We start from the raw sequence: 62537 nt of genomic DNA, 5'->3' as shown, positions 1-62537 counted from the left end.
CTAAGCAGTTACTCAAGAAGAGCGATGCTTGCTCGAGTAACTGCCGTACTGAGTAGGCTCGCTCATCTCGAATTATAATCATTGGTAGTTGTTCAAAACCCCATGCTCCTGCAGAGTTTTGAACAATAGTTGGCCCGCGTAAACGCATGCAAAGACTGAAGTCCAGTCGTTCAGTTTTAGCATGCTTGACAACCGAACGACAAGCTGTTCAGTGTGAACAGCAGCCGTTCAGTACTGAACGACCGCTGCTTACAGTGAATGAAGGTGGGCGGGGAGGGGGGAGAACGCTCCCCGTCCGCCTCGCCTCCCTGCAGGCCGCACCGTGAGTGATCCAGCGACACTCGCTCCCGTGTAACAGTGCAGGAGCGAGTATACACAGGTAAATGGGCCTTAATTGTGTGGGGTTTTTCTTATCGCCTTCTCCCCACTAAACTGTGTAATTCAGGTACTTGCAGCAGGCTTGCTGTAAGACATTTGCATGAAAAGGCTGTACAATGAGAAAGTCATAAATTAAACTTCAATACGTAATTTATTTTTCTCTGACTACTAAGTTGGCAAAGTATACACGCATGTCAACACTGACCCCTCGACAGAAATGGGCATGCATCAGTGATTTTATTTGTGGATGCTACTGATTTAATTTGATTCTATCCAGAATAGAATGACAGCGGTTACTGCCTAAAGCTTCAAACAGGTTGGATTTTCATGTTGAAAATCAAGTCCAGTCTGCAGGAGGAGCTCAGATTGATATATTCAATCATGACTCACAAAAATATATAACTAGTTGTTTATTATTAATTTAAACATCTCATTCTGGGCTTAAAAGTCCATTGGGCAGTTCTACTTAGTGATTACCAGATATCTCTGTAATAAATTACAAGGTATACAGAATTATTTCCCACAAATCTATATATATAAAATTGAATGTATGTCTGTCTGTCTGTTTGTCCTTTATGCGCTACTACACCATTCATCCGATCGCCATGAAACTTTGGGAAGTTGTTGAGTACACTCCTGGGAAGATTATAGGCATAGTACATTTATGCTACGATAAATGGCGCGCGTGCGAGCGTCGTCGACAGTTACGCCCCCCCCCACGTAGATCGTTCGATTTCCATCATTGCCACTAATTCTCTCACTTCCCGATATTGTAGAAACATGAAATTTGGCACAAGCATTGATTATGTCATAAATAGGAAAAATTAATGGGTCCCGACTCGATTATTCAATTTTAAGCGCCAAAGAATTAGCGTCCAAATTTTACGTACGGAATCTAATTTTCTCGCTTCCCAATGTCATAGAAACTTGAAATTTGGCACGAGCATTGAATATGTCATAAATAGGAAAATTTAATGGGTCCCAGCTCGATTATTCAATTCTAAGCACCAAAGAATTAGCGTCCAAATTTTACGTACAGAATCTAATTTTCTCACCTCCCAATGTCATAGAAACTTGAAATTTGGCACAAGCATTGATTATGTCATAAATAGGAAAAGTTAATGGGTCCCAACTCGATTATTCAATTCTAAGTGCCAAAGAATTAGCGTCCAAATTTTACGTACGGAATCTAATTCTCTCACTTCCCAATGTAATAGAAACTTGAAATTTGGCACGAGCATTGATTATATTATAAATAGGAAAAGTTAATAGGTCCCAATTCGATTATTCAATTCTAGTTTCAAAATATGTTTATTGAGATTTTACAATGAGAAAACCAGTAAAGTGACATTCAAATTAACAAGCCTCAAAGTCTAATTAACGTGTTCGTTTGGAAAAGTAGTGGTAGCATTTACGATGGTCACTTCAGTGACCCAACAGGAGAACCGTGTGTGTGGGCAGCTGTATATGAGACAACCGTGTCTCCTCAAGTTCTGCCGCTTGGTTAAATGTCGCTAGGCTTCAGAGTTTAAAGTTGATAGCCAAGTAACGTCGATACACTTAACTTGGGTTTATTAAACTATGTGCGTCACTTGTTGGATGTTGACGCCTTAAGGAATACGTAGGTGCCGGAGCAGCTCAAGGTGGGCCTCGGCTCCTAGGTAATGTAGTGTAAAGGAAAAGAGCACTGTGGGGTAAGGGAGGACGGGGAGCAGGAAAGAGCGACCAAGGTTACGTTTAGAAGGGGGGTGGGTTAGGGTGGGGGGGAGTGGAAGTGAGTGGAGAGCAAAAGGGAGAGAAAAGATAGGGTAAGAGAAAGGTAGCGTCTCGGAGGTATGCCCTTATCGGGGTTTGTGTGTTTGTTTTAAATGGGCAGGGCCCCATGCTCAAGCCATTGTTTGAACCTGGGGGAACCACGGAACGTCATCCATACCTCCCATAGGGCGTAGTATTTGGACCATTTGTCATTGTCTTTGGCTCTCAGCTCCTCCATGTATCGAATATCCTCTAGGGCTGTTGACCAGTTCAGGCGTGTCGGCGACGTCTGAGATTCCCAGAGTCGAGGAATCACTGTTCTCATGGCTAAAAGAAAGAATCTCAAGATGTCTTTTTTACTAGCCGCGATGGAACTCGGCATGACTGAGAGAAGAGCAGTTTTTGGGGTGAGGTCTAGTGAGCTTTTTTTAAGGGTGTTGTATAGGGCCTGAATCTCTGACCACAGAACTCTGATCCCTGGGCACGACCACCATATATGTGTGAGTGATCCTGTCTCCCCCTTGCATCTCCAGCACGTTGCTGAGGCGTCAGGGTATATTCTTGCTAGTGATGCTGGGGTGCGGTACCACCTCGTGAAGAGCTTATAATTTAGCTCGTGGTGCCTGCCCGAGACCGACATTCTGTGGGTCATATTGGTGCCCTTAGCCCACTCCTCGTCAGAGAGGGTCTGTCCCAACTCCTTCTCCCATGCCCTACGGCAGCCCTCTCTCAAGTCCCGGGTCCCCCCGGCCAGCAACATACCATAGACCACGGAGATTTCGCCTCTCGACTCCCGGGGTTTTACACACATCTCTTCGAACGGGGTGGGAGGGACAATCAGCTCCGATGCTCCGGTGCTCTAATGAAGTGGCAGAGCTGCAGGTATTGGAACCACGCACCCGTCACGGCCCCCCCATCTCCCACTAGCGAGTTCAGGGGTCTGATTCCCTCCTCCCACAGTAGATCTTTAATTCTCGGGAGATGGACTCCCAGGTTTTCTAGGAGTGGCAGGCCTCCCATTCCCAGGGGGAAGTCTGGGTTTCCTACCAGGGGGGTCCAGGGGCCCGGGACAGTGACCAGCCCTCCCTTGTTTGCGAAATTGTCCCATATGCGTAGGAGCGAGCACATGAACGATTATTCAATTCTAAGCGCAAAATAATTAGCGTCCAAATTTTACGTACGGAATCTAATTCTCTCACTTCCTGATGTCATCTATTTATATAAAAAGGAATGTATGTCTGTCTGTCCTTTTTGCGCTACTACACCATTCATCTAATCGCCATGAAACTTTGGGAAGTTGTTGAGTACACTCCTGGTAAGATTACTGGCATAGTACACCTATCCTGCGAGCATCGTCGACAGTTATGCCCCCCCAGACAAAGATCGTTTGATTTCCATCTCAAGCACAAAAGCAAAAGGCATTACGAGCAACAGGATAAGTGTTCAACTACAAAATGATGCATCCGCTGAACGTTTCGCAAGACAATTGCTGGTTATTGAGAATGCTGAGGTAAAATGAAAGCTGTGCTGTGATTGGTTGCAATTTCTTATACTGCTGAGGTAAAATGAAAGCTGTGCTGTGATTGGTTGCTATATATTATACCACTGAGGTAACATGAAAGCTGTGCTGTGTTTGGTTGCTATATATTATACTGCTGAGGTAACATGAAAGCTGCTGTGCTGTGATTGGTTGTTATATATTATACCGCTGAGGTAACTTGAAAGCTGCTATCTAGATATATAAAAACAAATGTATGTATGTCTGTCTGTCTTCGCAGCAACGTGCGACGGGTACGCTAGTATAATATATAACTCGCCCAATTCTTCCCTGAAACTTGCTGCCTGTAGAGTGGATTGCATTTTCAACATGACAGGTTCTTTTTAAGCTGCTGTTTTCTTCTCTACATGCCTGCTACTGCCTCCCCGCCCAAATATTAATATTTTTTAGCTAGAAATGCCTCACTCTCTCTATTTTAGGTCATACTGAAGCCATATTACTACCACATTGTACCTCCCAAAGTTCAACTAAACCAAACTTGGATTACTATAGACCACAGATGCTAAAACGCAGCTGCATTATGGCCGTCTAAAAGCAGTCCGATAGTCATACAACTCAAAGAAGCTAAAAAGGAGTTGTTGGGTACTTCCACCACTCTGTATGTGGTTTACAGGATCCGGAACTATGAAGCCAGCCTTATACATAAAATAACTCGGCTGAACACTTGTTCAGCTCCCTACAAGTTCACCGGAATCAACCATCAACATCCACCTTCTACTTTTCGGCACTGACTTAAGGTCCATCTACACAGGACGACTGTCGGGCAAGCGATGCCCGACACTTGTCCCTGTGTGTCCGCGCTCTTGTGCTGTCACAAGGGAGCTAGCAGAGCTGGCTGGTTCATGGAGTGGCCAGCAGGGGGAATAAGGAAAAAAAATTACAGACTAAAATAAAAATCTGTACATAAAAAAGAAAATGACCTGAAACTATACATAATCTATATCAAAACGTCCAAAACAAAATGAGGAACCCATTCCCATACTTTATTTTAGCGTAAATATACTGATTTAAAAACAAAAGTCCTTTTTTTTTTTTTTAGCTTTTTACACCCAAAAAACTTGCAAAAAAATTCAGTGAAAAAGATATTTTAAAAAATAGCCCTATATGTCACAGAAAACAAAACTCAGCAAAAATAATTGTGGTAGCTAAAGGAAAATAGGGCAGTAAAACCACCATCTGGGTAAAAAACATAATAAGTGTCTAGTCATTAGGGTTCAAAACAGCCTGGTCCTTAAGAGGTTAATACTTGCTGGCTTTCCAGTGTCAGCCATGTCTGCTGGTGAAGACCACGTGTGGTCTGAATATGTAATTCTTCTTACTGTGCTCTGAAAGAATCAGATTCTTAGACCGCACATGGACTTCACTAGCGGGAACTGTGTCTGTGCCTGTGCCTGTGCCTGTGTCTGTACCTGTGCCTGTGCCTCTTGGAAGCATCGAGAAGTAACACATGTGGCTGCAGGATGTCCTGAACACATCGCTGACCTCTCATTGTCCCTCGTACTACTAGGTGACAGACTGTCGTATGCGATGGCCTCCAAAACCATCACACCAGAAGTAGGGGCAGTGTGCCGCTCCATAACAAAGGCTGGATTAAGGCGTTCTTCCCTAGGTCTCCAGACACAAAAACAGCTATTGTCAGTGTCCAAACTAAACCTGGATTCATTGCTGAAGACAACTCTGTTCCAGAGTTCCAGTTCCAGTTTTGCGGCTCAACACCACTGCAAACTGAAGCAATGGTGGCTGAGACACTGAATATCCTTCACCTGTCTGCATAGCGGACAAAGAAACAGAGCAGCTCATCCGAGTACTTGACGATCCTCTCTACATCTTAAGCCTCTTTCCCAGTCTGGCCAATATAGCGCCGGTCGTTTTTACGTTGGGCCCAAAAGATAGTCCTGGAACTATCTTTTGGGCTGGAATACATCGGCCGCTGCATGGGCTCCTATGGGAGCCAATGACAGCGGCTGAAGGTGGGAGGGAGTTTAGCAGCGTGGCTGGTAAACTCCCTCCCTCTGCTCTCCTTCCCGCTCGCTCTTTGCAATGGGAGGGGACAGCGGTGGAGCTAGGCTCTGCCCCATTCCATCCCCTGTCCATAGCCAGCAATGGGAGGAGGCGGGACGGGGCTTCGCTTAGCCCCGTCCCGGTCCCCTCCCATTGCAAAGAACAAGCGGCAGGAGAGCAGAGGTGAGCCTGCGAGGGGGAGGGAGGGGAAAGGGGTGACGGAATGGTAGCCTCGCCGTATATGCCCTGGGGCCTATGCCGTCTGAACGGGCGCACAAACGTTTGATTTGTGTGCCCATTCACCAGTTTTATCTCTCCCATCGTAGCGTGTATCGGCCGGCCGTGAAAAAGGTTGCCAATATACACTTGTGGGAAAGAAGCCTTAGGTTGCATCCGCACGGGCTACAAAACCTCGCTACAAAACATCACTAATATGAAAGAACCCATTGGAAATCATGGGCTTCACTTTGTAGTGAGATTTTGTAGCCCATGCAGATGCAGCCTTAGAGACGTCTAGTGGTCAACAAGCCCTATACAAGTGGAAGAAGAGGTCACTACACATAAGGACCCTCCGAGAGCCTTTTAGGTTAAGGTAGAACCACTTTTAGGGTCTCAGATGACAAGACCGTTCATCTAATCACATCACAACTCTACATCTGCCTGAGATGTAACTGCATGTTGGGTTTTGCAGCAAAATGACAACTTATTCTAGGGGCTGGATTTTTGTATAGAGTGTATATATCTATATGTATTCCTCCAGGGAAATGTCTTAAACAATGTAACGTGGGTGATGGAAGCTGGACTTATGAGCAATGTGCAGCACTTACTGCAACTTTTACTATATATTGCTCTCTATCCTATGTTCCCCTAAGGGCAGCATAGTCAACCTGGCAGGTTTTCTTTAACCCCTTTGTGACAAAGCTTTTGCTCCTCCCCCCTTTTGAAAAATCGTGACTCCTTTATTTATCCATCAACATAGCTGTATGAGGGCTTGTTTTTTGAGGGGCCGAGTTGTATTTTTCAATGGTCTGATTTAGTGTATCGTATAATGTACTGAAAAATGTAAAAAAATTTTAAGTGGAGAGAAATGGAAAAAAAATGAAATTCCACCATCATTTGGTGCATCTTGTTTTTACGGCGTATATACACTGCAACAAAAATTACATGATAACTTTATCTATGGGTCAGTACGATTACTACGATACCAAGCTTGTATTTTTTTTTTTTTTTTTTGCTGTACTACTTGTATTTTTTTTCAAAGATATTGTATTTTTAAAAATTATTTTCTGCCGCCATCTTCTGCGTTCAATAGCTTTTTTATTTTTCCGTCGAGGGCTCATTTTTAGCAGGACATCCTGTAGTTTGTGTTGGTACCATTTTGGAATACATACAACTATTTGATTGCTTTTTATTGCATTTTTTCTTAGAGGCAAGATGACCAAAAAAAAGCACATTTCTGGCGTTCTTTTTTTTTTTTTTCTGACTACGTTCATCATGCGGGGTAAATAATGCGTTATTTCGATAGATTGGACGTTTACGGTTGCAGCAATACAAAATATGCAGTTTTATTATTTAGATTCTTTTATTATAAATATGAAAAGTTTTTTTTTTTTTTTACTTTTATTATTATTATTATTTTAACTTTTCTTTTTAGTACCCAGAGGGGACAACAACTTGCAGTGCTTTGATAGTTCCTGTACTATGATGTAATGCCACAATATTTCATCATACTGCTATCAGGTAGGCAGTCTATCAAGCCACCCCCACGGGGATGGCTTGTTAGACATTCTACCAAGACTGCCACGGCTGCCATGATACTCACACGACTCCCTGCGATCTCATCATGAGGGGCCGTACGGGACTCTGAATATCGTTCGGGGGATTTAAATGCTGCTGTCAGAATTGACAGTGGCATTTAGAGGATTAACAGGTCCAATGAGCCACGTGTCTCATCAGAGCTGTCACCGGCGGGTGTCAGCTGTAAGAAACGCCTGTTGCCCACGATGTATAGAGGGAGATCACCGTGCAATCTCCCTCTATACACGTCCTGCAGCTGCAGGAAATAAAAGCACTATAGGCCAGTCACTAAGGGGTTAAAGCATACCTGTAATTTGAGATGACTTTTCAAAATATGTTGTGTGTACATAAAGAATAACATTTCTGACCACTATGTACCTTGTATCCTGCATTTTTTACCAGCTTTCCCCTCTGTAGGCTCTATATCTGTTTCTCAGTTTTCCCTGAGCTAATGGTTGGTGGCTGCTGCTGTGATGTCTCCCATACACTGCACATATAGAAGAAGAGGTCTGGCTCCCTTTCACTATCTCTCATAGGCCTCCTGCACACTGACAAAAGCGATATTGGGCCGTGATTCACGGCCCGATAATGCTCCTGCAATCCATGGGAAACCCCTAGATGCGAGGCGTTTTCATGTGAAAACAGCCTCGGATCCCTACTGGTGGCTACAGCACCATATGTGTGTCTCACACTCAGCTCCTTCTCTCTTTAGCCTCCTCATAGACTTCTATGTGCATCATTTAATCCGATCTGCCGGTCTATTGTATCTCTCAAAACTGATGTTAACAGTCAGTGATCAATTTGGGGGTGAAAGGAGGCTGAAAGTGTAGAAAGAAGCATTTTTCTTAAATATATATTGCAAGGTTTCTTATATCCATCTGTACAATTGATTTATGCAAAGTTTGCTGGAATTTCAAATAAAATGTAAACCTTTTTGTGTGAACTGGGATGACCACTGCTTTATCACTTATTATAATCCCCAGTAACAGGATGATGCACTAAAGGGACATCAGAGATTGTCATTCAACTACCATCAATAACCTTTACAGGTCTAAAAGAGGTAATACATCCCATTGCCTGTTAATCAGGGAACTTTATTGTCGTTGAAGATGAACGAGGTCGTTAGAAAGCGGCACTAATGTTCTCCGAGTTCTAGCAAGAGAATAATGCCAAAACTCCATTGGAAAAGGCTCCTTACTTTGTCTTTATTAAATGGAAATTGGCTGCTTCCAACATCTTATATTTTTGACCAATCTATATTTGGATTGAATCCATGTGTGTCCAGTGCTGATCTGTGTTGTTTGCACTCCTAAATTGGATGTTCAGTTGTGGGATTAAAAATAATACATATCTTCTATTTATTCCCACCAGTGCTGACTGCTTTTTAGCTTCACTTCATTTAACGGGTAATGGAGTGGCAGTGCCATGCACATATACAACAAAAGCCCAATTCATTTTGGGACCTACAAATCAGAGAATTATTCCATATTCTGTGGATAGAGGGTAGCATAATTTTGGGAGATAACCCCTTTAAGGTAGATCCATATGTATGTATTTGGGAGTATATGGGAAATTTGGAGTGGAAATTATAAATTTTCAACTCTTGTTTTCTGATACGGTAAAACATTCTGGATGCCTGTCCCCCCACTAGATGAAGCTCACTGAATATGGATACAACTTCTGTTGAATTCATTGGTACAGATTTATTTCATGTGCGCATCTTAAAGATGAAAATACGATGGATGACTAGTCCTTAGGATAAGGACTTATTTACACAAGCGTATATTTGTTGGGTTTTCATCCCCTGCCAATATACACTCCCATCTAAGCAGACCTTAGTTCCTTCTCTGCCTCTCTCCTCCAGTCTGGCATTTGCCATGAGAGTGGGTGGGATGGGGCAGAGCTAAGGTCTGCTTTGTCCCGCCCACTCCCATTGCTGGCTATAGACCAGGGGAGGGGATGGGAGCTTAGCTGCACCCCCGTCCTGCCCACTCCCATTGCAAACCGCTCGGAGGGGAGGAGAGGGGGGAACTGCTTAGATGGGAGCGTATATCAACCGGGCGTGAAAACCTGACCGATATACACTCGTGTAAATACGTCCTAAATCATCAATAGTTGATCAGCTGGGGTCCGTTGTCTTGCTCTTAGCTGCTGCTCCAACCCGTTTACTGGCCGGTATATTCAAATCAATGGGAGCTGCACCTGCAGTAACTAGCCAGGTGGACAATCCGTTTATCACCAAGGATGCTAAGAGGTGCAGCCCTGGCAATTAAATATGACCTGTCCTTAGGATAAGTGATCAATAGTTTTTATTTTAAAAACTCCTCTAAATCTGTCACAATCTGCATGTAAATTTAAAAAAGCATGGTGAGAATCCATGAGCAAAAATCTGCCGCAAATCAATTATGTGGGATGTAAATATGGACATATGGATTTCATGGTTGTGGATTATTTGGTAAATAAGCTGCTAATTCAAAACCCTTAGGGCTCCTTCACACGGGCGAGTGCGATATCACCATGAGAAAATCGCAGCAATATCACATTTTTGTTCATGCGATGTTTGAGTGTCAGCAAAGCTTTTTCCTGGAAAAACATATCGCATTTCTCGTGCGATAGATAACAGCAGCTGCCAAAGTTAAAAACGCATTGCGCGAACATCGCAAGTTCGTGCGATGCGATAAATCGGAGGCTCCATTGGATAATATGGGCGAGAAAAAAATAGCAAAATGCAGAAAGATAATGCATGCAGCGATTTTTGAATCTCGCAACATCACGTGATAGAAAACATCGCGGATGGGAATGAAGTTATTCAAAAGCATGAGTTTCAAAATTCTGCGTTTTCTCGCACTGTCGTATCGCTCAGAAATTACACACAAATAATTGGGACACACAAATATGAACACTCTTGTTTTGAATGGGTTCATACACATTAGTGTTTGTGTTTTCTTTCCTGCATTGCTGTCAGCTAAACAAATCGCTGCATGTGCTGTTTTTTCGCGTCCCTTGGAATGCATCGCCCATTGTTTTACATGGGACAGTCAAACATATCACATGACATGTGATGTACACGCCACTGCGTTGTGAAGTTTCCCATTAAAATCAATGGAAAACACTTGCCGATCCTCCGACGCGAGTGAAAGAAATGCCGAAAGATCGCAATTTCAGAGGAGCTCGACCCTGACAAGCTCGCTCCTGTGAATGTAGTCTCGAGTTATCTCCACATGGGGCAGATTTGTCACAGATTTTCCGCATTGAGAATCTGTAGCATTTACAACAGCAGCAAGGTGAATCACAATGAAGAGAAAATCTGTGCAGAAATTCACGTGCGGTGAGGAATTTAAATCCGCAACATGTCATTTACATGCAGCACATTTTGTTGATACCACTTCTTCAAACAAGGCCACTTTCACACGGCCAAGGAAATCGCTGCAAGAAAATTGTCACACGACACAAAAATTTGAACCCCATTCTTTTGAGTAGGGACATACAGCCCATCGTGTTGAGGGGAAAAAATTATGGTATGTCCTATCTTTGGGTGTTCCCTTGGAATGCATTGCCAATTGTTTTCAACGCAACGGAAAGCTTTGCACCGTGCGCGATATGCACACAAGTGCGATGCAAGGTTTCCTATTAAAAGCAATGGGAAACGCTGATCCGCCAGCATGGTTGTCAGCCGTTCCCGGAGGATCGCCACTGTACTGAAGTGATGCAAGGCGTTAGTGACACAAAAATGCATCACATTAGAATTGCACATTGGTGCAATATTGGGCCGAGATATCGCCCTCGTCCATGTGAAATTAGCCCAAGGGGGTGATTTTGACGTGGATTTTACACATTGGATCTGCTGTGGAATGCCCACTGTTGACACTGCAGCAAATCTGTCCTGAGCAAACATACCCTAAGGCTTCCTACACACGGGCAAGTGCAATATAAGCCGTGAAACTCGGGCCGATATCACGCTCGCCATTGTTCGATTTTCAAGCTGATGCAGGGCGTTTTTCTTTAAAAATGCCTCCCATCACTTCAAGTAATGTAGCCCCTGTGGAATATTCTGTAACCGCGTTGTGCAATATACCCGCCTGCGGAATATTCTGTAACCGCGTTGTGTAATATACTCGTCAGCGAGATATTCTGTAACCACATTGTGTAATATACCTGCCTGCGGGATATTCTGTAACCGCGTTGTGTAAAATACCCGTCTGCGGGATATTCTGTAACCGCCTTGTGTAATATACCCATCTGCAGAATATTCTGTAACCGCGTTGTGTAATATACCCACCTGGGGAATATTCTGTAACCGCATTGTGTAATATACCCACCTGGGGAATATTCTGTAACCGCGTTGTGTAATATACCCGCCTGCGGAATATTCTGTAACCGCCTTGTGTAATATAGCCATCTGCGGAATATTCTGTAACCGCGTTGTGTAATATACCTGCCTGCGGAATATTCTGTAACCGCGTTGTGTAATATACCCATCCGCTGAATATTCTGTAACCACGTTGTGTAATATACCTGTCAGCGAGATATTCTGTAACCGCGTTGTGCAATATACACATCTGCGGAATATTCTGTAACCGCGTTGTGTAATATATCCGCCTGCGGAATATTCTGTAACCGTGTTGTGTAATATATCCGTCAGCGAGATATTCTGTAACCGCGTCGTGTAATATATCCGTCAGCGAGATATTCTGTAACCGCGTCGTGTAATATATCCGTCAGCGAGATATTCTGTAACTGCGTTGTGTAATATACCTGCCTGCGGAATATTCTGTAACCGCGTTGTGTAATATACCCATCCGCTGAATATTCTGTAACCGCGTTGTGTAATATACCTGTCAGCGAGATATTCTGTAACCGCGTTGTGCAATATACCCATCTGCGGAATATTCTGTAACCGCGTTGTGTAATATACCCGCCTGCGGAATATTCTGTAAGCGCGTTGTGTAATATACCCATCCGCGGAATATTCTGTAACCGCGTTGTATAATATATCCGTCAGCGAGATATTCTGTAACCGCGTCGTGTAATATATCCGTCAGCGAGATATTCTGTAACCGCATCGTGTAATATACCCATCTGCAGAATATTCTGTAACTGCGTTGTGTAATATACCTGTCTGCGGAATATTCTGTAACCGCGTTGTGTAATATACCCATCCGCTGAATATTCTGTAACCGCGTTGTGTAATATACCTGTCAGCGAGATATTCTGTAACCGCGTTGTGCAATATACCCATCTGCGGAATATTCTGTAACCGCGTTGTGTAATATACTCGCCTGCGGAATATTCTGTAAGCGTGTTGTGTAATATACCCATCCGCGGAATATTCTGTAACCACGTTGTGTAATATATCCGTCAGCGTGATATTCTGTAACCACGTTGTGTAATATATCCGTCAGCGAGATATTCTGTAACCGCGTCGTGTAATATACCCATCTGCAGAATATTCTATAACCGCGTCGTGTAATATACCTGCCAGCGGAATATTCTGTAATCGCGTTGTGTAATATACCCATCAGCAAGATTTTCTGTAACCGCGTTGTGTAATATACCCGCCTGCGGAATATTCTGTAATCGTGTTGTGTAATATACCGATCCGCGGAATATTCTGTAACGGCATTGTGTAATATACCCGTCAGCAAGATATTCTGTAACCGCGTCGTGTAATATACCCGCCTGCGAAATATTCTGTAACCGCGTCGTGTAATATACCCGCCTGCAAAATATTCTGTAACTGCGTTGTGTAATATACCTGCCTGCGGAATATTCTGTAACCGCGTTGTGTAATGTACCGATCCGCAGAATATTCTGTAACGGCATTGTGTAATATACCCGTCAGCAAGATATTCTGTAACCGCATCGTGTAATATACCTGCCTGCAAAATATTCTGTAACTGCGTTGTGTAATATACCTGCCTGCGGAATATTCTGTAACCGCGTTGTGTAATGTACCGATCCGCAGAATATTCTGTAACCGCGTTGTGTAATATACCCGTCAGGAAGATATTCTGTAACCGCGTCTTGTAATATACTCGCCTGCGGAATATTCTGTTCTATTGAACCTAATAGCTCAGTGCTCACGGTGTGGAATTCCACCGTGAATTCACCTGTGGCATGCTCTATTTGCCGCGGGTGTACGCGCGGACGGCTCCCATTGCAGTCAATGGAAGCCGTCCGTTCACGCTATCTTCCGCTGTAGCACAGCGGAAGATAGCGTGAAAACGCTTCCCTGCCCACCGCCGGCGCGTCATATGACGTGGCGGAGATGGGCTGGGAAGCGTCATGCGGGAGCGAGGACGCCGGATCCGCAGATAAGTATGGGGCCTCCTGGGGGGCGCCGTGACGGGCTCCGCCACGGAATTTTGCGGCGGAGCCCGTCACGGCCGTGTGCAGCCGGCCTAAGAGACCTTTCCCATGGGACGGAATATTCCGTAACAGTGTTGTGAAATAGGCCGCCCCTAAATTCCCCACCAAAATCCGCACTTAATTTTGATGCCAAATTGCCAGCAGGATAGCGCTATTTTCAATTCGCCGCACGCCTTTTTTTGCGGATATGCTCCGCACGCTGCTGAGGACTATGCCTGTGTGGAAGCTATAGAGCATCCAGTGTCAAATTGCGCGGCAAACATCTGCTGCGTGCACAGCCCCTCATCCACTCAGCGACTCTATCGGCAGCGCAGGCGCAGTAGAGGCAGCAGGCGCTCGCTCTGTCGGGTGTTGGTGCTGCGCAGGCGCACTGGTGACGCAGCTGGCTGGAGACTGGAGGAGCTCCGTGACGAGACCTCGTAGACAGGTGAGAGACTGCTGAGCTCCTCCATGGGATGTGTGAGGGGCGGCGGGGAGCCTGCAGGAGGACGACAGGTGCAGGCATGGCAGTCATGTGTGCGGGATGTAACTGGCAGTGAGTGCTGTGTGGAGGGAGACATGACAGCTGACGAGAGTGCCGCTGTGTAGGGGACTACAGGGACGGTTGGGTGTGATGATTGCTGCAGCTTCCCCCTGGCACCACAGTGGGCACTGTCAGCTGGTGGCAGCGGTGTGCCTGTCACTAGCAGCGGAGGGGTTAACGTGGCCCCCGTGTGCTGACGGAGGAGCCGGTGACTCACGGCTTAATCACAGTGTCTGCTGTCACAGCGCACGGTGGGCTGAGCGGCCATCTGCTGATTCCCATTGGCGTCATCAGGGATGTAATAGAAGGTATGTCGTCGCCGTGCGTCCCGGAGAGACGGAGATTACTGATGGCAGCGGCAGAAGTCAGAGGGAAAGCACAAACGCAGGGCTCGTGCGTATCGCCGCAGCGTAGTAGGCGCACAAAGATTGCAGGCGTAATCGGCGGCGAATAGGATCATCGCGTGAAAAATACGTGACGCGACCCATCGGGTGCACCGCAGGCGCTCAGTGATATTGGTGAGCTTGTGTAAATGCGTATGACATACGTAGGAAGCCTGCGTGTTCACGGGATGTATGCGCACAGTAAAGGTGACGCTATGGTTACACTGCGGGACGCACAAATATGAACTCTGTTCTTTTGAAGTAGCCCACGGCCGTCCTATCTTTGGCGTGATCTTGCATCGCACTACCCGTTGCTCCCAGTGGCACCGGCGGCAGCACCGCACCTCATGCTAGGTGGTGCAAGTGGAGGCCTGCCCATTGAAAACAATGTGAGACACTCCGTGGTCCGCCGCTGACCGGCTGTGAGGACCGCTACTTCCCCCAAGTGATGTGAGGCGGTTTTGATATAAAAGCGCTTCACATCCACCGGGATATCGCATGTGGGGAGCGCGATATCAGGCTATGATTCATGGCCCTATACCGCACTTGCCCCTGTGAAGTTGGCCTCGGGGGAGGGGGGTGGGGTGGGGGTGTCACACTTACATTTCGGAGGTTCCGCCGCAGGTCCGGCTCAAAATACCGGAAGAAAAAATAATGCATGTTGCACTTTTTTCCCGTCTAAAAGCCGGGCAGCTGAGCGGATCCCATTCTATCAGTCGGGTCCGTTCAACGCTCTTTGGTTCCGTCCTGAGCCGTTCGGAGCTGAAAGTGGAACCCTGCAGTAGATGTGATGCCACCCTTACCAGGTGCGCCGTGGCCGATAATGTTGGAAGTGGCGCATTTATGTGTCAGCAGGTCTTCGCTGTCAGAGCGTCCGGTGAACATCAGCGCTTTGGCGTCGGGTAACGGATGACCTGGAGCCATCGCTGAGGTGACGGTTGTCAGGGTGCGGACGCTGCCACCATCAGAGGCGTAGCTTCAATCCCATAGGTCTCAATGTAAAATCTGTAACGGGGCCCCAACTGTAGGGCCGCCTTCACACGGACCATAAACGTGCGGACATTCCTCAGCATTTACAGTACGAGCCGTGCAGAGGGGACCCCAGAAATCTCACATGGTGCAACAACTTTACGCAACGAACCTGCAGTCTTTTTGAAAGATACTCCGGAGTCGGAGCCCACAACGTGCCCATGTATCCTGCAGAATTCAACCTTTGAAATACAAGGCATAAATCCCGCAGCAGATCTGCGCCATTTATGCGCGGACTTGGCCACTGCGGGTTTATGGCGTAATGCTGCGGGTTCCCACTGCTGTATGTGAGAAGGCGACCTTCTATACTGATCTATGGCGCAGAGAGTTCTTGTCCGCTGCCTAGGGTCACTCTTACACAACCTTATATAAAAACGCTTTGTCTTTTACGCAGCGGCTTACTGCTTGTACAGACCAGCATTTTTGTGCACGTTTGCTTCTGTTTTTACTCCGTATCTTTGCTGATGATGTCACTACGTTTTCCCCTCCTCCTGGTAGCATAGAAACCTGCATTAAAAAAATGCGACATTACACGTGCAACTGCATATTTGCTGCGTTTTTTTTAATGCACAACATTCATTCCAATGAGCAATTTATTTGTGAAATGCGCGCTAAAACGGGACATACGTGTGATTCTGACATGTAAAAATACTAGTGTGAGAAGTCGAATTGAAATACATGGAGGTTTAGTCCTGCGTATTCCGTGCATGACAGGTGAGAGGGGCTTATGGCTCCATGGCCTCGGACGATGACATCCTCTGCGCCCGCTAGTCACGCCCCCTAGCTGCTGCTAAGTCCGCAGGCTGTGGGGCGCTGGTAGATCTGCCCGGCACTGTACCCGTGTCCGGTGTGTCTGACGCTCTGGGCAGATGTCTGCTCCTGTCTGCTGTCGTACAAGCAGCTCACAATGGTACTTTCTCTTCGTGTTTACATTTGAGATTATGAAAAATCCCAAAGTTTTTTCCAACTCCTGTGGACTTCACCCTTTGTTGGCGACGTGTCACCCTATGCGGGCGCTCGCTCCAACTGGAAATGATAAAAAATGAACTCTCCAGAGATGACGAGGTTCTTCACCACAACCTATGAATCTGTGGAATATCATCTTGTACTCGACGATCTCCGACAGTTCCACTGAAATGAGTGGGACGTTCATGCACACGCATGGCCACTGCGCCGTTCTTGCAGGGACATTTAGAACCCCCATTTTTATGATTGGTGGGGATTCTGGTGGTTAGATCTCTAATAATGGGATGCCTATCCTGGGGACGAAGCCCTTTAAATGCTGCCAACCCTGTTCATTTAGCTGTCATAGAGGGGGCACGTTCAGTAGTGGCTGCCAGATTAAGGCCTTATTCGCACAGACGAGTGTAATTTCAGTCAGTGAAAAACTCACCAATTTCACCACGGGTGTATGTACGTTTTAGACGTTTTGGTGTTTTTAACGTGCACATATCATAATCTAATATATATTTTACACGTCATAATTGAAGGTGTCCTAATTGATGTAATTTAAAATGTCCTTTTGAAGTCAATTGGTGGGAGCGAGGGAGAAAGGAAACTGGGCAGGCCAGTACGTTACTTTTTTTATTTTTAACACACGTATTGACATCAAAGGACAATTTCGGGACTTTTCTTTGTCGCTATTGATGACCAAAAGTAACCCGCCATTCAGACCCCCACCAATGCAGCTGATTCTCAGGACCGGTGACACTGGTCAGCGCAGGAGATGGAAGGCACTGACAATAGCACAATGACCCAGGTTAGTATTGCAGGCACAGCTTCTGTTGAATTCAGTGGGAGCTCCACTGCAATACCAACCTGGGCCACTACACTAAGGTCGATGCCTTTGCTCTCCGCAACGACAACTGACCTGGGAATCGGCTAATCGGTGGGGATTCAAGTAGCAGGTCCCCCACCTGTTCATCAATATAAAAAGTAAAAACAAGTCTCGAAATACCCCTTTACCAGGCGATATTGGTATGTGAAAACACACCATAATTGGTTATACTGCTATATAATCAATAATTTTTAACATTAATCCATCAAAACAAATTTGCACGTGTCAATGACTGCGTTCACTTTAATGGGTCAGAGTTTTATCAATAGTTAAACTCACCCATGTGGATAGACCCTACAGGGTCCGTGGGGAGGCAAGCCTTTCACAAATGGTTAAATGCTACACTTCCAAATACAATTCAGATGTTGTCCTCTTATACCAAGTCCAGAGATTAGCATTCAAGGACTGAATGAACAGTTCTGCTGTCAGGGACATTGGGCGCTGATAAGATGTGCATGCAGGTCTCAGTCATAAGTGGGTGGGATCTTTTTGGAAGCACCACCAAACTGACACTTGTTAACAGTCCATACATGGAGTTCTGTGCACTTTACTTGCTGTGTTACTGTCCTCCAACACTCAGACTCTCCAACACTTTTAATTAACCCCTTAGTGACCACCCATGCGTGGTTTTACGTCCTGTCTGGGCTTTTTTTTTCTACAGGGCCGTGAAAACTTGTTGGCCATATAAAATAAAGTCCTGGGGTCTGGAAGTGACAGCTCCCTGCTAACGCCTAGCGGAGCTGTCACTGGGGGCCGCGGTGTGTGGTTCCGGTCACATGATCGCAGTTATCCAATGAATAACGTTGATCACGTAAAAGTAAAAAAAGTTTAGAAAGTTTTTCATTTCCCTTTATGGATTCGTTTAATGAGGGGAGATGAAACTACTTACCGAAGGCCTCTGCGATGTCCCCCGACAGGATCTTTTTCCAGTGAGCTTTCCCTGACTTCTGTGCATGCTCCCGTTGTAAAAATGGTGGACGCGAGCACAGAAGCCTTGAAGGGCCCGGCAAATTTAAAACCTCCTTGCTCCCGGCTACCAAAGGTGGTTGAGAGCCTGGAGCAGTGACCGGAAGTCCTGGAGTAGCACCGGTAAGCGGCCCCCGGTCACATGATCACCATTATCACTACCTGTAATGCCTATGTAATTTACAAGTAGTCCCCGGGAACACTCGCCTTCCTGCAGTTCCAGGAGCAGCTTGTTTGAGCGCCTTCTGTTTGAGACCGCCGCACCTCAGCGAGCTTATAAAGCCTCACAGGGCGCCACGTTTTACACCCCATCCCTGCTGCTGAAGTCAAGAAATACCCCCCAAAAAAGTGTCGGGTTTGCAGAAAGCATGGGAGGAGGAGGGGTACCCATTTAGGGAATGCCAGGGTAGGGGGGTGTTCTTTTTAGAGAGTCTTTTTATTTTTTTTCTCTGCACAAGTGAGCAATGGGGCCTGGAATTTATTCAGTTGTGCCCCGAAATCCAGCGGGTGTTCCCTCCATTACAGGCCTAGCCATGTGTCCTGTAAGCAGCTTGAGGCTATAAAAGCTGAACACAGAAGAACTAGTGCTATAAAATTTGGGGTGTGTCTCCCCAGTTTTTCTACTTGAGGTAAAGAAAACTGCCATGAAAGTAACATATTTGTGATAAAATGAAATTTTTATTGATTCTTACCTGCTTTATATTGATTCTTGCAAAAAACTGTGGGGTCAGAATGCTCAGTCCACCCCTAGATAAATAGGCTAAGGGGTCTAGATTTAAAACTGGCTCATTTGTGGGGGTTCTCCATTGTTTTGGCCGCTTAAGGGCTCTACAAGTGGGCTATGGGGCCTAAACACCTTCAAGAAAAATTTCTGTTCTGAAGCCACCGGCTGCTGCTTTTGGTTTGGGCCCCGTTGTGCATAGAGATATAAGATTAGGGCTACAATGGGTATTTTTCTGAACACAGGACAAACAGAAGTATCCATTTTTTGGTGCAAATCCTCATTTTCATGTGCGCTATAGAAGAAAAACCTCTGTAAAATGACTTATTTGCAGAAACATATTTGCACTTCTAAATTGCATGAACTCATGAAAAAAAACTGGGGTCAAAATACTCATGACGGCCCTCAGTGACTACATTAATAGGTGTTTGGTTTTTTTTGTTTTTGTTTTTTTTTAAATGTCATTTGTGGGGGTATCTATCATTCTGACACCTATGAGCCTTTGCAATCTTGGCTTTGTATAAGAAAACAGTGTTCCTCAAAATGTTAATGTTAAATTTGTACTTCTAAATGGTTAAAAAACTAACGCTTTTCCAATGTGCACCCAAAATAAAGTAAGCAGATAAAAATATATATCTTATCAAAAATGTGTACAGTATGCTTGCACATATTTGACAAATTGCAGTTGAAAATATGAAAAGAAAATCGCGAATTTTTTAAAAAATGTTCCCAATTTTGGCGGTTTTAATAAATATCCACAAATTGTATCGGTCTATTTTTACCACCTAAAATAAAACACAATATGTGGTGGAAAAACAATGTCAGAATCACTTGGAAATGCAAAACCTTTACAGAGTTATTCTATGTTTAAGTGACACATGTCAGATTTCCAAAATGTGGCCTGCTCGTTAAGACACAAACAGGGCTTGGTCGTTAAGGGGTTAAAAGGAAGATTGTTAATTTAGATTATTCAATGCAGTAATTGCAACCGTGGTGGTATTGCAACAATCAGCATGGCACGCAGCATCCATAATAACCTGCTTCTGCCCAACAGGCATAGTAAAGTGGCTGCAGGTTTGTGCACAGCGAGGGGGAGGAGGGAGATCAAGAAGAGTAAATATTAGGAGCACTGAAGCAGGATGTGCGGCTCGGGGAATTCTTTCCTGTGCTAATGCACGAACAACCAAGAAGGAAGGGGAGGGAAGCAAGAAGCATCTACGGTAGAAGTGCAGCCCCTCTGACAGAGAAGCCCGGGGACCTGAGCCTCCTCAGTTAGTACTGCTCCTTCCCATACGGCAGGTAGGACTTCCAGCTGTTCCTTCCCATGCACCTGTTACTCCTCTCTGAGTGTTTGCATTGTAACCCCATCAACGTTTTCTGCTATTTCTTGATACTAATCCTCTCTAGGGATATTGGATGAGAACTTGCAGTTTACCTGATGTGCATAGAGTGCGGTAAATTTGATCCTGTCCTCCAGAGCCGCACCTGGAGATTTAGGGACACGTCAGTGACTACGTACAGATTCTTAGCTGTGTCTATGGCCCAGAGATTGTCCGGTCTTGTTTCACTGGCGCTTTACTCCTAACGCTGACAGCAGATTACTAATAATTAGTAGTTTACGGGCTGTCTACAACGTGTCACTCCAGCTTTATTGGTGGTAACTCCCTTTTCTTACAGGCTTTATGTATCTTGCTCGCTGGTTTCATTTGAAGCAATCCTGGTAGATGTTTTATAAGGGTGGAGATAGGTGTGTGTCCTGCTAGATCCACCGGGATAGCACAAATAAATAATACAATTCTAGGACATTACAAGGACGATTTCATTTTGTCGGTTCACAACCTTATCAGCATACATAGTTCTGTTGAGGTCTTTGACTTCAGCATCATCAAGAATTATTAGCCCTAAACTTTGTATCTCATCTATGTAACGCTTGAAGAGTTGCTGCCAAGATCGCTCACGGACAAGGTTATGGCTGTAGGGTGATTCGGGTCTTTCTGTGGCCTGGCGGTACGGGTTGCTTGAATTCTGCAGCATGCCGTGCTCTATGTAGGATTGGTTCCAGCCTCATCATGAGCAACTTGTAGCAATTCTGCAGGGTTGAGTATGGTCCTGCTGTTGTGGGCTGCATGCCTGCTAAAATGCTGCCCTCGCTTGTCAGGGAAAGGTACTCCTTGGAGAAGTAAGAACTTCAGGTCATGGACTGTCCACAGCATAATTGCTGGGTTGACCTGTCTTTACAGAGGTTCACTTTAAACAAGGGCATAACACATTATTGGGGTTTGCATCTTTAGATTTCCCCTTGTATATCCCTCCGAACTATATTTTGAAAGGCCACATACCTCCCTCCAATTACCAGTTGAATTAGCAGGGTGAAACTGTGTGGGGGATACCACGTAAGCGAATCTTCGAAGGTTCTAACTACTGGCCGGTATTAGTGTATCTTGACGCCACCGGAAGCTACGGGTTTGACAGGAGGGAACAGCCCTCTTACACCCCTAGCTCCCGATTGGTTCAAGAAGCTAAGGTTCTGGAATGAGCTAAAGTGCATGGTGGGTGTCTATTAGCGGCGCTCACCTGCACCGCTGTAAGCGCCAGTTCCCTGTCCTCCCAGCTGTCGTCCTCATATTTCTGCTGTCTGAGGCAGTGTGCGAGCGGCGCTTGTGTGAAATGCTGGCCCTCCGTTGCTGCCTCTCAGCTGTAGTGCTGCTGTGGGTGGACGGGCCACCGCTGTGTCCGGACAAATGGCGACCGTGGGTAAAGAAAGGGAGGGTGGAGGGGGAACGCCTTCAGCGGCGCTGCCGGCAAAGGTGCTTACCGGCGCTGTGGGTTTCCTCAACGGCACCCGCTCAGCGCTGTCACGCACAGTGAAGTGCGTTGTTCTTGGCTGCCGCTGCAGAGGGGTTTTGAGCAATGGCAATGCGCGGTGCAGACTTCCATGGATTGCCGCAGGGCGCCTTCTTTTAGGCCGGCCAGGAGGCTGTTTTAGCTGCCCTGCATAGCAGCGGGGTCCCCCATTCTGGCTGCATGAGGCAGAGTGCATTTAAGCTGGCTCAATGTGCGCCTGGGAAACTAACAAAGGTAAAGGGATCCCACATTTTCAGCTGCAGCCTCCGCTTACTGGGCTGCCAGGACCTGCAACACAGCCAACGCTTTCAGCCAATCAGGTTCAGGGGGCGTCACCCCCTGTCAATCTTGACTCCACCAGTACTTCCTGGTGGCGTCAAGATACACTTATACCCTACTGGCCTACCTACTTGTCTAATTCAGCTGCTGCTTTTTAAATTTTATTTTTTTTTATGCAAAATCCTATTGACTGGCTGAGCATCTACTGTCAGTGCTGCAATACAGAAGAGTTGGAATGGAAGCCATTGCTCTGTCCCCCTGTGTAGTGGACGGTGCTTGTAAATGCAGGTGCGACTGTCATTGTCTTCAACAAGATCTGCACCTGCAGTTACAGGCACCGGCCACTACACAGGGACAGAGCAGTGGCTTTCATTCCGACCTTTGTGTATTGCGGCGCTGACAACTGGCGTGTGAACGGCAGACCCTGGTCGATCTACTGTTGATGACTTATCCTAAGGATACGTTATCAATAGTATTTTGCTGGGAAAACCCCTTTAATATATACATTTTATTATATACAAGTAGTAAAGGTTGCCAACTTAGAGGTTACCAGACTGTCCAGTAATTTCTGGATGGTTGGCAACCCTGGAAGTTACAATGTTGTGTATAACAAGCATGTAGATATAAATTGTACTTACATTTTGATCCATACAAATGCAGAGAATAGGTTAAAAAAATTGGAGACAGAACAGTCAGGTATATGGGTTGACATAAATATGAATAATCATAGTTGCTTAAATGGATTTTCCAGGACTATTGATCGGCAAGGGTCCTTCCCTTGGGACGCTACTGTCACTTCAGTCATGTGATAGCTAGGGATCCTGAGTGGATGACCCCAGTTGATCAACTACTGATGACCTGTCTTAAGGATAGGTCCTAATTAGTTTACCTCCAGAAAACACCTTTAAAGAGGACTTCTAGAAAAGAATACCCTACCTATCTTAATTGAAAATGTATTAGTGCCCCTCCCCCCAAAAAATTCTCAATACAAATTATTAAAAAATGTTGCAAAAAAAGACCCCCCCCCCTCCCCCTTCCTCTAAATATTGTGTGCCCAGAATACAAATGGCCTGACTTCAAGAAGGAACTGAACTTTTTGGTTTGCAGATTTCTAATGCCCAGCGTCTTCTCATAGGGGCATAGAGCCTCAAAATGCAATATCGCTCTGGTTATCCAGCCATTGCGAGATCTTACGTCTGACAGACAAGCGCAGTCTACAGTATTATTACAGCAGTTACACGTGATAACTACAGTATTATTGCTGTAGACGGCGCTAATGTGGTCAGAGCCGTGAGCTCTTATGATGCGTAAGCTGTCATGGAGGGCTGTACGAAGAAACTAAGCATGCCGGGAAGTTTGGACTGACTCCCAGAGCCGATTCCCATGTGAGTGTAGATGGGGATATTGTAAGGAGATTGGGTTGGGTCAGGAAACTATGAAATGTGGATGTCCCCATAACATAAAATTAGGAATCTATTGACGGAAACCTTGACTTGAAAACATTATCTGAAACCTACATATTGTTGATCTACCCTTAGGATAGGGCCTCAACATGACAACACTGGGGTAAGGAGCCCCCGCTGATCAGCTGTTTGAAGGGGCTGCAGCGCCTGGGCCAGCACTGTGGGCTCCTTATTGTATACCAGCACTGTACATCTGGTAGTAGCATGGTATTGGGCTCAGTGGCATTCACTTCAATGGGACTGAGCTGCTGAAAGGCCATGGATGTGACGCAGTGCTACGTCCCCCAATAACCCCTTTACTGTCTTATAGGTGATGTCTTAGGGGTCCTTTTACACAAAGTAAGAAATCCTTGAAGGGAGTGAACGATAACAATCTTTTGCTTTAAAATGCCATCGATTTACATTCTTCGTCATTAAAGTGGTTGTCTCGCGCCGAAACGTTTTTTTTTTTTTTCCATAGCCCCCCCGTTCGGCGCAGGACAAAAAAAAAACAACATATTACTTACCCGAATCCCCGCTCTGCGACGTCTTCCTTCTTCTTCCTTCACCAAGATGGCCGCCGGGATCTTCACCCACGATGCACTGCGGGTCCTTTCCCATGGTGCACCGTGGGCTCTGTGCGGTCCATTGCTGATTCCAGCCTCCTGATTGGCTGGAATCGGCACACGTGACGGGGCGGAGCTACGAGGACCAGCTCTCCGACACGAGCGGCCCCATTCACCAGGAAGAAGACCGCACAGCGCAAGCGCGTCTAAAAAGGCAAGAAGATATCAGAATTAGACGGATCCATGGCGACGGGGACGCTAGCAACGGAGCAGGTAAGTGAATAACTTCTGTATGGCTCATAATTAATGCACGATGTATATTACAAAGTGCATTAATATGGCCATACAGAAGTGTACAACCCCACTTGCTGCCACGAGACAACCCCTTTAAGGACTCCCTCACGCAGGCGTTCGGCAAAGCACCGCAATTTTACTTTCGTGTTTGGCTGCAGCTCCCTGCGGCCTACAGCTGGGTTTAGCATACCTAATCTTTAATGAAGTGCGCTAAACGGCGAAAAACAAAATTGCCTTCGCTCGAAAATCGAGCCGCTATCTGAGAGGCTCCATTGAAAACAGTGGAAGCGTTATACTGCGACTAGCCCGGTGCTGAAAACGCGTTAATCGTGGAACATAGCGCCTGTTCGGGGGAGGCCTCACTCGTTCGCTTGATCATTGGTCTGTACCAGTGCAGGGAACGTCTGAACAACTGCTTTATGCCGTGGTAACAAAGAACAATTATTTTGTTTTGTACGATCCGTATAAAAGGGTGCCAGTACGGATATAAAATTGTATGAAAATCTTTGGCAATGCCCTCTTTGCAGTCTATTTTGATGTCTGATTTCGGGCTGGTAAAAAAGAAAGCTCTCAAACCGGAGCGACCCGTCTGTGTTTAGTCTGCCCCCCCACGTCATGCGGAGCTTCCAGATGCCGGTGCACTTTAAGGCTGAAATGTGTTGTTGTAATACCTCCTAAATAAATAAGAAAAGCTTTGTATAGCTGAGCTCACAATAGAAGGCTCTGGCTGATCTCCATGAAGATAGCTGTGCCAGTAAATGCCAACGCTCTGTGCCCTGAGTGTCCTCTAATTGGCACGCTCCGTACATGGCAGCTGGAGAGACAGGCCTGTGGATCTGCAGGCACTGGGAGATAAATGAGGAATGATTATCTTCTGCTTTATGTCTCCCACACCTCCTGTACATTACAGATAGGTTTCCAAGGAGATGGCAGGCCAGCAAGAAAAACCAGTCTGACCCCTTCCCAGATGCCTTTTTGTCATTTACAGCTGAATAATGCTTAACTCTTTGCAGTAGAAATAGCCAATATTAAAGGCCAAACGTCTTGTCATTGTGTGTATACCTATAGAATGGGGGATATACGTGACGTGGATATAGTGTTAATATGTGATCACGTGTGGAATTTGCTGATATCTGGACAAACTGACATAAGGCCACTTTTACACATCCGTTTTTTACTGCGATTATCACAGCATTTTGAACAAGGCTGCCATTGATTTCAATGGGGCCTCGCAGACCTGCGCTCGATCGTGGCGTTTTCTTTCGCCACGATTTTCGAGCGCTTTCTGCCGCATTTAGCACACCACATCACCCATCAGAATGATGGGGTGTGCTGAAACCCGCTGTTGGAGGCAGTAACCTGTGTCCAAAATGGTGGGAAAATCGCGGCAAAACGGGTGGCCTTAGTGTTGGGGATCTTTACTATAATGACAATTCAGGTGAAGATTGTGTCATGTTGGTAGTTGCTGCTTGTGTCCCCTTTCCGTGTGAATGTTTGGTGCTGCTGACATCTTGGCGGTGTATGCAGGGGGCTACCAAACTAATATGTAGTAAAAAATATCCTCTTGCGAATTAACTCTTTGTAACGTATATTGCCGCTGAGAGCAGCTACAGAAGCAGAGAAACCGCAAATGTGGTGAAGGTTGCAGGTCCATCCGTCCAAATGCAATTACAGGGACGAATTAATAAGGAGACACACAGAGAACTTTCTGTTTGATTCCATTTGAATCCAATGGAGACAACATTGTGGCACATCGAGGTCCAGCGGTGTATATACAGGAATATTCTAGCAAGCCTTGCCGATGGTGGCACACAGATGCCGTAAGTCTCCATGCCAAGTTCCACGCATTCAACCTTACATGCTGCCTGCTATTCGCTGCTCAGCTCCCATGTCACCGTGACCTTAGTGGCTCACTGAGCAGCATCCGGGATTTTATATCGAACGGATATACTTTCTAAAGCCTATTAAAAAAAAAAAAACAGGAACAGACACAATCGTATAATACCTCTTTAAAGCGGTTCCGCAGCCCCTCTGTATTGGGTATGGAGATGCCGCAAACACTGTCCCACCCGGCCTGCAGTAACAGTCCCTGCCTAGTAAGGATTGTGCACATGATCCATTCTAGTTACTAGGACATGTGCATCATACCAGCTGAGCATCGGATGGTTGCTTTGGCAATTGTCCCATCTCTCCATGCCTGATGTTCGATCTACTGGGGGAGAGGGACCGGATAATTTCTTTAAGGTAGATTCACATGTATGCAGCAGAACAGAACACAGGTCGTACTTTTAAAGGGCTTGCACAGGCCTCGCAACTCCTCTTCAGATGTCCTCTTAGGACATATGGTTGTCCCTGTTTGGCTCCCCTCTCTATGGCTAGAACAAAGAACCACTCGGACATTGGCCTGTCGTGTATTATAGGATGTCCGTTCATCTTCTGTATCAGACGCCACATGCGGTTATCCCAGCAAAATCAGCTGTTTGCCAGGTATGCCGTGAGTGGGACTTGGCATAATTAGCGGTTCACCACAACCCTCACATATTTAAAGGAATTGCACAGGTTGGCAGAACACCTTTGAGCCATTTTTAGTGACAACATAAGCAGTCCTCCATGTTTCTACACACTAGATTATCCTCATGTCATTGTTGTAACCCAGATGATGGGGATTTTTGAGCTGGAGCGGAAACCATTCTAGACTCAGTGCTCTTACTGCACACGATGGAGCAAGGCCCTTATGCAGCCGCATTCTGTTGTAATGTTCACCTCCTTGCGCCATTTATGTGATCTGAAGATGTGCTCACAGAACAGAGAAGTTGGTTTAGAAGTCATAGGAAGAAGTGATTTTTCAATAATCTGAAAATTGTGAAATGGCGCAGGTAATGGGACTAACTACATAGAGAAGGAATGGCATTTTAGGGGTCAGGTATGATGTTGCTAGTGGCCAGAGAATAAGATTGGAAAGCACATTGGAAAAACTTTTTTTTTTAAATTATTTAGGAGACGTACAAATTTAACATGAACATTTTGGTTTCCTGCACCAAGTCAAGATTGTAAAGGCTCATAGGTGTCAGAAGGTTAGATACCCCCTGAAATGACCCCATTTTAAAAAATACACAGAAATACAAATGTAATCACTGAGGGGGGTCAGGAGTATTTTGACCCCACAGTTTCTTTTCAGGAGTTAATGCAATTTAGAGGAGAAACAATAACATTTTATATTTTTGCAAATATGTCATTTTAAAGACTTTTTTTTTTCTATAGTGCACATGAAAATGAGGATTTGCTCCCTAAAATTTGTCCTGTGTTCAACAACACACCCATTTTGGCCCTACTCTTCTGTCTATATGCATAACTGGGACCAACTGAAAGGAGCAGCCGGTGGTTTTCAGAACAGACATTTTGCTTGAAGGTGATTTAGGCCCCATTGCCCACTTGTAGAGCCCTTGAGCGGCCAAAACAATGGAGAACCCCCACAAATGACCCCATTTTGAAAACTTAACCCCTTCACGAATTCATATAGAGGTGTATTTTGACTCCCCAGTTTTTGAACGAATCTGAGCAAAGCAGAAGGAAAAAATTACGATTTTAATTTTTGGCAATTGTGTCACTTTGAAAAGTTTTGTTTTTGTACAGCACACACAAGAATGAAGACTTTCACCCCAAAATGGATACCCCTCTTTGTCCTGTGTTCAGAAACATAGCCATTGTAGCCCCAGTCTGCTTACAGGACACATGGCTAGGCCTGTAATGGAGGGAACACCCTTTGGATCTCAGGGCACAACTGAATAAATTTCTAGCCTTAATGCTCACTTGTGCAGAGAAATTGACTCCCTAAAATTATCCCCCCATCCCCTTCTTTTTGGCATTCTCTAAATCTTAGATAAAAGTAATAATGTAAACTGTGTGGTATGTCTGAAAACAGGAATAATTACAGAGGCCTGGTTGGGATGGGCGCATAGGGCAATAAAACCGGGTATTCCTCCTGTCCCCATGCTTGCTACAAACCCGACACTTTTGGGGGGGGGGGGGGGGATTTCTTGACATCTGCTGCAGGGATGGGGTGTAAAAAGTGGCGCTCTGTGAGGCTTCGTAAGCTTGCAGAGGTGCGGCAGTCACACACAGAAGGCGTTCAACAAGCTGCTGCTGGAACTGCCGGATGGTGAGCGTTCCCGGGCTTCTTGTAAACTACGTATTACAGGTAGGGCTCTGAATAACGCCGGGCTCACAGGGCCAGATGTGGAATCCGCTTGCGAATGCCCGCAGCGGCTCTTAGCTGTGAGCCCGGCCGTGGCCCTGTGTACGGCCGTGTGATGTACTGTGCATAACTGCGTACTCACGCAGGCAGTCATGCGCAGTACACCTTCTTTGTTTATTTCCTGTGCAGTCGCTTAGCGCTGACGCGGGTACCCGCAGCCGATACACAGTGTAATTGCGTATAGGCTGCGGGTATATCCGCAAACATAGAGCCCATTGTGCTCTGTCGCAGATATCTATGGTAAAATAGAACATTGCGTTCTTTTTTTCTACAAGTGAATTACATAATTCCGACCCGCTAATGTGAGCAGAATTGTGTAATCCATTGCGATTGATTGATCCGCGTACTCCCACGGATCAAACGCATGCGTAATCCACAATTCCTGCCCGGTCATGTGAGACCGGCCTAAATTAGATTGGTACTTTTTTATCATGTGACCGAGAACCGCTCATCGAGGCCGCCGGTCACTGCTCCAGGCTCTCGTCTACCTTTGGTAGCCAAGAGCAAGGAGATTTAAAATTTCCAGGGCCCCCCCCCCCCCCCCTAGGTCCTGCACATGTGTCCGTCATTTTGCCAGTGGGTGTGTGCGCAGAAGCCAGGGAAGGTCTGTGGAAGTTGATGGTGTCTGGGTGCCTCCTCTAACTGATTGAATCGAAGAGGGGAGAATAAACTTCAACTTTTTTTTTAACTTTTATGTGATCGCTATTATCCATTGGATAACAGCTATCACGTGACCGGAGACCGCTCACCGCTGCCCTTGGTCGCTGCTGCAGGCTCTCTGCCACCTTTAGTAGCCAGTAGCAAGGAGATTTTAAATTTCCCAGGCCTTCCCCAATTCTGCGCTTTCGTCCGCCACTTTGCCAACGGGCGCATATGCCAAAGCTGGGGAAAGGTCCGCAGATAAAAATCCCATCCTGGGACATCGCCGGTGGCCTTAGGTAAGTAATTTCACCTCCCCTCACAGATTGGATCTATGATGGGAGGTGAAACTTTTTACTTTTACATGATCGCCATTATCCACTGGATAACTGCGATCACGTGCTACGTTTGGCAGTCCTCGGCTTTTGCGCATGTGTTCAACATTTTGTCAATGGACGCATGTGCAGAAGCCGGGATAAGGTCCTCAGATAGATCCAGGGCACCTTAGGTATGTAATTTCATCTATGATCCATTATGGGAGATGGGGAAAAAAAAACTTCTTACACTTTTTTTCTCAAATTTTTTTTTTTCTTTACATGATCGCTGTTAGTTAAAGGCGTTCGCGAGACCAGGGGCCGCATAACGAGCTCCCGTTGACCTCTCCCTGCTCTTGGCTAACTTTTTGACCCAGAAGCAAGGAGGTTTTAAATTTCCCGGGCTTCCAGAGCTTCTGCGCATATGCCTGACCTTTTACGTCTGGCGCATGCGCACAGAAGACGGTGTCAGGTCCTTGCAGGACCAAAAAGCCATGGGACATCACGGAGGATGAAGGGGAGTAGTTTCAGTTCCCCTCATAGGTCTGATCCATGAGAGAAGATGAAACTTAAAACTTATTTAACTTTAAAAAAAAAAACTTTTTTGCGATCGCCGTTATCCATTAGATAGCCCCCGATGGCCGATAGCAGAGAACGGTCATGCTCCAAAACCCCGCAGCTTTAGTCTGCAGGGCAAGCGTGTTTTTACAGCCCTGCAGATTAAAGTCCAGACACCCAGGACATGAAAACACCTATGGGTGGTAACTAAGGGGTTAGAATTTATCTCTGCATATCAAAAGTGTGAAACTTGTCCTGCCTGCGGGAGGTGCAAAATATCTTTAAAAAAAACAAAACAAAACCCTGGCAGTGAAATAACAATTTTGGAGCATCTTTTCTTGAAACTCTGTTATACCGTTATTCATTGTGGTAAAGCACAGACATGGTACTTTGATAGGTTGGTGTTGTCATTTTCCTAGTCAAACTGGTGTGTATGCAGTCAGGAATTTAAAAAAGGAGGGGAAGCTTTTTTTTTTTCTTGGGATAACTCATCAATTGTTAATTGCTTGGGGACCCACCGCTGGAGATCCTTGGTGATGAGCTGATCACCTGGAACACTGCCAGTGCAGCCGGATGTCGTCATGGAGTTTGGCGGAAGGGCCCTAGCTGGCTTCATTCATCAGGAGCTGAAGCTGGCTATTACACTTGCAGCACTTCCGCCTCTGACATTGGGGGCGGACGTGAAAGTGTAATATCTGCTTCAGCTCCTGATCATTTCAATGGGATTGAAGCTAGCCTGGGCGCTCCCGTTCCCTATGACAGTGGGCCAGGCGATCAGTTCATTGGCGATGATCTTGAGCGGCATGTCCCCAGTGATTGATTAATAATTTTTGGCTGGAAAATCCCTTTAATAAGCAATTACACATTATCTTGTCCCTAAAGGCCTTTTTACACAGATCGATGATTGCGCATGCACCTTCGATTTCCCAATCAATGGCCAATGTAAACATGTCAGCAATCAGCCAACAAACGCTTCATTGATGCCTGATTGCATCATTTACGTGAGCAAATAAAATGCTCGCTCGTCAGCAGCGCACCTCTCTGTGTAAACAGGGAAAAGCTGCTGATCAGTGACAGCTATATGGGAGCAAGCTATTGTTTTAATGATCGTCCCAATACTAGCAGTCATCTGCTGGGTGTAAATGGCAGTGACAAGCGCCGATCGAGATGCTATATAGTCCGTTTATGCTCCTTTTAATATGCTGGAAATCTGCCCACATAAAAGGGCCTTTAGTCTGGTAACACTTTATATTCTGGACAGTGTATGTATTATTTATGAAGCCATTTGTATAGACTTGACATGCAGTGACTCGGTGAATCATCACTAAGCTTGTGTGCATTGGGCTTGCCCTTAGGGTGCATAGAATGAGAACAAAACCACAACCTCAGGCTTGGCCAGGAATTGTTAAACCCTCACATTTGTTTTTGGTTTTTACAGGTAACATCTGCTGCCAAAGTTCCACCTCCTATGAACTCCCGATGCCACATCCACACCTCGTGATCACCACCAGTCCCTTCCCTATGCTCAATACAATCCTCTGAAGACTGCATCCTTGTACATTTCCTGAGGCAACAATACATACGGTGCCTGCAGAATTTACTCTGGCACAATGTCAGGTACGGGTGGCTCAGGTATAGTCTCTGTTCTATTGAGGCACACTGATTGTTAGTTTTTATGCGCAATAGATATAAAGTGATAGCTACACCCTAAACATGCAAACAACGGTTTCAGATGGCTTAGTCTGTTTGTTTCATCATATGTATGTACTATCCACACACTGAACAGTGTAGTGGCCCTTTTACACGGACTGTCGGGTAAACGAATGCACGAGCGCTGATGTCACCTCTAAGGCTATTAGCACTCGTGCAGAGCATTTACACTGACAGCCTTCACCGCTGGATCGTGGGCTTATTGCTCAGCGCTTCACCTTCTATTTGAAGCACTGAGCGGGGGCGTTTATACAGAATGACAAGCCCGTGATCCAATGGTGTTTTTTATGCTGACTGAAAGGCCGAATGCACACGGCTGGGTCGGATCCCGCAGCGAAATCTGACCCGGTGCTCAGCGGTGACCCCTGTGTACCTGTCCAGATTTCTTCTTATTTGTATGAGGATGTCTCGGCTGGCACACGTGCAGTACAGATAATGCCACGCTGCAATGAGGCGGATTCCGCGGCCCATCCACAGTCACTTCAATGGAAGCCGTCCGCGTGGAATCCACGCTGAAATACAACACGCCGCAATTTTCCCTCCGCAAGCGGAAAATCACAATTGGTTTCCGCTTGCGGACATAAAAAAGCGATTTTTCTATAGCATGTTTATTGGCAGTATTTGCTGCGGAATTTGGAGGTGGATGCCTGCTTCGGATTCCGCAATGCAAATACGCCCGTGTGCATTGGGCCGAAGTCAGCAATTAAAAACCTGTGAACGAATAGTGAGTGTTTTTGGGTTTTTTTGTGTTTACACAGGACGATTATCACTTAAATTCATTCGATTGAATGGTTTTTGAGTGATAAATGCCCCATGTTAATGGCCCATAAGAATAGTTTCAGGCAGTCTCCAAACACTATCTACAAAAGGGGTTCTGCATCTAGATAGCCTTCAACACTTATCTCAGGGGTCACCATATGTTGGTCACTTTATTGGAGCTACCACACGTTGTCCATCAGTGTAGACAAATGTTCCAGACAAGAAATACAGTGAACTGTGTAACATCAGGTAGTTGGCTTTCACTGAAAGAAATGATTCAGATAAGCACCAGTTCACATGGGCGTAATTTAACTGAGTATTATGCACACATAAATGAAGTCCATGAAAGTACATTGATTTTCATTGAGGAAATGGAACAAAACAAGAGAACCAGTTCTGAGCTAATTAGAAGTGGATGCCCTTCAGGAAATGTAGAAACGTCATGAAATATGTGTACTATTTGGTACAAAATTACTTGTGTAATGGCCAAATGTAGTGTTTGCCTACTTGATGTTAGATGTATCTTTGTATATTTGTTCTAACACCTGTTTTTGTAATAAAATCTCTGTTTTCTGCTAATGTTCTTTTGCATTCAAACTATTTTTAGGGAGTTACACCCCGTCTCCAGGTGGTCCTTTCTCGGCCCTTACACCAAGCATGTGGCCACAGGACATACTTGCAAAATATACTCAAGTAAGTATGAAGTAGAAGCAAAAACTCCACTTGGCTACATTTTGCATTATTAGGCAGTTACACAATATGCATACAGAGCTGTGTTACGGAAACTTGCTGTGGTGTGCTCTGTCCACATGGTTAAAGTTAAAATTATATCTGATTTCTGCTATCGGAGAGCAATTTTCAGATGACTGCTGTGGTGAGTTAAAGGGAATTTGTCACCAAATCACGAGCAGCATAAACCCGAGATAGATATGTACATTACCCCCGTGGATGTTTTATTCTGAAATGCTGCAGCATTTCATTATAAACATACTTTGAAGTTGACTCGGCACTGAGCTTTGAATTGGAGCCTTGTACAGCGTTGACCGCAGCACTGAAAAGGCAGAACTAAACTCTGTAAAAAAAAAAAAAAAAAAGCCTGTTGGAAGGAGGCCTTAGCGGTGTCCAGCAAAGGACCTGAGTGAGATACCGCCGACTGTTAAACCAGGCCCACAGAGAGGTACAGATTGAACAGTATGCTACAAAACTATTGGATTGATGTTCCAACAGTATGTAGATATATTGGATGCTCAAAAAGGCCTTTAATGCTCCAAAGTATGATATTGGGATGCGCTCTTAAAAATGACAGAGCTCTTAATAATCCAATTATAAAATCCACAGATATGGCTTATGCTTGAAGCGTTTCTTTGGCCATACGGACAGAACATCAGCAGCTTAATGTGAAAATATCACAGAACCGCTCTTGGTAGTTAATGATGTAGTACTTGGTTTCAGGCGGAGCCAAACCTTAGTCGTGTTAACCCACAGTTGGGTAACTTCTATGGAAAACGGAGGCCTCCTAACATGTCTTTAAAAAGACACAGGGCTGAGACCCAATCCTCTCCATTGACACCCTGGAGTTGCTAATATACACCTGAGGCACAATCGCCCTGTATATATATCGGACAAGGCAGATGGAGGCGGGGGAATAAACCTAAGATGCACATTCAAACATTATTAGGCAATGAATGTCGTATAAGCAGATACAGACATCAGTCCTGATGGTGAACTGATGTTAGAAAAAGAAAATAACAAATTAATACATCAGCTCTGATAGTCAGCTGGTGTCAGCATGAACCCGATGACAAATTTCCTTAGATATCAGAGATTTGTTGCAGATTTTTAGTGGGGATCCAGTGCCGTACACATGCATGGAGTTTTGAAAATTCCACCCACATGTAGTGGTCAAGACTGGGTATGGGTGGGGGTCAAGCTGGGCCTCTGCTCAGGGGTTCCACCCCAAGGGGGCCCCCAGACAATCTGAGGCAATGCCAATGTCTAAGTGTACAGACATGTTGCGACACCCTCCCTGAGCAGTGAAGTAGGAATAGGAGTTGCAGGGATCGTAATTGCAGGGCCCTCCCACTACTAACATGAACTTGCACACGATAAACAATGTGCTGCCTTCTTCCTGTCACTACAGAAGGCCCCTGAGCTGTCACCTATTGAAAATCTCTCGGTAGACTCGGTGTGTAATGTGCCCTCCCAGCCCTGCTATATGTACTACAGGTCTCAGTCGGCCATGGAATGTTTACACTGAATTATCCTGACATCCAAATTGTCTTCACTGCTGTGTGAGGAGCACTCCACCTTTCCAGCAGTGAAAGGGTTACAACCCAACGCATTTCAGCAGTTGTTTGCCAGGGTTGGTGGTTGCTGTTTGTGCTGGGCGACACATTCTTCTGACTGAGTTAATTATGCAGGATTAATAATGGGATATTTTAATAAACTGGATAGTTATGGATGTAGGGATACCAATTTACTGCATGCAGTTGGAAAGGGTGTTTTTGTTTTACTTTTTTTTTATCTTTACATGAAGATAAAATAAGGATCTTTTATTTAATTATAAATTTTTTTTATTAGGCCTAGTGCCCACGGCTATGACAGGCTTCGCAAGCGGAATTCCGCAGCGGAGTCCATCGCGCCCCCCTACCCTAGAGACCCCATACTCTCCTCCGGATCTGCTGCCCGATGTCCTGCATCCCGTGGCGGCTCGTATGCACAGTACAGCGCGTGAACCCGCCGTCCATGTCACGTGACCCGGGCGTCGGTGGACGGGAAAACGTTTTCATGCTATCTACCGCTGTGCTACAGCGGAAGATAGCGTGGCGGACAGCTTTCATTGACTGCAATGGAAGCCGTCCGCGCATACGCCCACGGCAAATAGAACATGCCGCGGGTGATTTCACGGGGCGGAATTCCACGGTGAGCATTGCGCTATTAGGTTCAATAGAACCTAATAGCTGCGGGGCAACGCCCTGGATTTCCGCTGCGTGATACGTGGCGGAAATCCGTTCGTGGGAATTGGGCCTTAGTCCCCATAGGGGAGTTGAACTTGCGATTTTTCTGATCACTTATGCTGTATATTGCATTATACTATATTTTAACAGCCTGCCTATTAAAGACACAGGCAGTTCTTTAATAAGTAAACAGTCATGGCAGCTCTGGGAACCTTCAGAAGTTCCCAGGCTGCCATGACACCTGGATGGCAAACCCACGATCATATTGCAGGGGGGCCATTTGGGACATTTATATCCCAATTGGGACATTTAAATGCAGCTGTTGCCGGTGAGAGTCTGCTGTCAAAGACAGACGATATCCATTATGTATGGAGTGGTTTCAGCTCCTGAACCTGCTCCGCACACATTGTAGGCAACTATATACGTGCTAAATGCACAAGGTATGTGCGACGTGAAGGGGTTAAATTCAAGATTGCCATGGATCCGATCTATTATGGAACATGCCAGATTGTCAGAATTTCTGAATTATCAGAGGATATTTTTAAAAATTTACAGTTGTTTATACATTCTTGTTCTAAAGCATTTTCTGTTCAAGTGTTTGCTATGAATTTTTTTTCTTCTCCCCAGAAGGAGCAGACTGTAGATCAGCCAGAGTTTCGCTATGATGAGTTTGGATTTCGAGTAGATAAAGAAGGTGAGAATCCTGGGTATTAAGTAATGTCATGGAACTTTCTATGCAGTGTGGGATTAGGATTCTTTTTGTGTTACCTGTTAACTTTGCATTACTTTATACTCTTCATATGTTGCAGATGGTGCAGAACCAAATTCAAGTAAGTTATTGGGAATTCCGCTCACAGAAGATCCCCAGCAAAGGTTAAAGTGGCAGGCCCATCTAGAATTCACTCACAACCATGATGTAGGAGACCTCACGTGGGATAAGATTGATGTAACTCTCCCCCATTCTGACAAGTTGCGCTCCCTCGTGTTAGCTGGAATCCCCCACAGCATGAGACCACAGGTAATCTATATAAAGATATTTTACACCAAAAGGATTAATCTCTTTTAACCCCCTTAGTAACAAGCCTATTTGTTTGCTTTAAAGGGGTTATCCAGGAAGCACCCGCCAGGATACATCTGGGTCAGAGCGGAAGCGCTGCTCCAACCCCTGTGTAGTGGCTGGTGCTCATTATTGCAAGTGCAGCTCCCATTGATTTTAATGAAAGCTGCGCTTTCATTAACGAGCGCCAGCCACTACACAGGGGTCGGAACAGCACTTCCACTCTGACCCAGCTGTATCCTGGAGCGTGCTTCCTGGATAACCCCTTTAAGGACGAAGCGATTTTCATTTTTTGCATTGCAAGAGCAAAAGCAAATAGCTGTATGTGCAGATTGGAGTGAAAAATGATGACTTTCTTATCTGGGTCAACATGATTACTGTTATACCAAGTTTATATAGATTTTTAAATGATGTTTTAAAAACATTTTTTACAGTGTTCACCTTGCATAATAAATAATGAAATATTTTCATTTACTGGGTAATTACAAACACAGTAATACTATTATGTGCTGATTTTTTTGGGGGAAAAATTGGCATTTTATCTTTCTACCACTCTAGAATTCTGCTTATGTAGTGCATTCTACTAAGCCTTATGATAGCGGTCTATTAGCTTCTGCAGGAGGTGGGCCTAATACATTAAGTTACACGGCAGACATGGAGGTCTTTGTCAGGCTTCTGGCTGCCAAAGAAACTCGTAACTACCTTGCAATCGTACTGTGGGGTGCCAATGGGTGATAAAAGGAGCCCGTGTTCCTCGGGCGTACATGCTGAAGTTGCCATTGATTGTGGTATATAAGGGGTTAGCTCTCAGGATCTGCGGTTTTCCCGCTCCTGGTGGTTAGAGCAGAAGTCCATTAGGGAAGTCAGTAAATGGGCATATTGGCTGTCACTATGGGGTTAAACAATGAATATTACTGTGCCTGACAGGTCTTCCTTACACAGAGTGTACCTCCATATAGTGTCCTCCCCTGTAATAGGTGCCTGTCAGAGTTCTCCATCCTGCATAAGGCAGCAGCTGAGCGACCGGAGATCACCACAACCGCTGGCTCTGTGGCATTGGACCAGATGCAATTAAGAGTGGCAGTTGTTCACACTTCCATTCATTTTAAATGCCTTCCCACTTTCCCTGGCTTTATAACCAGACTTCAGAAGCTTTTTCTGGAATAATTAGCAATCTCTATTCTCTCAGTTTACAATTCAGTTATTTCCAGTGGTTGTGTAAAGTACTGCAAACATGGAACTCTTGTTATTCTCCAGCTTTGGATGCGACTCTCAGGTGCCTTACAGAAGAAGAGGAATTCAGAGATGACGTACCGAGATATCGTTCGGAACAGCTCCAACGATGAGACTCTAGCTGCTAAACAGGTACAGAAGGCATTGATCCACGTTTACACAACCAGATATGACATTTTCACCTCCTGTTACTTGGGGCTTGTTCATACTTCCCATGTTGACAATGTTTTTCTGGCCTTCATACAATGGCAAAATATGTACCTATTGAGAACTGGATACTGCTTAGTTGCTCAGTTTTGATGTATGATACTGCAATGTAGCTCTCCATAGAGAGAACTATAGGAATATTTTCTTAGAACAGTTGTGTTTTTTCCTTCCCTTCTGTATTTGGTGTTGACACTGCACTGCAGTTCTTAAATTGTGCGGCTTCAGTACATGTAACTGAATACTATTGTAAGGTATGAAAGAGCAGTATTCATGGATGTCCTTGGCTGGCAACTGCCTTATCCCATATGTTTCTTTATTCACTCCCACTGCTTCTATGTGTCTTTCTGTTGCCTCCCAACATAGGAGATTACTATATACAGTTTTCAGTACAGTAAAAAGACATTTGCACAGACACCTACAGTACATATTCATGTATATATCTGCCATCAGCATTGCAAAAAATAATTGTTCTGTGAAAGTGGTGTATTTGACGCTACTGGAGAACCTATTTAATATGCGTACATGCCAGTATTATACAAATGTGTTGTCTGGCATCCTGACTGCAATTCATTGACCCAGCTGAGATATAAATGTTCTTGCCTTGTATTCAGATCGAAAAGGATTTGCTTCGCACTATGCCCAGCAATGCTTGTTTCTCCAATCTGCAAAGTGTGGGTGTGCCTCGTCTCAGAAGATTGCTACGTGGCTTGGCATGGTTATACCCAGACATTGGGTATTGTCAAGGCACAGGCATGGTAAGTTTCACATGACTGGTTGCATTTTATAGCATGCATTGTTGTAACTGAGATGTGCACTCTTTGACGATCTCCATGTTTTCAGGTGGCTGCATGCTTACTGCTCTTCTTAGAGGAGGAAGATGCTTTCTGGATGATGAGTGCTATCGTAGAAGACTTGGTGCCAGCTTCTTATTTTAGCACCACCCTGATTGGTGTTCAAACAGATCAGCGGGTACTAAGACACCTCATTGTTCAATACCTCCCACGACTGGACAAGCTACTACAGGAACATGACATTGGTGAGACTTTCTGTATGTGCTATAACATGGATTCTTTATTTGCTAACTCTAATGCGCAGTTCTAATATGAATACCGAGCAGGATTATCCTGCATTCTAAGGAATGCTAGCATTGATTACGCTATAGTTTTTTTTTTCTGGTGCTTGGCCATTTTAGGCACTTTTTTATGGATGCCCAAGTCGCACACGTTCTTGCTGCATTATTTGGATATTTGCTTACCATTGTGCATGAATTACCTCTTCTCTTGTCTCTTATGTCTTGCTATCTGCAGAGCTGTCCCTCATCACTTTGCACTGGTTCCTCACTGCATTTGCCAGTGTAGTGCACATCAAACTGCTCTTACGGATCTGGGATGTTTTCTTCTACCAAGGTTCTCTTGTCCTGTTCCAAACCACCCTAGGCATGCTAAAACTTAAGGTAACGTTTGGTCTGTGAAAAAATATTTTGCTAACCATTCGCCTTTTTGTGAATCCATTGTGTTGTAATGTAGTTACTTAGATATGCAGAAGTGGCTGATATTTGCTCCATGGTAAAGGAAGTACATGTAGCATTAGAAACCATATTCCTGATGCTGGGCACAGTTAATGTTATGATAGTAGTTGTATGTTGGACATAGAGCCGCATAAACCAGCATTCTTGAAAATGAGATACAGGTACTAGCCTCTCTTTGTAGAATTGCTGTAACAGGTTTTTCCTGATATTTTTCCTGCCTAAAGGAGGAAGAGCTCATCCAGTCTGAAAACTCTGCTGCTATCTTTAACACTCTGTCGGATATTCCTACTCATATTGAGGATGCAGATGTTCTGTTGCGGGAAGCCATGATGATTGCAGGAACCCTCACGGAAGTTATGATTGAAGCTCAGAGACGCAAACATCTGGCTTACCTCATTGCAGACCAGGGTCAGCTGCTTAATTCAACTGCTGCTGTCACTAACCTTTCTAAGGTGAGGGGAAGTGATTTTATGGATATTGTGGTTAGAGATGCTAGGTAAAGCCTATAAATGCTGGTTTTGTGAAATGGAAATGTCTATAAGAAAATATTGATCACTTCCTAAACAAATGTACGGTGCTATCTGTTTGGTGGAAGGCAAAATATGGTCTAGGACTGTTAACGAACAGATATATTTGTTGTCTCCATAGGGATATATACATACATGTTCTTGTCTGTATCGTTTAAAACAATGTACAGAAAATGACTGGCACCACACAGTTCATGATGATAAACTTCTGCACACTGGACTAAAGACCCATTTAGATGGGACGAGTGTCGGGCAAACGATGCCCGGTACTCGTCCCTCCACATGCTAGCTCCTGTTCACGGGCACTGGTATCACTGTCTCACAGAGGGGCAGCAGGAGGGGATTTCACTCCTCGTGCTCTTCCACCCCTCTCCATTGACCTAACGTAGCGGCTGTTCAATACTGAATGGCTGCTATTTACACTCAGCGATTTGCTCATCGTCCATCGTTTATACTGCATAAACGATGGATGATGACCAGATCGCTGATCACTCAGTGTAGATAGCAGTCGTTCAATACTGAACGGCCGCTATTTTAAGGCAATGGAGAGGGGCAGGGGAGTACAAGGAGAGAAATCTCCTCCTGCTGCCCCGCTATGAGACAGCAATACTAGCGCCTGTGCAAGTGCATGAGAGCTAGTATGTGCGGGGACGAGTGTCGGGCATCATTTGCCTAACACTTGTCCCATCTAAATGGGCCTTAAGCAATGAACATACACAATGAGAGAGTGTGTGCAAGAGAAGCTGACTGAATAACATGCACAATAATATAAAAATCAAGAAATCTTTATTAAGAAACTACATATAAGCTAAAAACACTTTTAAAACAAACATAGCAACCACTGGTGGTGGTGTACAATATACACATTCTACTTACTCTTCATAGAATGCTAATAACATACGAAGTTACAATTACTATGGGAGAATATATATTTAAAGCAAGCTTTTTTTTTTTTTGGACTTACCATAAAATGATTCTCGTCACGTTCATTGGGAAACACAACTGAAGACCGGGAAACACAACTGTAAGAGAAGATTGTCTTGAAGGGGTAGGTGCCACAGGGAGTTGATGAGTAGGTCAACGAGATCCACGTACCAGGCTCTGTGAGACCAATCCAGAGCCAGAAGGACCACTAGAAGATCTTCCAGTTTGTTCTTTTTCAGGAGTCTAGGTATGAGTGGGAACAGGGGAAATATGTTGTTGAGAAAGGGGACAGCCACAATCCCCTTGGAGTGGAGAAGAGCCACCACTGATGCCAGAATTTTTTGTGAACCTTCAGGAAACCGTTGCCGATCCAAACAGGAGAGCCACAAACTGGTAGTGTTCCGATTGAATTGCAAAGCAGAGAAAACACTGATGCACTTTGTGGATGGGCACATGGATGTATGCGTCTTTGATGTCGATTAACTACAGGAATTCCCCTCATTCCATGGATACAATGACAGACTGCAGCGACTGCATGAGAAAATGCTCGACTTTTACAATTTATATATTCACTTTTTTTCAAATCCAGAAGGGGCGGACGGATTCGTTCTTCTTCAGCACCACAAAAGCCCTGAAATAAAACCCAGTGAAACGCTCTGCAGGAGGAACTGGAATGATGACTCTCTGGCCGAACAGATCGCATATTGCCTGATCCAAAGTGTTGATCGATGAAGGGAATGTCAGAAGTCTGGACCTCAAGAAATGGTCCGGAGGACAGTTAACAAACCCTATGGCATAGCCTGAGGAAATGACTTCCTGGACTCTGGCGTCTGACAAATGGGTTAACCAAGTGTTTCTGAATCAGAAAATTCACCCAACCACCTTCACTGACTGGGGTGGTGGCTGTCCTTCATGCACAGGATTTTGTATAGGAGGACTGTGAGGTGTGTGGACAAGGGACTCCAGGAGGGTTGTCTTTTCTTTCACATACTTTCTTAAACAATGTATCACGTTGTTTAGTGTTAACCTTATATAACTTGTTATTCCGTCCCTTTGTGCTATGTTGTGTTCAGCTGTGACATTTATTTAGTTGATCTGCTGGTTACACATACAGTATCCTTATCCTCCTGGACTATATGTGATAAGTAGCTAAATATGGCAATAAGCCACTTTGGCCTATTACAGTACTAAGAAAATAATCTTTTTTTTTTTTTCTGTATGTCTTCAGATTATGAGAAGGCAGAGTCAGCGCAGGAAGTCTGGGATTACCACACTTTTATTTGGTAGGTATTTTACCTGTGATTTAACATATTCATGCTGCCTTAGTATTATACATTTAAAAAGGTTTTTGTTTAGAAATCCTGTTCTCATATACTCTGTTAGAGAATTCTGTTCAGAATCCCCATCTGTTTGCCTGGATGGAGAACAGTTACAGAAGCGTGTCTTGTTCTGGATGACCTGTCCTGTTGTCCATTACAGACTGTACATTGTTTTGAATAGGGAGTGTGTAATTCTTATCTCCTGGTTTCACCTCTTATTAGTGCTGATTTTCAGGGGTCCCAGCATGGGCACACTTTTTGCTAAGTTTGTCAAAGGACACTTCTAAAAAGTTATGGTTGTTAAAAGCCTCTTTATAAAGAAACTGATACATAATCAGGTTACTGCTAGAATTTCATATTAGATGATAACTTCTGATCTCCATCCTTCTGTGTGATCTGTAGTATATACAATGAACTCCTTCCTGCCCACTTTAGATGCTGTATCTCCCTCTCCAAAGAGGAGCTTTTTTTTTTTTTTTCTAAATGAGGTAGAAGCCAAATTTCCTCATTTTGGGAGAAAGAAAATTCCTTTCAGACTCCAATATGCATCATGACCACTAGGTCCGTATAAACCCACTCCGTGATGTGTCAAGCTCAAGTGCCTGGAAGACAACACACTGTTCGACAATCCGGTCTTTGTGACAAATTTCCTTGTCTTTCCCCATGGTAGAGACGCCTACTCAGGACCTGTCAAGCCTGCCCTGCGCTCCTATTCCCCTTCTTGCTGGAGTAGATATCCAACTGGTGGTCCGAAGGCATGTTGTGCTGCAGCAGTGCTCACTCTGTAATGGCATTACACTCATTTGCCAACTTTGAAAAACTGTTTGGGTATGCCAGTTCAGGACTAGCTGCCCTGGCACTCTTCCTTCTAACTGTCACTCAGCTAGCTGCCTGATCATTCTTCCCAACGAGTGCCTGCTCAGTGAGCAGCAGACTTGTTTCTGTGGTGCCAATGAATCTGTGTTGCAAGCTGCACATTTACATCCAGGATCTGGGCTTCCAAATGCACAACACGCTCACATTTCATACAGCAGTATACACCCGGCTGTTCAAGGATTGCATGCATGGCACAAGATGTGCACTGGACCTCATTGTCAATCATGGAGCTCATTCCAAATGGGGATCGTACAGATAGGTTAGATAAAAGTAATATATGCAAGTGAAAATTTAAATAAGCACTAAATAAATATAATAAAGTCCCTGAATCTAAAGTGACTAATCTCAAGTCACACACTAAAGAAACAGAAATATGAAACTAAGAAAACATGCTAAGAAAGTTGGTTGCTAGTTGTTGAAAAGTTAATTAAAACTATACTCCTTAAGTGAAAAGAAAATGTTAACAAGCTACGGTTATCTCTCTAACTTCTAACATAATTATATGTTGTATACCCATTTTTATTCTTGTGGAGGAAACTGTATTTAAAGTGTTTTTTTTCCAGCAACTCTGCCAATTTTGTCCTTATGCTGTGGCTGACATTGCAACTGCACCCAAATTTACAGAAATCGGTAGCACTATAATACCTTCCACAGAGTGGCATAGTTTCTGGACAAAAAAAAGTAGTCTTTCTCGTCCGTATCGTAGGAGGACACAGTTGAAGGCGGTGGGTTTAGCTACTGGCATTAGGAGGCGGATGTAAGCGTTGGCTCCTTCTACTTGCCATTTTCCTTCTGCAGGCACCAAGCCAACCAGTTTTAGCTTGGTGTCCGTAGGAGACAGGCATTTTTATCAACGGTCTTCAAAAACCTCTTGAATTCAGGGAATACAGGGCACAGGATTCTCTATTACCCCACCGAGGAGGATGAACAGAGTAAAGTTTACCCTTCTGTTGCCTGCCCTAACCTCAAAAGAAAAGGAGGCATTAACTTGGACATTACCTGCGAGCCATAATGTGCGTCTTTTTATTGGAGCACCTCCTTCCTATTTAATGACAGGCGAATACAGGAGTGTACACTGCTGGAGCTACAGAGTCCATTTTCCTCCTTCTCCTAAGGGGTATCAACCCTGCAAAGAGGTAATTATTCGCTCTCCTTCCCTTTCCTGACCACTACAGTCCCCGTCCTCTTACTAAGAGAACAAATAGGGACAAAAGCTGCAGGACTATCATATGCATCAGCATACCTGAACAAGGACCTCTAAGGTTTACCTTTTCAGGGGTCTCCTCTGGTCAGTTGCAGCCATGAGGAATTTGTACCAGCCACCTGCAGTTTGCAGGGGTGGTACTTTCTAAGCTGCCTTTTGGTGTTGGATCTTTGCACAGGGCCACAGCTGCTTGTGTCCTGCAATGCCTTTTCCCTCAGACAGGGGTGGGAGGTTGGGCCTTAATCGGCCCATGGTTGACATCTCTGACAGCTGCGTTTTCTCCTCCCTTCCTTGCTACTGCTTCGCCAGACAGCACTACAGATTCAGCTCCGGCAGGCACAAAACAATGTAAGGCAGGATTTCCTCTGTTCTCCACCAAACACTGCACTCTGTGCCTTTCTCCACTTGGTCATTCATTCAAATTACTATTAATTCAAGGCCCTTCCATTCGGGTTGACCATGGCCCTCTGAGTCTTCACGAATGTTCTAGGGTCACTAATGGCTATCTTCCACTCTAAGGGGATAGTGGCCATTCCATTTTTCGATGATATCCTGGTAAAAGCCCCAACCCTGTCGGCCAGTGTGGAGAGTCTCCACATCACTCTGGATACACTGTCTAGTTTCAGAAGGATGATCAACCATCCCAAGTCTTCCTTCACACCGTTGCAACAGCTGAATTTTCTGGGTCTCTCCTTCAACACGGCACAAGCCCATGTACTACAGCCGATGCCAAAACTACTTCTCCTCCAGAAACACGTGCGCTTTCTACAAACTTCGATTCCTGTGACCTTTCATCGCTGCATGAGAGTGCTTGGGTTGATGGTCTCGTCCTTTTGAGGCGATTCCTTTCGGCCAATTACACGCTCTGAGAGGATGGTCCCTTGGAGATCAAAAGATTTGAATACATCTGCAGACTCAGCACTCCCTGCTTTGGTGGCTGGAGTCCCCACAGATCTATCTGAGGCACTCCTTTCTGACCCTCTAATGGCAAGTACTCACTATGGATGCCATCTACACTACCAATAAATGTGGTGGAACTTTGGGCCATTATCCTGTCCCTTCATCACTTTGTAATCCCGCTGACAGGGCTACCAGTTTGGTTTCATACCGACAACAGAACAGCCATCGCTTACATAAATCATGAAGGCAGGACTCGGAGCATCAAAGTCATTGAGGAAGCAGTAAAGATCTTGACTTGGGCTGAATATCTCATTCCAGCGCTCTCGGTAGTCCACATACTGAGAATAGACAACTGGATAGCCACCTTCCTCGGCAAAGAGACAATTGACTTGGGAGAATGGGAACTACAGCCTGAAGTCTTTCGAGCACTTTGTCGAAGGTGGGTGTGGTAAGAATTTGTTATGTTTATGAAGGAGAAGACAATCTCAGATCCCGTATAGAAGCATGGGCCCCTAGAAGAAATACAAATCACACCAGCCTTGTTGCGGTATCAAATGATTTCTAATGTATTCAAAGTTGCATGTTGTCTATATATCATAAATGACATCACGGGAAAAGTATATACCTCCAAAAATAATAGGAATACATGATGGGCTATAACTAAAATGTTTAACATACGTTCACACCTTTTAAGGTGTAACTATAACAAAGAAACCGTTATTATTTCATGAGGAAGAAATGCAAGGGGGGGGAGGGGTCTACAGGACTTTCTTATCTCTGTCCTATACACTCACTGGTATATAGAAATGGTTACATTTAACCCCTTTACTACTTATACTAGCAAGATGCTATATCTTTCTAATCTACAATCTAATATCAAAACCAATTAACTGATATATTGATCTACAATTTTCTTAACAGTGGGGTGAACCAGATGTCGACGACATGGCGTCCAGAATCAATTGCAAGCTGCCAATTTTTGTGGCCAGGTCTCATGGCCCCCAAAATTGAGTAGTGGATCCACTACTAATTCCATGTACAGAATTCTGGTTCCCATATATCTTTTTTCACTTCCCACTAATCCCACAACTTCTCAAGAAGATAAAGTTTCAAGGCCTTCCGATGATTCTCATCGCCCCAGAGGTTTATCATTGCGTTTTTGGAAAAATGTTATTTCACTGGTTTGAACAACGCAACTTCCATCCTATGTGTTTGTTTATTCCACCTCCTGTGTTTCCTACAGGAGGGCTTGGATATGGAATTGAGTCTTAGTACCTTAAAGGGTCAGGTATCTACACTAACCATACTTTTCCAACATCCGCTGGCCTCAAAGTTGGCTATCCATACTTTTCTACAGGGGGTTGCTCATGCCGCCCTCCATACCTTTCCTACCTTGGGCCTTAATTTTGTACTGGATGTACTACAATCTCATCCCTCAGGCCGTTAGGTAAAGTTTCAGTTCGCCTGTTGGCCTGGAAGGTGGCCTTTTTGGTAACAGTCACACCTCTATCCACCGGGTTTCAGAGCTCGCAGCCTCCATTTACCATCTTTCATCTGCACAAGGTCATCCTGCGACCTGTTTTCTTCTTTCTACCTAAGGTGGTTTAAGCATTTCACATCAATGAAGACCTCATTCTGCCTTCATTTTGTCCCTTCGCTGTTCATCTGAGAGAACACACTTTTTACAAACTAGATCTAGAACAAGCCTTGCAGACATATCTCTCTCAAACCAACTCTTCCAGATGCTTTGATTCTGTTCATGAACCCTGATGGCCCAATATGTGGCTTTGCGGCTTCCAAGGTGGTCATCTCTCGCTGAATCCAATCAGCGGTGGTAGAGGCATACCGTACCAAGGGCAAAACGCTTCCATTACGCATTGCGTCGCTTTCAACTCAGGCAGTGGATGCCTTGTGGGCGGTATGCTACAGGGCTTCCGCTGTGCAGGTGCGTGAGACTGCAACATGGGCCTCTTTGCTCATCTTTTCAAAGTTTTACTGGGTGCATACTTTTGCTTCTGCAGACACCTCTCTCAGTACAAGAGTTTTACCAACCGCTATAAATTGACCTCATGCGTCGTTTCATATTTTCCCAGCCCCCAAGGTACTGCTTTGGAACATCCCTTGGTTTTCAGCTGTGTCCCCCAATGATAGAGATGAGAAAACTAAATTTTTGTACTTGAATGTAAAATCTTTCTCGTCTTGTTCATTGGGAGACTCAGTACCCACCCATTGGGTTACTATTTTCACATATTCTCCTCCTCGTTGGAGCATTCTCTTTGCAGTTGCACATGGTGCTACAGTGAGTTTCAATTTTTAATAATTTTTTGACATATTTATTATATTGACTGTTAATTTTTTGTATCCTGCTGGGCTGCTCATACTGCTTGCATACAAACTGGTTAGCTTGGTGACTGCAGGAGGGGTTTAGCTAGTAAGAGGAGCTAACACTTTTCTGTTTAGTGTGCACCTCCTAGTGGCAGTAGCTATACTCAGTCTTAGGCTGCGTTCCCCAAAGAACGAGACCAGAGAGAAATTTTACAGTAAATACAAAAATCTTCCCAGTTCTAATCCTACAGTATTGCAATGGCTTGTATGCTGTGGTTGTAATCTGCCAGTTTACGTCATTGTAAATGCACAGAATGTATACTGGTATTTGTCTCCAATCCCTTTTGATTACAGAACAAAGAGTATGATGATTCAATGCATAAATAGGTCATATATTTTTTCCCAGGTGATGATGACTTTGAGGCCCTAAAAGCCAAGAACATCAAGCAGACCGCTCTGGTGGCAGATCTGAGAGAGGCCATCTTGCAAGTTGCTCGTCACTTCCAATGCTCTGACCCTAAAAACTGTAATATTGTAAGTCTTGTTATGTCTTCCTGCTGATGAGGTTGATACAATGCATTAAATAACTTGTCAGTTATTGCTATTAAGTTAACCTAAATTAATATCTAAAATTTAGAGCTTTATTGACAAAGTGAACATTCATTTTTCCACCCCAATGAACGGTTTAGCTATAGAATTAATCTGTGCGAGTTAGTCATCAGGCACACCAATAGCAGCTTAAGGACTCAGTCACATCTGCGTTGACTTTATCATTTGGAGCCAGCTTTGTAAATTTCCGTTAAAATTCAGAGCTGCATGTAGCACTATTTCATCAGAGAAAATGCAGGAAGGCGTAACAGAAGCTGGATGGACCCTATTATAATCATTTGGGGGGGGTACGTCCTGCATATGCTGAATCCAGCAGTTCTGGTTTTACCATTGTTTGGGTTCTATGATTGAGCTAAACAATGGAAAGAAATAGCAGCAGTGTGAACGAGCCCTAACTCATCTCTTATAATGCAGTGTGAAAGATAGCTTCTTCTACATTGAATAATGTCCTTTTTACACAAGACACCAGTTGTCTAAACGACTGCACAAGAGCTGACCTCAACACTAGGGACGTTAGATCTCTTGCAGAACGGTTAGATTGACAGACTTCACCGCTGGATTGTGGGTTTCTCGCTGGCTTCTTACTCTGTTCTTATCTTCTATGTGAAGTGCTGAGCAGGGAGCCTTTACACCGAACGACAAGCTCGCGAAAAGGAGGGTGTTTTTTGCTGACTGAATGTCAGCGATAATGAATGGGAAACTACTTTTTTGCATTTAAACTGAACGATTATGGCTCAATTTTGTTCAAATGAATTTTGAGCGATAATCGTCCCATGTAAATGGGCCCATAACTATAAAGGGCCTGGTGTAAAGATAAAAATTCCCGTCATGCAGACCACCATAGTGATCTGTTCAGACATCACAACATCATGTGAGTTTTCCACACTACTGCCTTCAGAATAGTGACTGCAGCTCTAGCTTGTAATACAGGCTGTAAAGTCAGGATCAGGACTAGGTAAGTAATATAATGTATTTACAGAGATACACAGCTTTTTCTAAAAACTAATCCTGGACTTTGATATTCGTGAGCTATCCTTGAGAGCGGGACTCCCACCGATCCTAACACCGCTGCAAATCAATTATTTAAAGGGGCCACAGTGTTCGGCCAATCGCTTCAGTCTCCTCATTGTATACCAGGCCCGGTGCCAAACATTTTGTTGCATCTGTTCTGGTATTGCAACTTATTCACTTGAATAAGACTGAGCTGCAGAAAGGCCATGTGAGCGTGGATGTCGCAGCACAAGCTGAAGAAGACTCTGCAGCAATGGCTCAAGCAGACTGGTCTCTTCAAACAGCTGATCAATGGGGGTCCCCCACTTATCTGATATATTTACTACCTATCCTAAGGAAGTCTCAGAAAACCCCTTTAAATCTAAAAAAAATATTTACATGCATTAATGGTCACATGATGGGACACCCAAAACTCTGGAGTGACTTGCTCAGTCTGATTTACAGATTCACCAGTCCATAGAATACAGTGGAAGAATTGACTCGCCAGTATTTCTTTGTACTTGCATTAGACAAAGTTACCATGCTTGAGATTGGCGGATTTAAACGGGGTGTGCTTATTTTTATGGGAGAGTGTCTAGGATGCCCAGTGTTCCTAAGATAGTTCCTCTTTGAGTAAGATAGTTTTGGGACTTATTTCTAATATTGTCAACAAAAAAAAACAAAACAAACTTTTACTGTCCATCATTATATCACACCAATACTGTATTAGTGGTAATAAGTTACTGCTTATTATACTGATATGATATAAGGGAGGAAACTCTTACAAACATCATTTTAAACAAAAGAATAATGTACAACTTTGTGTATTGTAGTGAAGCATGGGTCATGGATGTCAGATTTACAAATATGTTAGTACAACATCATCGTTAATCAGTCGATACCATTTCAGGAACTGACACCTGATTACAGTATGGAGAGTCATCAGAGAGACCACGAGAATTACGTGTCATGTTCACGAAGCAGACGCCGTAGAGCAAAGGCGCTTCTAGATTTTGAGCGTCATGACGATGATGAGCTTGGCTTCCGCAAGAATGACATCATCACGGTATAAACACAACGTAGATGAGGGACCACATGTAATTTTATGTAATGTTTAGGATAAAGTCAGTGAGTTATTTTTTTTAATTTTTTTAGATCATATCACAGAAGGATGAACACTGTTGGGTTGGAGAATTAAATGGACTCCGCGGTAAGCATGTATTCAAGCCTATAATACTTTCTGATGTATAATCAATGTCTTATTAACTATTGCTCTGAAATCTGGATTTTAACATGGTGCATTGCTGCTCTGAAGACCTATTGGAAATGGAATTTTTTGGGTTTACATACTTGGTGCTGGATTAGAGGAAAAACAAGACCCAATATAAATTCATCCGTTACATCCATCATCTGCCCTACTCCTGTTCTATATCACAGCTGGAATACATCCCAATTCCCCAGATCTAACATTGTATAGCTAAGGTAGAGAAATGCATTAATCACTTCAGCCATCATCGAGAAGCCCCTGCCCCCCTCCCAAATTCAATAATTGCTTCAAAATAGATTAAGTCATTAATAAACACACATGTAAGTCAGTTTCTTCTATAGATACATCAGTGGACTAAAAGGGAGTAATGATTTACAAAAAGAATACAAATGACAATGTTTCATTTACCCCCTCCGGCTGCACCGTTATCAGTCTGTACATCCATTTACTTTCTCTTTGCCAGATCTTTGTAGAAAATAAAACCAATGGCAGCAAGTAGAGATCAAATAACAATGAAATGCTGATGACAGATGATGCAATGTTATCTGTAACCCTTCCATATTATGGACATCTTACAATACACTCACCTGAAACCGGCCGACGTGAAATATGACATGTTTGTAGAGCAAGGATATAATACATTTGTGCTGTACTAGGATATACTGTCTTGTTTTTTTTTAAATTTGTTAGATACGTTATTGCCATCCATAATTTTAGGATTATTATTGTTTTATATACATTTTTAAAAGACTATATTAAATATTTTAGGTTGGTTTCCTGCAAAGTTCGTGGAAATTCTTGATGAGCGGAGTAAAGAGGTGAGTGCACGGCGTCCAGTAATTTATTTTTAGCATATAATGCCTATATGGGCTCCAGATAGCAACTAAATTACAGTCAAAGATTAATATACAGTGGTACCTCGGCTTAAGAGTGCCTTAGCTTGCGAGTTTTTTGACTTGCGAGCAGGCTCTCTCCCAAATTTTTGCTCTGGTTTACAAGCAATAATTTGGGGTACGAGCCTGCTTGCAAGTCAAAAAACTCGCAAACTGAGGCTCTGGGGGGGAAGTCTATACTCACCTGTCGCCGGCGTGTTGTCATCCCGATGATCTGCGGTGCTGCTGCAGGCTGTCGCTCCCTCCTCCACGCCAACAGAGCATTGCTTTCTGGATGCGGGGCTTGAGTGCCCCACCTCCAGCAAGCTAATGCTGTGATTGGTTAACCCAGCACTAGCTTTCATTGGCTGACGCCGCACTGAGTTAACCAATCACAGCTATTCAATGTTCTACCATTCTGGCAAACTTGAGCCCGTATTACATGGATGGCCTTTCATGTGAATACCTGCCATATTACACTACATTTGACTTGCAGTGGCCACTGTACAGGAAATGCCTCACTGGCCATGGCTTGTGCCAGCAAAATCTGCTCTTTGCCAGGGGTGACGGGAGTGTGGCCCGGGGCTGCATTTTGAAAGGGATTGTCCTTGATGATTCCACTCCTCTAATGAATGGATGACTAGTGCCTTACCACTATTGTCTGCGTTATTCATTTAGATAAGTAGTTCTAAAGTGCTTTGTGATGCTTCGAAATGACAGACCTTGTAGCTACGTAGAATCATAGATAATAGTAATGCACTGCTGTCCCAGGAACACTGAGGCTTTTGTTTTCTTATTTCAGTATTCCATTGCTGGGGATGACTCTGTCACAGAAGGAATTACAGACTTGGTTCGAGGAACTTTATGTCCTAGTATTAAGGCAATATTTGAGCATGGACTAAAGAAACCATCTCTGTTAGGAGGTCCATGTCATCCTTGGCTTTTCATTGAAGAGGTAAGCGAGTCCTCACGCAATCTGTTAATTATTATACCTTTTCAAAAGAACATATTCTGCAGATACGGTAACTTGACACCCTTGAAGTCCAGGATAATTGATGTGCTTTACTGTTTAAAGTGGGTGTTTTTACTTGTTTAATGTGGTATTAAAGGTAACCTAAGTTATGGTTCTATTTGAGGAGCTGATGGGTGGCTGGTGGTGTGTTGTTTTTTTTTTTTTGTTTTTTTTTAAACACTCACCTACTCTCCCGACCCCCGCAGTGTCACCTGGTAAAGTCCGCACACCACATGAAAAACTTACTCTTTTCAGATTGCTGTGTGTGTACTCTCCCATAGAAGGTGACAGGCCCTCGTCTGACATTGGAGCTATGCTGGGAAACCTTAATGTCCAGTGAGGGCTGACACTGGATTGGAAAGGGTTAAAATGGTAACTTCAGGTTCTTTATCAGCATTTTGATAAAAATAATCACGCTATTTAGATAGCACAAAATATATTTATTAGAATCCAATTTAAAAAAACAAGTTTACTAACTTCCCATGAAAGGGAATATACCAGAAATTCTGCAAAGAATTTTATATATATATATATATATATATATATATATATATATATATATATATATATATATATATATATATATATATATATATATATATATATATATATATATATATATATATATATATATATATATATATATATATATATATATTTTTTATTTTTTTTTTATTTTTTTTATATATAATAAGCCAGGATCAGTACATTTCTATCAACTCAGACTTCACAGCCCTGTTTCTTGTTTGTTCTTTGAAACCATTTAAAGTTCCACTAAGAAACTGTTTCATATAAGCCAGCATCTATTCTACTGAGCATTTACAACAATAATGCCACTTCTCTTACTGTGGACTAAATAAATGTGAGCTGTAAATTAATAGTGCTGTCGTTGCAGGAATATCTTGTATACAGTGTATGTACATTTTATGTCACATGTAGTGAAACATTTTTTTTCTGATTTGGAATGAAAAGTTGAGATGATAAATAAGCAGCGTGTTAATCGTTTGCATTTACTTTCCTGAAGGCTGCCAGTCGTGAAGTGGAGAGAGACTTTGATTCTGTATATTCACGTCTTGTTCTCTGCAAGACTTACAGGTAATGTGCTGAAAGCTGGTTAAAATCAAATGATGGCGAAATTCTTTTACATTTAATCAACCAAAAAAATCTGGTAATCCTGCTCAGAACTGCAATATAATGTGGAATTTCAGAAGATAAGAAGATCTGGACTGTGCAAAGAGCTCCACATAGAAAGAAAACAGTAGCAGATGCTTTAAATTCTTATAGAAAGTTCTGTGGGTACTGGTGCATCTTGTCTCCACTGGAACTAGGGGTGGATACATGGGTTTGGCCTAGAGCTCTGACAGGGAACAGCCAGTTCACACCCCCATTTGCGGATGGGCTGCCATGCATGAGTACAGATTTAGCCCCTGGTGCAGGACCACGAACAGCACAGTGGTGCAAGGTACCGTCGATCCCACAACATGGCAGGACGAGGAGGCAGCTGAGCGGTGTCTGGAGGAATGGCTTTATCACTGAGGAGGCAGCACACTGCCGTGTGGAGGCCGCCGGGGAGACTCACCGCTTGCAAATCGCATGCTGCCTTTACCGAAGATGGGAGGGTGCCGCGGACTGTATCAGCAGGCCAGGGAGGACTGATGGCAGTCAGCCGGATAGCAACACAGTGACTGCTAAGCAGGAAGGCCAGCGGAGGGGAGAGTCACAGTGGGACCGCGAGCACAGGCGCTGCAGATGCTTCACACCCGCAGATTGCTAGACACTGACAGCAGGGGCATAGCAGGAACTTGACATCCGGGATGGAGAGTGGGTTTTGAGCGCAAGCGGGGTCACAGCAGGGGAGGTGGCAGCTGACATACTTACAGCAGTGAACTCGCAATGGGAGATGCAGCAGCCAATCATCACCTGTGGGCATCACCTGGCCCTCCCCTCTTTGTCCATACTTCCGGTGGAGACAAGATGTACCAATTCTGTGGCCTTATGAGTTTTTATATACTGGACTTTTGATGACCCATGTATCACTTTCTATTGATGCCATGAAAGTGGTTTGTTACAAGATGTTCCAGGTTGCGCTGCACCTTTTACTGTGTATACCAGATTGCTCACTATTTCCATGCAGCCATGTATATTATTTGTATTACAGATTAGATGAGGACGGCAAAGTGTTAACCCCGGAGGAACTATTGTACAGGGTAAGTGTAATTTATTATTACAAGGTCACTAGACTGAAGTGTAAGCAAAAAAGTGAAATTCTACTTGTTAGTCAGTTAATATTTTGATGCAATTAGAATCAAAATTCTATTTTGTAACTGGAATGTTTTGTTTTCAGTAGGTTTTTATTAGCTATAGGCCGGAATCCGCAATCAGTGTCCATGCAGAGGCACTTCGGCAAAACGCAGACATTGAAAAGCATGTAAAAACGCTTTTTCACTCACACTAGCGGATACAAATTTCGTATTTTGTGAGTGGAGGAAAAATTGCAGCATGCTCTATTTTGCCTTTGACTTCAATTAACATCAAGTATATGCCGTGGTTACCCACATCATCGCTAAGCGGGGGTGTGGAAAATACAAACAGTAAAAGAAAAACTGTACTGCGCATGACCGACCAGCGAGCTGCCACAGTCATCCGCAATGCACGAAAATAAGGTATGCGGTATCAGCGGCCATGCTCACAGCCAAAATCCGCTGTGGGACTCTTGCTTGCGAAATCCGGTCTGCCCATTGAAGCTAGGCCTTAAGAAAAGAGAGTACAATACATCCACCAATATAGTTGATATAGCAACATTGGACACACAGACACAGTCTTAGCACTCGTTGATGGAGTAGTGAAAACAGTGGAGCCATGGGAAGTGTGTTCATTGTAATTCAAGGCCTCTAGAAATATTTTAGGACACCTTTTTGAAGTCCTTACATAATGTTTTCTAATATAATGCAAAATAAAAATTGTCTTTTTCTTCCTTAGGGAGTACAATCAGTGAATGTAAGCCATGATACTGCTCATGCACAGATGGACGTCAAGCTCCGTTCACTTATTTGTATTGGCCTCAAGTAAGTCAGCAGTGTGCCCACTCGTAAATCATTCTACTGTTCAAGAACTACTGATCTACACCGTAATGTCAGTGTTGTAAATGTTAAATATATTTGCACGTTTCATTGAATTACAGCGAGCAGGTCATCCATTTGTGGCTTGAAGTACTTTGCTCCAGTTTACAGACAGTTGAGAAATGGTACCAGCCGTGGTCTTTCCTGAGGAGTCCAGGTTGGGTACAAATAAAGTGTGAACTAAGGTGAGTCCAAAGCTTTTTACAGTAAGCATATGTAGCTTTAAGATATTTCATGAGATATTTGCTTCTCATTCATCTTCCATTTCATGCAGGCATAAAAATCCTCTGTCGCTTGTTTGCATTGTTGCATGTTAACAGCAGTCGTTTAGTCCTTCACATTTACTGTAGAGGGAATGTGAACGACTAAAGGAGAGAACAAACGCAATCTAAAAGATTTCTCTGCCTGTATAAACTGTTGAATGAGTGAGGGCCTTGGGTATAGCTGCTGCCGCTAGGAGGCGGGCACTAAGCCAAAGAAGAGCCAACTCCTCCTACCAGCTATACATCCTGCAGCCACTACACTAAATTTATTTTAGCTGAGTGTCCATAGGGGGCAGACCTTGCTGCTGTTCTTCCACATCCTGGAGTTCTTTTACAGCTCATCGTGTGACAGAATCTCCCATCTATTCTACTGAGGAGGGACATGAGGGTTACTCTAACTCCCCTTCTGATTCACTGCCTCCTGAAGGCAGAGAGGCACTGAGAAGCCATAACTTTTCTGTGACCCGCCAGCATAGATACTCTCGCTCAAAATAGGTTTAAACAGGGTTTTTTTTTCTCCTACTTCTTCAGGGTCCTTTCAAAGTTTGCCTTCAGTTTGTCTCCAGACTGGGAATTGCCTGTGAAAAGAGAGGTAAGTCTGTATAACTTCAAGAGGTGCTTTTACTCTGGAACCACAGTAGCCAGCTGACATTACTGATCTCCTTCCGGAAATATCATACTGCCAGAGCAAATGACCCTTAAAGGGGTGTATAAGATAGCTGAATGAGGGCCATAGATGTCACTCGGCCTCCTCCATAGTAGTACACCGCATGCAAACGCAGAGGAGTCACATGCCTCTCCATACTTAGCCATCTACTAGTTGGAGGAGCAGTCCGAACAGGCTGAGGGGCAGGAGGGGGCGCAGCTTCATAAATTCAGCACAATGGACTTTTGCATAAATAAAAAGTACAGTAGTAATTAAATATTTGCAAAGTATTTTTTAATATTAAATGTAAAGTGGACAACCCATAGATTATGTGACAGCTAGAAAGTGGCTGCCAACTGAGGATTTGAGGAGGCAGCTGCTTCTTGTCTTTGTCCTGCTACTGCAAAAGAGTAGATTTTGCAGCTGTTTTTTAAGGCAGAAGTGTGATTTGCATACTATGTATACATCACACAAAAATCCTATAAAATGTAACAATTTGTCCTACATGCATACAATCTTACAGGACAAGGAGAAGAAGCCATTGAAGGAAGGGGTACAAGACATGTTGGTTAAACATCACCTCTTCAGCTGGGATATTGACGGCTGATGGTGGTCATCTACTCATGCTCACCAAGTTTCTGACCCTATGGAGTCTTACGGAACTTCACTCCAGCAATGCACTTTTTCTATTACTGCTCTACTGCCAAGAACTCTTCAAAAATCTCTTGTTAATATATAATGGATGTCTGGATGTGACCTCAACCTCGAATGTACCATAATGGCGCTAGAGGATCTGGATGAGATTCAACGACTCTGCACTGGACCAGTCCTGTCATCTCATCCGTTGACAAGTCCGATATGAGCTTGGACTGTCCACTTTATCATAAGTCTATAGCTGTGTATATATAAAATATAGAGAAATATATATGAGTGTATATTTTGAAAGAAATATTTAGATTTTTTTTCTGTTGCCAACACATTTCCTACCTCCTCTCATTCTCCTTCCACTACTGAACCACATTTTTCAGAAGTTTAAGTTCTGTCCTTTGTTTCATAAAAAAGTGACCCGAGCCCCTGACTCCACGAATCGTATTCTATCAAGATGCTGGGGACAGCTTTGTCCCTTCCATGACTTTGGGTAAAGTATTAAAGGACCAGTTGGCTGTGACATAACTTCCCCTTGTAAAATAGTCGCTCAGAGTTTTGAATGTTTCAGTATTTTGTCAGTTCTATTTTTTTACGTGTGTTAAACAAGGTGAAAATACAAGCTGATCCAAAATATGACATTTTCATAGAATTCAAGCCGCATTCTCTACAATGTCTCAATAACCTGAAAGCCCGGTGAGTATTTCAGTAGTATCACATTACTAGTATTCCTAGTGCTGCGATATTATTGGAACTTCTGAATGTATATTTGTGAATGTTAATTTTGGAAAAACCACTTCTTTCCAAGCACAGAATACAATACAGAGAATGGCTTGATGCTCCTTCTGCTGAATGCATGTGTACATCCTACTCTTATAAATGTGTAACTACATCATGTGATCGCATCAGGCTCCTCCATTAAAATGAATACAGGGATAAAATGGAAGGGTTACCCAGAGCATAGTGTCCCAAAATAATAATGATGGCCTCTGTATGTGACAACGAAGCATGTGGGGAAAGTCTGTCACCCACCTGCAAAATCCCATCTGTTTTAGAATGAAATACAGTGCCTAAATAAAACTGCTCTACAGCGTATGTACAAGTTATGTTTTTTTTCATGAAGGTTGTAAAAAAAGCAACAGACTGATCTCCATAACTACACAGGCAGGTCACCCTTGTCCTGAAAGCCATTGTGGACCTGATGCAGTTACTGTTCCCACTAGACGGGGATGGCTGATGACTGTAATGGCAAAAATTGAGTTATGTAAGAGAATAGATTGGCAAGCATCTTTCTCTTCCCTCTAGTAACGCCATTAGTCTCAATAGTAAATAGGAGTTACCCAAACTGGAAATTAAAAAAGCATTCATTTTTTTGCACATAATTGTCAGCAGTATTCTAAAGTGTGTGAAAACATGCAATTTTTCTCTGTTCTGCACATCTTGGTTCTTTTTTTTTTTCATGTGCCCCTATAGTAACCTGCATTAAAAACTCACATGAAAATCACATAGCCCGTGAATGCGATGTTCTGGGTTTTAAAAGTTGTTGTTTTTTCTTAATACTCCCATAAAAAATAAGGGGCAGTTCTTAATGAATTGCACAGAAATAGGACATACAACAATTTTCCTAACTTGGATTATTGTTCCAAGAGAAAAATGCTCATGTGAATTAACCCGTTCAAAGGAAAGTTGTTTGAATTTCTGAATTGGGACAGAACACACGAGGGAAAAGTCACCCATGTGAATACAACCTATAGAAACCAATCACAGCGTAACAACAGGTGTCCAGACTGTCCTCTGGGAAGGTTAAACACTTCAGAATATTGGCGTACTGCTAGGGGTGGCAATCGCGACCTGACCGCTGTGGTAAGGGGGGCCCAGCAGCCCCTACCATATTCAGATTGCACACTGAGTGCATTGCTGGCTGGTCGCCAATCATCCTCCCTGGAGTCATTTTGGAGAGGTGTGGGGGATTCGGGGGACACGACTGCTATCAGTCACCTCACAGCCGGGGTGTCTCACACAGGTAGTGAAGGGTGTTAAGAGGTGACATACAGATCTCCACCTGCAGAACCCACAGCAGCTTCCAGGACCTGTGATGTCACCAGTGTGGGAGGAGTCAGATCACATGACCCAGAGTTGATCACTTATCTCCAGGACTCTCCAGTGCTAGATGTAGCAGAACTGTGTGAGTGTTATTATTAGAGATGAGCGAGCGTACTCGGTAAGGACAGATACTAGAGCAAGTATCGTCCTTACCGAGTACCTGCTTGCTCGCCCGCAAAGATTCGGGTGCCGGCGTGGGTGAGCGCTGTGTTGCGGGAGTGAGCGGAGGTGAGAGAGAGAGGTATCTCCCTCCTGGTCTTCCCCGCTGGCACCCGAATCTTTGCGGGCGAGCAGGCAGGTATTCTGTAAGGACGACACTCACTCGAGCATCTGTCCTTAGAGTACGCTTGCGAATCTCTAGTTATTATCCTTGCAACAAAGGAGGTGTTTTTGTAGTGTACATATACAAATTATGGCTTCTCCTGTGCATGTAAAGACGAAGTGGATCACCGTAAAATTGCTCGGCACCACCCTGTTATAAAAGCTATTTAAAAGAAAGCTCTTTTGCCCATAGCAACCAATCACATCGTAGCTCTCATTTTACCTCAGCAATATAAGAAACGAGAGCTCCGCTGCGATTGGTTTCTAGGCCTTTAGCTTGGATACAAGATGTAATACAGGCGGGCATGGAGGCTCTAGTACCGTGTTGTACTTCCTCTAGCTTGGATAGAAGATGTGATACAGGTGGGCATGGAGCCTCTAGTACCCTGTTGAACCGACTGTAGCTTGGATACAAGATGTGATGGGGGTGGGCATGGAGGCTCTAGTACCCTAATATACTGCCTCTAGCTTGAATACAAGATGTGATACGGGGCGCATGGAGGCTCTAGAACCCTGTTCTACCGCCTCGAGCTTGGATACAAGAAGTGATACGGGTGGGCATGGAGGCATACATGTTCTGTATGGTATCCTGCAACATTTCGCTCCATATTTGCTGTAACTGAGCCTCTAGATCGTGCAAAGTTGTAGGCTGTGGAAGTTGGAGTCCTAGATGGTTTCATACATAGGCGTACTGTCAAATATCGCAACAGCAACCGGTCCTCTGCGCTGTGGGGGCCCAGAGGCCGCCACCCGCCATATAAAAATGCACCTTCATTGCACTTTTGGCCGCACTCTGCCAATCACACGGCCAGCTAGAGAGGAAGCCAAAGCAGAGCAGGGGGGAGGAAGGAGGCAGATGTATGGCACGGAGAGGAGCAGAATATCATCCTGCTGACACAGTGTATGATGGTCACGTCTGCGTGCCCTGCTGCTCCTCTCTCACAGAAAAGTGGTTTGGGGCATCTATCGCTGGTATCAGTTATACATCTCCCTGTATATAATTGCACACTTACACACAATTAAGAAACGCATCAAAAACACGTGTTTTTTTTTTTTATAGTTTATGCAGTTTCTTAAAAACGTATGTGGTCTTTGAATACTGAATGCAGCTATTTTACGTTTTTTTAATTGTGGTTCCAAAAAAAAAAAAAAAACATGCACACCCTACGTATACTCACACGTGTTCAGAAGACACAGCTCGAAATTGTGGCATATTTACTGCAATTTCAAACAGAGTTTTTGAACACTTGGCACAGCATTTGACAGCACTAAATGCACCCCATCATTGTGACGGGTGAAGAGGTACACTAAAATTTGGAAACGCAAAAATAGAACATACAGTGCTTGAAAAATGCGACGTTAAAAACACCATGTTCGAGCTCCGGTCTGAGTAACCCCCATTAAAATTCATGGCAGCGCTGGACTGTGGTTAGCACAGCAACCGGGATGCTGCGCTAATAGTGGTAAAAACTGGTTGAGAGCAGCGTACGGGGCTACAAACAAATTTTCATGTAGTGCAGGAAATGTCATGTTTGGAAAAATTGCACCAAAGGGCTAGATATAGAGGCTCTAGTAATAATAATAAAAAACTTTATTTGTATAGCGCCAACATATTCCGCAGCGCTTACATAGACGGGGAATACAGAAAGACAAAATACAAACATTACAGAACCACGGTTACATAGTAATCAGTTGGTGGAAACAATAGGGGTGCGGGTCCTGCTCCAACGAGCTTACATGCTACCAATAGTGGGGTGATGCAGAAGGTAAATGGGCTGGAGATGTGCACTGTATGGCAAGGTGGAAGAGTGAGCGATGTTATACACACAGACAATGGTCAGGCATTTAGCCGTGTGACGGCCGAAGCGGTATGACTGCAGGAGCGGTATATGGTGGCTAGCAGGGATTGCAGTCGGTAGGTCAGGGAGCATGTTATCAGGTGGCGTACAGAGGGGTTTGTTTAGGGAATGCGGTATGCCTCCCTGAAGAGGTGCGTTCTTAGAGCACGCCTGAAGTTCTGCGAGTCCTGGATTGCCCCAGTATCCTTTGGTAGTACATTCCAGAGGACCGGTGCTGCTCTGGAGAAGTCTTGGAGGCAGGAATGAGAAGTTCGAATTAAAGAGGCACTCAGTCTGGTTTCATTAGCAGAGCGGAGAGCCTGGGCTGGGTGATGGATTGAGATGAGGGAAGCAATATAGGGGGGTGCTGCACTGTGGAGGGCTTTGTGGATGAAGGTAACGAGTTTAAATTGAATTCTGAATTTAACGGCCAGCCAGTGCAGTGACTGGCACAGGGCAGAGGCGTCTGACTAGCGGCTGGACAGGAAAATGAGCCTGGCTGCCGCTACCCTGTTGTACCGCCTCTAGCTTGCATACAAGATGTGATACGGGCACTAAAACAGCGAGGCTATCGGAGCATTAAATCGGGTGAACGAAGAATGAGTTTACCAGGCTACCTGCGGCGTCTTGCAGTGCACTCATACCGCACCCCTGAAATTCCTCAGCTGCCAGAACAGTGAAGGGAATTCCCGCTGGGAAGCCCTTCATCCCCGCAGTGTTAAACTCTCTCCCTTTGCTGGCCAGCTTGCATAATCTCCCAAAGGAGTCTATGGAGCCGCCAGGGTTGTGCTGTCAAAAGATAGGGTAAGTCCTATCTT

The 62537-nt window shown here is 44.3% G+C and overlaps 1 protein-coding gene across 4 annotated transcripts; it reads left to right on the top strand.

Moving 5' to 3' along the window:
- Positions 1 to 14220: 14220 nt before the first annotated feature.
- Positions 14221 to 58552, top strand: SGSM3 (small G protein signaling modulator 3). Of its 4 annotated transcripts, none has more exons than XM_066596241.1 (22): positions 14221 to 14285; positions 31947 to 32125; positions 33585 to 33670; positions 36562 to 36628; positions 36744 to 36952; positions 38249 to 38356; positions 39043 to 39186; positions 39272 to 39467; positions 39739 to 39884; positions 40184 to 40411; positions 42639 to 42693; positions 48441 to 48568; positions 50544 to 50699; positions 50789 to 50843; positions 51669 to 51718; positions 52575 to 52727; positions 53809 to 53879; positions 54943 to 54991; positions 55764 to 55849; positions 55966 to 56088; positions 56698 to 56758; positions 57336 to 58552. In XM_066596241.1, the coding sequence occupies exons 2-22, from the start codon at positions 32119 to 32121 to the stop codon at positions 57417 to 57419; spliced, it is 2262 nt and encodes a 753-aa protein (XP_066452338.1). In that variant the 5' UTR covers positions 14221 to 14285; positions 31947 to 32118; the 3' UTR covers positions 57420 to 58552. The 4 variants fall into 4 exon arrangements, with proteins under 4 accessions (XP_066452338.1, XP_066452334.1, XP_066452335.1 ...); XM_066596237.1 differs by having other exon boundaries at positions 31947 to 32140; XM_066596238.1 differs by lacking the exon at positions 14221 to 14285 and adding an exon at positions 20419 to 20616 and having other exon boundaries at positions 31947 to 32140.
- The last annotated feature ends 3985 nt before the right edge of the window (positions 58553 to 62537 follow it).

The sequence above is a fragment of the Eleutherodactylus coqui genome, chromosome 3 (genome assembly GCF_035609145.1).
Source record: "Eleutherodactylus coqui strain aEleCoq1 chromosome 3, aEleCoq1.hap1, whole genome shotgun sequence".
In the NCBI taxonomy this organism is placed as follows: domain Eukaryota; kingdom Metazoa; phylum Chordata; class Amphibia; order Anura; family Eleutherodactylidae; genus Eleutherodactylus; species Eleutherodactylus coqui.
This window is presented reverse-complemented; position numbering and strand designations above follow the sequence as displayed.

Excerpts from the sequence above, each read along its gene's own strand:
- SGSM3 (XM_066596237.1), top strand. The coding sequence starts at position 32,119 with ATGTCAGGTACGGGTGGCTCAG. Across the intron at positions 36,629-36,743 it reads ATTTCGAGTAGATAAAGAAG|ATGGTGCAGAACCAAATTCA; the intron begins GTGAGAATCCTG and ends CATATGTTGCAG. Across the intron at positions 56,089-56,697 it reads CAAATAAAGTGTGAACTAAG|GGTCCTTTCAAAGTTTGCCT; the intron begins GTGAGTCCAAAG and ends CTACTTCTTCAG.